A 63005-nucleotide genomic window follows, 5' to 3' on the forward strand; every position below is an offset into this window, starting at 1 on the left:
GGCCCTTGCTGTAGCCTCTGCCCCACCCCCACTCTCCTCTGCTCTCTAATTCTTCCTCCTCTCTAGCAGCTCCTGCCTGCCCCTGCAGGGCTCCTTAATCTTCCTGCTTCTCTGAGTTCCTCTCCTGTAAGCTCGCTCCTCCATTCCTTGTGCCTCCTGCAATAATAATGTCTGCATTTACTACATGTATTGAGCACCTACTGCATGCACTCTATCTATCTATCTATCTATCTATCTATCTATCTATCTATCTATCTATCTATCTTTGAGCTAGCTCTCAGTATGTGGCCCTGGTTAATCTTTGAGCTAGCTCTCAGTATGTGGCCCGGGCTGGTCTTGAACTTGAGACCCAGAGAGCCTAGCTACATAGTAGGATCTATCTTGTTCAAGCTGCACAACTCTCCAGGATTGTGATGTGTTGCTATCTCCATCTTACAGATAAGGAACTCAAGCACCAGAAATGCTCAAGGGGTTACCCAACTTTACCCAACTAGCAGATAACAGCTTTGTGATTCAAACCCATTCGGTCTGATCCTCCAGCACAGCACTGCTTACTGCATTACATCTAACTGCTTGAGTTTTCTGCCTCTGCCCATGCTAAGGTCCGTAGCTGGAGTACTCTTCATCTCCACTGTCCACCTGCCGCAAGCCTTGCTTGTCATGGAAGGTCTTGCTCAGCAGTCACTCCTGTTTCAAAGTCCTTTCCAGACTCCCCCCAAAGAGAGGACTTATCACCCTTAGATTTTATAATTGAGAAAACTCTGCCAGCCATTTTCCATTATCGTCGTCATCATCATCATCATCCATGACAGCTCCATAGCCCAGGGTGACTTCAAATTCACGATCCTCTTACACCAATCTCTCAAATGCTGAAGTTACCATCTCGTACCACCGCACTCAGCTTGTGTTGAGACCTCCTTCCAGACTACTTGTCCCACCCCACCCACCCAAACCCACCCATACCCAGGAGCTGCATTGGCAGGAAACATGCTCTGTCTCCCTCTAGTGTCTAGCACAAAACTGGGCACAGACACGGGTGTTCTCTAAATGCTTGAGGATTAAATGGCAGGGACCTCAGCCCTCATCCCTGTCACAAAGTTGGAAATTTCCAGAAGACGAGTCTCCAGCTGGAAAGAAGCAGGGGAGGAGGAGGACACTGGAGAGACCTGAGGTAGGAGAGATCTCTCTGCAGGGGATACTCTTTGAGATAGTTTTACTAATCTAACTATTTACCACTTGGATCAAAGTCCCCAGAGGAACCAGTTGGTGATGAAGTTCCACACTTGCATGATCCCCAGAGGTCTTTGGGAGCCAGCTGTTCTACCCTAGGGGATTTCCCCCTCTTTCGATGCCAGGAACTGAACCATGGTAGGAAGTGACCCTCCTGTGTGTCACAGGAGGAAGTGTGGCCAGGGTTCCTGGACTCTTTGCTTAGGTTACCCCAGCCAGACCCTTAGGACCTCTGACAGCAGTGGTCACACGACTTCAGTAATATGATAGTTCTGGGGCAAGCATGAACTTCCCTGCCTGTGAGGGAAATTGCCCCATCCTCAGGGATATGGGGTAAGAACCATTCTAATGCCTCTCACAGTGTTGCCATGGTATCCTGGCTAGGACTATGGGCAAAATCTGAGTTCTTAAAAGCCCAAGACCTTCAAGAGAGGCTGCCTCCCTCAGTAATTCCCGAAGACTCCTGGGGCCTCAGTTCCCAGTGTGACCTAGCATTGCCGCCTTCTTTAGGGTAGGAGGCAAAGCAGGGGGGATGCTGAAAAGATTAACTCTGTTGTTAAGTTCATAGTGTAGTTCACTGTGCAGCATGGCTTCTTGACGTCTCTTCCTTGATCTCCAGGCTACTCACTCACAGGCTAAGGAGAGACACCTGGCAACATCAGAATGAAAGAGCACGTTCAATAGAACACATTTGTTCAACAGCAGGCCCCGTGGACTAGCTGCTCTCCACATGAGTTTGGATCACTAGCATCACTAGAGTTCATGTTGGCAGTGTAAACTTCCAGTCTCACCTCTATCCTACTGAGTCAAGAACTCTGGGTATGTGGCTCAACAGTCTGTTCTAGCAAGCCTCCCTGGAGGCTCCAGGGTGCGCTGAAGTTAGTCAATCAATGCAATGGAGAAACTTAACAGATGGGCAACATATTGGGAGAAGATATGTGGAACACCAACACCCCACACGGGAGTGATATCTAAAATTTCAATGCTATTCTTGCAAATGAATGTAAAAAACATGGGAAACCCAATGGAAGTGAGCAAACAGTAAAGGAGCAGTTCATAGTGGGGAAAGCCCAGTGTCCAAATGTACAGAAGGAATCTCCAAATCTCAGAATGAGGCTAGGGATAGAGCTTAGTTGGGTGAGTGCTCACCTGGCATTCTTGATGGTCACCATTCTCCGAGCCAGGCATGCAGCAGTGTACATCTTTAATCCTAGAATTTAGGAGGGTCAGAAGTTTTGAAGACAGCCTGGGTTACATGAGGTCCTATCCCCAACACCACCACAGATCTCAGGGTTAGCACAGAAATGCAAGAATGCATGCTATATGTATATTTGTCTGGTGTGTGTGTGTGTGTGTTACTGGGAATTGAACTTAGAGCCACATACATACTAGGCAAACATTCTGCTATTGAGCTACATCCCAGTATTCCTTAGGCTTTTTTATTTTGAGGCTGAGTCCTGCTTAGTTGCTACATCCAAACTGACAGACAATTATAGTCAAGCATTATAGAAAAAAGGATGAATGAGCAAGGCAACAGCCTTGTTTGAAAGCTGTGGATAGGCCATCCTGGAAGGGTTTTGTGAAATTTAAACATGTATGCCTTGGATCTACTAATTCCACTCCTGGAAGAGCTCAACAGAATCTTCACATGGGTCCACAAGGACCAACTACAAAGATGTTCACCACAGCAGTCTTTGTGGTATGAGAGAGTTGAAAGCAAACTGGGTGCCCATCATCAGGGGAAAGGAGAAACAGAGGGAATGCTTGCTTAACTTGGAATATCTGGCAGCTATTGAATGCAATAAGCTATATTTTCCCACAATAATATGTTTGTATCTTAAAATCATTACAGAGTGTGCTAGGCCTGGTACCACACACCTGTTATCCAAACACTCAAGTGGCTGAGGTAAGAAGATCTTGAGTTGGGTGAAGCCTTGGCTACACAACAAGCTCCCATCAAAAAACAAGAACAGAGCTGGAGAGATGGTTCAGAGGTCAAGAGCACTGGCTGCTCTTCCAGAGGTCCCAAGTTCAACTCCCAGAAACCACATGGTGACTCACAACCATCTGTAATGAGATCTGGTGCCCTCTTCTGGAGTGCAGGATTACATGCAGGCAGAACACTGTATACATAATAAATAAATAAATCTTTAAAAAAAAAAAAAAAAACCACCACTGACCATCCAACCCAAATGGCAAAACAACAAACTTTATGAAAGGAAGCCAAAGAATTAGAACTCATCCCAATGTCATTTATGCTGTGTTCATGTGCACATGTGTGTGAGTGTACATGTCTGGGTTTGCATGCATGTGTCAGAGGTCAGTGCTGAGTGTATTCTTCAGTCTCCACCTTACCTTAAGAAAGGGCCTCTCTTTTTTAATCAAAAGTTATTATTGTTAGTGTCTGTGCAAGTGTATGTGCAGGGTAATGGTGATGATGCCAACGTGTTCATGTAAACACCACAGTACGCACGAGTGGAGGTCAGAAGAGAACTTTGCGCAGCCGGTTTCCTCCTTCCACCTTTATATAGGTTTGGGGGCTTGAATTCAGGTGGCCAGGCTTCTGCAATAAGTACTTTACAAGCCGAGGGTCCTCACCCGGACTTACTGATTAGCTGGCCACTCTGTATTCCTGACCCCAGCTAGGGTTAAAGACATGTGGCCACACTGGCTTTTTACATGGGTGCTAGGGATCTGAACTTGGGCCATCATACTTTCTCGGTAGGAACTTTACTCACAGCGTGATCTTCCCAGGTCAGCCAGCATTGTGTGTCTTATGGACAGGGATGAGTTTTGACATGTGGGGCTGGGGCTTGTGGTATGGAAAAGACTGCAGACAGGGGAGGAATGAAGGACAGCAGGAGAGCCTTATGAACCAGTGATGAGGAGACAGTCCTCTGTGACAAACCACATGGAAATCTAGAACACTAAGTCCCAGTGATCGTATGATTTTAATTTGGCCATAGAAGGCATAGGAAGGTTCTGCAGATGTATTTTATCTCTTCTAGAAGTATCTGGCCTCCGCTCAAGGCTCACCATCCTCACTCAGGCTGTACCAAGGGCTGGCCTTGCCTTCACCTCCATAGCTCATAGCAGAACTTGCTTGCACAGTTCTTTGACTTCCTAGATCCAGAGCAAATGTCTGTAAAGGCCTGAGTGTGTGTTTGGGGCTTGGGCACAGGGCCAGGACATGAGACCCCTGTGAAGGCCAGTCCTGTTTCTTCTTCTCAAGCTGTAAACTCCTTCAGTCTTCGTGGCATCTCATTCCATCCACTGATCCCAGGAATAATAGGTAAACTGAGTCAGAAAGCATTCCAAGTGGAAGGAAACAGCATTTATTGAGCATCTACAGCATGCTAGGCTAAGGTCTTGCCCTCCATTGATCCCCATGACCTGTGAGAAGCGTGGAGCTGAAATTATTGTACAGATGTGGACATGGGTAGCGATATCCCTCATATCCATTCCTTAAAACAGCGACAACTACAATAGCACCCTCTCAGTTTCTCAGACTATAAAATTGAAGAGAGGTCTCTGGGTTCTGGAAATGGTTTGGATGTGAGGTTGGGCGGATCGAGCAGAAAGCTGGGGCTTGAACTGGAAATCTTTTCTGTAGGCCAGTAGATGGCGCGATACTTCTTCCGGCAGAGAACGCTAGGGTCTGGCTCTCCCTAGAGTAAAGCCATCTGCAGGACTTTCTCGGTATTGCAGGAAGTGAAGCCCTGGAAACGCATCTGCAGGAACAGAAGCCCAGAAGGCACAGATGGAAACCTAGGATGTCTAGGCACCAGGCGGATGGTGTCCCACGAGCAAGTACACAAGACCCAAGGTGGGCAGCGGGGCTACAGATAGTTGTCTTCACCCTGGTCGCCGCCGCTTGGGGAGACATCCTCGTAGACGTCATCGTCGGGGGCCAGAGCCTCGATGTCGTGTGTAATGTCGTCCAGCAACTGGTGGAAGGTCTGGGCCTCCGGCCGCTGGGCCGCCCCGTCGTAGCTGCGCACGGCAGAGGCAGATGTGGAGCTCATGCTGCGCTTGATGCGGCCGAAGCTGTCGGTGAGGATGCCACCCTCGCGGATGCCCACACTCTCCAGGAAGCTCTCGAAGTAGCCAATGTCCTGGTCCGGAATAAAAGGCCGCATCCCTACAGGACACGGGACAAGGTGATTCCCTCATTCTGCCAGCATGCGTAGGAGTGCGCCTCTCTGGAAGTCTGAGTTCAAATCCTGTCTCTGCCAGTGTGGCTTAGCCAAGATTTTTTTTTTTTTAAACGTCACTAAACAGCAGATGACACAAGGCTTCCCAAGTGTTTGTTAGGTTAGTATATTCTTAAGATTATATCCCACTTGTTAGCTACACAACCTCTATTAAATAACCACTCAAACCTCAATTTCCTCATCTGTAAAAACAAATATTTTTACCTGTTTTGGTGCAAAGGTAATAACAGTTACTTCCCACACTGAGCCCATAAACAGTAGTTTTGCTCCAGTCCCTCTCTAGCTCTTTGACTTACTTTCTGTACTTTTCTACTCCGAGTCTCAGTTTCTTCCCATGCAAATGGACACAATATAACTGTATTTACTTCCCAGAAGTGGGGACACTCTATGAGATCATGCTTGGCTGTTATAAATGCCAAAGATGTGCGTGTACTGCCAGTACTATTCGTATGGTGCTTATTGACCTTCTTCACTAGCTGTGTGACTCTAGACAAGTTCCTTTGTCTCTCTAGGCTGAACCCACACAGTCTATGTGTGTGAGGAGAGTCACAATTTGACCCAGCTTTGCTACCCTAGGGCTTTGTTCATCTCAGGTGTTTCCTGGCAATTCCTTTTCCATACTCTTGCTCTCCTTCTCTGTTCCAGGGTCTCAAGGTCTTGGCCTTGGGGGCTGGAAGTACAAAGCACTCCCAGGTGGTGCCCAACTAGGGGTGCCTGGAACCAACGGGAGCCGGAGCTTACCAATGAGAAGGAACTTCCGTCGGTCCCCGTAGAGTTTCTGCAGGCCTGCACAGTAGTCCTGGATAGGCAGCCCTAGGCGATAGTCTCGTAGCAGCATTGCAAACTGCTGGATCTCAGGGGGACCCAGCTTGCTTCGCAGCTGTGGAAGTAAGGGACATGTCGTGGAATAATCTTTTTGTACACTGTGAAGATGTGTCACTCTGATTGGTTTAATAGAAAGCTGAGTGGCCAATAGCTAGGCAGGATTTCTGGGCAGAAAGGATGCTGGGAAGAAGGTGGTGGAGACTCAAGGACAGACAGAGTAAGAAGGATGGGCAGTATGGAGATGCGGTAATAAAGCCACAAGGCATAAAGTAAATGAATAGAAATGGGCTAATTTAAGTTATAAGAGCTAGTTAGAAACAAGCCTAAGCTAGAGGCCAAGCTTTCATAATTAATAATAAGTCTCTGTGTCATATTTTGGGAACTGGCAGCCCAAAGAAAAATCCATCTACAGGGACACCCTTGGAGATCAGTCACAGAGTGTAACAAAAATCAGCTCCTACTAAAAATGCTTGGGTTCTCTCTGGCAGCCTGCCTGACCTAGTCTGCCTCCAAAACCATCCATTGCCCATTGGGGGAATATCTGGTCTTTTGCATCAAGGAGAGGGTGTTGGTCCAGCTTCCTGAGCACCAATCCTTTGTAGACCTCTGTGGTGTCAGGAGGTCACTACCTCTCTGACCCTTGCTTTCCTCCTCTGCACTTATGTTGCGGAGGGATCCCACACACACACTTGGGGTTGTTGAAAGACCAATACCTGAAAGGTGCTTGGGACATTCAGTGCTGGCTGATGCCAGTCAAGGCTTTTCTAAGCTGGCCTCTTCTAGTCGCATCTCCCTCCTCGGCCTCTGAGCTCTTATATACAATGAGTACTGCAATGCACCAGGCTTGTTGTGGAGCACTGCCACCCCAACTCACTGTGACCATGTAATCCTGTAGCTGCTCAAAGGCCCAGCTGCTGTGGTCGATACTGCTGCAGTGGGAGCCGTGGAAAGAAGGTGTGGATGCACCACTATAACATGCTTCAAATGTGTCCTGGGAACCATTGCTGTAGAGACAAGAGGAAAACCCTCACCAACCTCCATTCCTTTTTCCTAGGGCAGGCTAAAGTTGGTTGGGCCTATATATCAGTGCTCAAGGCCCCATCCTAGACCTCATCTTGCCCTCCAAGGCCCTTCATGAGGCCCAGCAATCTTTCAAGCCCTCTCCTGCTGGCAGAACTCTGGTCATACTGCCTTCCTTACCCCAACCCGGGCCTTTGATCATGCTGTCCCCTGTGCCTGGAATCCTCTCTCCTCCCCACTGTCTTTCACATCTGATATTACAGCCATAGGGCCCCTACCTGCTTGTTCTGAATCCTTGCTGTTCCTGCATAGCTGCCTTCATCCTCTGCATGGAATACCCTGTCCCTTTTATCCCCAGCTCAACCATTATCAGTCAGTTCTGGGAAGCCCTTTTGGTCCTAAATAAGGTGGAGTCCTCTTCTGACCCTCCCATAGCCCAGGAAGCTTCTCTTTAGTGTGTGGTATCATCGATGCTGGCTGCCTCCTCTGCTAAATTGTGTAGCCCTTTCTGTCTCCTTCTCGAGTCCTTTCTGTAAACCAGGCTGCCTGGCTCATCGTGGAGGGTTCTGTTTTGGTTTTGACAGGGTCTCACCTATCCGAGATTGGCTCCAAACTTTCCATGTAGCTGAGATTAGCCTTGAACTTTTGATCCTCCTGCTTCCACCTACCAAGTCCCAAGATTACAGGTATGAACCACCAAGCCAGGTTCATGCATGACGAGGCTTGGAACCAGGGCTTCTGATGGGCTAGACAAACACTCTGTCAACTCAGGTGCACTTCTAGCCCATGTAGGAAGCTATCGTTAGTAACTGCTTTTAAAATAAGATGTTTACCCTGGGCTTCAGCCTCACTTGCTTTGTTTTTTTTGTTGTTATTGTTTTGTTTTGTTTTTTAACTTGTTTCAGAATCACTTTCTATTATTATCTCCAGGGCAGCATAGCTACCTGGCCAAGAGCGTGTACTTTTTTTGCTTGTTTCTTGAGTCATGGTCTCATGTTGCTCGGGCTAGTCTTAAAATCAACCATGTAGCTGAAGCGGGCTTTGAACTTATGATCTTCTGGCTTCCAATTCCTAAATGCAGGGACCAGAGACCTGGCAAGGGTGTAGACTCCTGAGTTCACATCTCAGCTTACTTATGCTCATAGCCCAGGTTTATGCAGTTTGCTGTCTGTTTGACCCTTGCAATGCTAAACTTTGTTTCCTTAGGCCTCAGCTTCTCCATCTGTAAAAGGGGATGAGGAAGATTGGTGTCATTGTGAAAATGACAGAAGAAACTAATACTTGTAAAGCACTTCAGGTCATAGACCCTTTGTAATAGACAACTAGCCACATAGCTGCTCACAAAAGCCAAAGACATGTTTTACAGCATACAGTAAGCCCACAAACGTGTCATTAGTGTGATTTGCTCTCAATTCAAGTTGGTTATGTACTAGCCTATGTGTACACAGGCTTAGGAAGGCAAATGTAGTGCCAATATTAACAACAGTGTGGAAATGGCATACTTCTTAGCCACAGGAGCTATCACTCACTATAGGTCTGCTCAGAACTTTATTGGATTTAAAATGAGAATCCCACATCTCAATCCTGAGAAAACCGGGATGGTCAATATTCTTAATATAATTCTTTAATTTTTTTTGTGGTAGTTTTCATGTATCACAGGTTGGCCTGAAACTCACTATGTAACCAAGGGTGACCTTGACTTCTGATTCTCTTGCTTCCTCCTTCCCAGTGCAGAGGTTACAGGTGTGCATCATTTTATATAGTGTTAGGGATCAAGCCAGGGCTATGTGTGTAGCTAGGGAAGTATTTCACCAGCTGAGCTACAACCCCAGCACCCAGAATGCTGTTTTACCCTACATTTCCCAGCCTTGCTTACAGCTAGTTCTGACTAGTAAAGTGCAAGCTGGATGGGACGTGTGTGTGTGTGTGTGTGTGTGTGTGTGTGTGTGTGTGTGTATCTGTGTGCGTGCGCACGCACACACGCACACGTGAGCACATGTGCATAGGCATGCATAGGTGCATGCATTGCTAAGGATGGAACCCAGGGTCTTTTGTATGCTAAGCGTGCATGGTGATGATGCTCAAGTTCTCCCTGGCCTCCATCCTCCCTTAGTGTGCCGTTGCATGGCTGCGGCTACAGCTTAAACCATGAGGTCACTCTGAAGATGGTGAAGAGGAAGCTGTGACCGGAAGAGAGGCTCAGAGCCTAGAGGACCAGGAATCCCCGAACTCTTGTTATATTATATGGAAAAAGGCAAGAAAACAAATGCTGTCTTTGCAAACCTACTCTCCTCAGGGTTTTCTATTATACAGAGTCAATACTAAAGTAAACCAGCATTGTTTCCCAGCATTAGCTATAACCCTGGACTCTGCAGACCACTAAACCTAGGAGACCTGAAGATCTCTGTGGACTCAGGTCTGAGTTTGGGCATCTCCAGGTTTCTCAGAGTCTGTACTGGAGCTCTGTTTACTTCCCACCCTCAACACAAACCAGGGTCAGGTCCCTTTCCCCCACACACTCTAGAGGAGTGGCCCTGTTTTGGTAGCGGGGGAGGAGGAAGGAGTGGCATTCTCGACAAACGTGATACCCACAAGGAGCTGCAGCAGCTCAAGTCGGCGTCGTAGGCAAATGTCCCATCTGTGCGGCAGCTCTCACCTGAGACCAGCATACAGAAGAACTGTCAGAAGTGACATGCAGGGACCACTATCTTAGGCTCCCTGAAGCCCCAACCTTAGTGGCACCATGGGATCCAGCTCCAGTCCAGCCCTGACACACAGCCAACCTTGGGCATCTAACCTCCCTGGTTCCTGCCTTCCTCAGTGGCCAGGCTCAAAGCATCTGCCTATTTGATGGGCTGTGGGGAATGGCAAATGAGAGCCAATGGGGGAGTGTTGATAAGTGTGTGTTTAGGTACGTCAGGAAGATTAGGAGGGTTGGAAGCGTGAAAGGAAAGCGGTGGTATTTGTGGAGAATGTGTCTCTTCCTCAGCCTGCTGTTCATCTGTCCAGGCATGACCTTCTCATCCCAGCTCACTCAGGGTCACTCGGTCACCCTGACTTCTCAGAGGCCAGTTCCTCATTGCAGGCTCTCACAACACTGTCTGTGGTCTGACATTTATCTGTGTGACTATCCATGCAAGTTGCAGGAAGGCAGGGCGGTGCCTCAGTTTGCCCACCATCAGTTTATCCTGCAGATTTCAACAGGGCCCGAGACAGTAAGAGCTCAGTAATTATCTGGTGAATGAATGAATGATTCTGGTGAATAAATGAAGCCACCAGATGAGTGTTCTCATTTCTTCACCCAGCATCCTGGTGGGACCTGATGAGACACCCCAGCTTCCCAGCAGGCACAGCTCCTGTGGGTAGAAGGGTCTTCAGAAAGCCAGTGCCCCAGTTTCTGGAGCTGTGCAAACAGAGACCGCCCTGGAGCAGGCTGTGGAGGAGTGAATTCACTCAGTGGCCTTGAGGGTAGCACACAGAGAGGCTGCTGCAGATAGAGGCTTTGGATCTAGACAGACTGGGTTTGGATTCTGACTCTGACTTAACAGCTGTGTGACCTGTGACAATTTATTGACTGCTCTGAGACTCAGTGGTTTTTATTGTAAAGCTGGATCCACAGGGCCTCAGAAAGGTTCCTTGACCTTTTTCTTTTCCTTTCGAGAAAGGGTCTCACTATGTAGTCCTACCTAGCCCGGAACTTGCTATGTAGATCAGGCTGGTCTTGAACACACAGAGATCTGCTTGCCTCTGCCTCCCAAGAGCTGAGACTAAAGATGTGTACCACCACCATGCCTAGACCTTTTTCTTTTTTAAGACAAGATTTCTTCATTGTAGCTCAGGTTGACCTCAAACTCTGATACTCCTGCCTCAGCTTCCCAAGGGCTGAGGACAATTGGCATATGCCATCATGTCTAGCTCTGAGAAGTTTTTAATTACACAAAATTACTTTTGTGTTGTACTTGAGTCTGCCTTTGCCATGGTGCCCACGTGGATGTCAGAGGACAACTTTTGGGACTCAGTTTCTCCTTCTACCCTGTGGGTCCTGAGGATTGAACTCAGGTTGTCAAGTTTGGCAGCAGGCATCTTTCCTCACTGAGCCATCTCACCAGCCCAGGCTCTGAGCATATTTCCTTTTATCTGAAGACTACCTGTCTATCATCTGTGGTGTGCCCAGTCCTGTGCTATGTGAACGAGATAAGTAAGTTGCTATGAAGATTCAAGAAGGCTTGGCACCTTGATATTGTGCTTGGTGCATATTTGGCGCCCAATAAATGCTAGTCTCATTTTAATTCCAGCCCTTGATTGCATACGTGGACTAATCCAGAAATGTCAGCTTAGGAGCCTCATGGGGTGAGATGGCTCAGTTAGCTGACAATATAGGAGCTCAACTTTCTGCAAAGCAGGGACACTCAAAACAAGAAAGAAGTTTCAAGTGCCCAAGTTCAAACTCATCCCAAACTTGACAACTTAATCATCTCTTAAGAGGTCATCAGGTAGATTGACATTCATTCTATTAAGTGGACCCCTGGAACTGAAGTACAGCTCAGAACCCTCAAAGGCCTTTATCAGCCCTGACTCTAGGACATCAGCCTTTCCTGGTGCTTCATAGGAGTCTGGTACTCACTGCAGCTGGAGAGCCACGGCCTCTTTGGTGTGGGTCTGTAGTGGTAGCCGGCCCGGTCTACACACTCAATGCTCTGATCCCCGTAGATGATCTGGAAGACTTGACAGATGAGTGCACAGGACTCCTCAGCAGCATCCTGGTCCAGAGGTAGGAAAGAGAGCTCAGCTCTTACCCACTATCAGGATACCCCTGCTTCCCCAGAAGCAATATAAGCCAGTGCTGAGACACACACCTGCAGACCCCCTTAAGCCGATTTCAAAGATATTTTCTCTGAAAATCATAAGGCTCCTCTCTTGTTCTTATGACCTTTCTTATAGAATCCAGAGTTGACTCTGGCTCCTCTGCCATGAAGGTACATTCCAGTTTTGCAGGGGATTCATGGCCTATCATGAAATTTATCTAACACAAGGGCTCATCTAACTTATTGTACAGAGCTGAAGCCCAGGGTGGAGATGGAACACTTCAAATAATCAAAATCTTAGGCTCAGTGCTGTTACTATTACTGGACACAATATACAGGTATAGGTTGCATGATACCCAATGTAATAGTGGAAGCAATACAATGATAGTAGTCTCTGGTAGAAGGAAAAGGGGGCTTGGACAAAGCTTTAAAGATTGTACATTTGAGGAGGAATTTGCTTCTTCAAGCAAGAGACACAGAATAATTGCCAATTATTCTGCAATAACTGATTGAAAAAGTCATGCATATGAATATACTGCCTCTAAATAAACCTAGGTAAAACTTAAAATGTAATTCAGAATGGGTATGGGTGGTCATAGAAGGTACTGATATTTACACCAGGGCTTACCATTACCCTAGAGTAGACAAGTCAGAGAAGACCCCTATTCTATAGTTAATGCTGGCACCAGGAGTTTTAGCTATGACTGCTGTGCTTGGGACCACTGTGCATCAGACAGGAGTCCAGAGCTCAGACCCCTAAAAAGCAACTCATTTACTTATTCATTCCACCACCAAACCAGGATAGGTAAAGCACATCGTTGTCTCTGTCTGGGATGCAATTTGCAGGCCCTTGGTTCTACAGACTTTTTCTTGCTTCATTTTAAATAATACAAACTAAGTTTTCCTGTTGAAACAGGGTCTCTTCCTCCATTGCCAATCATATGGGCCATTCACTTCCTATCAGAGCCAGAACGACTCATCTAATCCTAGTTTTTCTATATATGTGCCTGTCATTATTCATTTCCTCATCACCCTATCACGTTTCCAGGATGAAGCTGTGTTGGATGAGGCAGTAGAATACAGAACGTAAGAAGGGGCTGAGCCAATAGGGTGGAGCCTGACAACCTTCTCCCAGCTAGAGAAGATGGAGCTGGGTATGGACAGTGCAGGACATAGGGCTTGCATATATTTAAAAATAAGGCCAGTGGGATTTGTGAACATAGTAGTGTGTATAAGACTGAGATAGAGGCAGAGGCAGGGACACAGAGAGACAGACAGACCAAGGACCATGGCAAAGTTTCAGCCGGAGCCACCAAGGATGAAGCTGCCATTCAGTGAAACATGGAGATGAAGGTGCTTTCAGGGTTGGGAGGGGACTGGAAGCTCATGGGACAAATCCATGCTGCAATGACAAGCAGACCCTGGAAAAGACAGGCTGAGTGGAGATTTGGATAGAGATGAAATTCAGTGTGTTATCCAGGGCTTAGAAGACAGCAGAGTCAAAATCACCTAGAAACAAGTATGGATAAAGGACAGGAGATTGAGGACAATGTCTGGACAACCCCTGCTTAAGGGGCCGGAGAGAAAAGGAGGTACCAGCTTTCCAAGAAGGAGGATGGGGTGGGGAGAACCAAAGAAGAGAGCTAGACGCCAAGTGAGAAAGTAGCTCAGGGTGGGGGCCTGAGCCACAGTGCTGTGTTTCCAGGGATTGGCCACCTCTCCCTGCAGACTCACTGTTCACAGAGAGAGCCCAGGGCCCTGGGGAGGAGGAAATGTTTGGAAGACTTAGGCCTTAAAAGTGCCTGCTAGACTGGGTACCTCTTAAGGGGACACCAATTGGCTTTCTCACCTCCATACACACAACACCTAGCCCAATGTGGAGCACACAGCTGGCACTTAACAAATTAACAAATATCATCTAGCCAGCAGGGAGGTAGAGGCAGGTGGATCTCTGTGAGTTTGAGGCCAGCCTGGTCTACAGAGCAAATTCCTGGACAGCCAGGGCTACACAGAAAAACCCTGTCTTAAAACACAAAAAAAAAAAACAAAAAAAACCATACATACATACACACACACACACACACACACACACACACACACACACACACACACAGAGCCAGGGCTACACAGAGAAACCCTGTCTTAAAAAAACAAAACAAACATACATACATACCACACACACACACACACACACACACACACACACACACACACACACACACAATTTATGTTCAGTGAGAGCAAGGGTGAATGGAGACAGATGTGGCAGGCAGGACAGGCAAGAATGATGGCAAGGCTTCTTTCTGCCTTAGGTGGCTGGCTACCTTAGTTACCAAGAGTAAGGCTCTGAACTTCCTTCCCAGGCTTCGAATCTTAAAGCCACCTGCTTTCCACAGGACCTAAACTTTGAGCCTGTGTCCTTCCCTAAGGAGTGGGAATGAACATGTGTCATATTTGCCCTAGGGGCTGCTGTGGAGATTGTGTTAATGCTGTTCTGTGTCTGTCTTGGGTGGGTGCTTCACTTGTGGTATTACTAGTGTGACTGTCACCGTCAGGGTGGTGGTGCCAACACTTCCTCACGCTCACCCTGTTGGCCACAGCTAGGATGACCAGGTTGCAGTAGGCATCGGGGCTGGGGTTCTGGGGATCCAGGGGGTTGGGGCCGGTGTGGCGTCGCTCCCAGCTGCCGCCGACGCCGCTGCCCGCCTGCCGCCGCTCCCAGCTGCCGCCTGGCTTGCCCGCGCCGCCGCCCGCGTGCCGCCGCTCCCAGCTGCCGCTGAACGTCTGTCGCCGCTCCCAGCTGCCCGACGTCCGAGCTCCCGCGCGCTGCCGCTCCAGGCTGCCACCACCGCCCGCCGCCCGGGCCTCGGCGCCCGCGCCCCCGCCCCACGCCATGCGCCAGTCCAGGCTGCAGATGGTGTGGCGTCGCTCCGCCGTGCCCACCCGCCGCTTCTCCGGCGCGGCGCCCGGAGGGCCGGGATCGCGCCCCGAGCCTCCTGGGCTGGCGTCCACGCCCGCCGGCACCGGGTCCACGCCCAGACCTAGGGGAGGCCGGAGATGGGGGTCAGCAGCCGGAGGTTGCAGCCTTCGGAGGCCACCCGGAGGTTCTGGGGTCCCTGCTCTAAGGCCCCGCCCAGCACCCAGGGGCTGACTGTGACTTTTGGGTTCCACCCCGAGCCTATGACTCCGCCCCAGACCTCGAGGGTGGCGGCCGCACAGTTCCCACCCCCCTCTACACACCCTAGGGACCTGCTTTCTGAGCTGAAGGTGGTGGTCCAAGTTGTCCCTTTTCTCCGTACCCTTTCATTTGGACAATGACCCTGGTCTAAGTATCCCTGCCTTCTAGAACGACTTTCCCTGCTGTCTTCAGTCCCGCCCCGATAGCTGACTGAAACCTCCTTCAAGTCCAGACTCGAGTCCTCCCCTACACCGAGGGTGCCCCCTACTGTCAGAGCCGAAGGGTTTTGTCTTCTACCATCCCATTTAAGGTCGAACATCTGCTAACGTAGCCCTGCGTTGAACTCAGGACTCCGACTTCTCCCTAGCCAACTTCCTCAATCTGATCAGGCTGCCCACCCATCATCTTCATCCCTGGCTCTCTGGTCTTGCCTATTGCTTCTTCTGCTCGCCCTTAGTCTCAGAATAGTGTGCTCAGGTTTCTTGCCATCCCTCTCCCAGCCTCGGACCCATCCCTGGTGCCCTTCACTCAATGGTCCCAGCACGGCAGGCTGGCCTCCCACCGCCCTCCTCCACACCGTACCAGTTTTAAGCACTAGCAGATGCAGCGCGTCGTCCTGCAGGTAGGAGGCAGCGGCGATCTCGTGCGTGGGGATGCGCAGGATGAGCTCCTCGTTGTCCCGCCAGGTGAGCAGCAGGCAGCGGGCAGACAGGCTCAGGATGCTGTCCTGCTCCGGTGTGGTCTTCAGAGGCAACTCCTTCAACTGCTGCGGGGTGGGTCGGATCATCTGAGTCCCCAGGTATTGGGGTAAGGGAGGGGAAAGGGAAGGAGACCCTGCCCTCCTCCCTCCTCCCCAGCGCCTCACCCTGGCGGTGTCCAGCAGCTGCAGGAGCTCGTCTCGGCTGGAGGGGTTCAGTGAGGAAGTCACCCAGGTGAGGTGGCCCAGAAACTAGATGGGAAATGAGAGGTCACGGTGAAGCCTTGGGAATTCTAGCCTTCTCGTTAATGCAGGACAGGTATTGAAATACTCAAATTAATAATAGCCAGTGTGACGGCAAATTTTGACTGTTAACTTGTCTACATATGGAATCAACTCAAACCCAAACAGCTGGGCACTGCTGTGAAGGATTCTCCTGATTGTATTATTTGCAGTCTGAGATCCAGCTTGAATCTGGGCCACACCTTCTGGCGGTGGGTCACACCTTCTGGTGGCAGCCCACGTAAAAGGACATGGAAGAAGGGAGCTTTTGTTTTTTGCTGGCTTTCCCTCACTCTCACTGGCAAATTCATCTATCCTGCTGCAGAGGCATTTCTTCTATAGTATTAGATCCTGATTCTTCAGGACTTCCTCAAAGACTGAAGACCAGTTGAGACTCATAAACTGAACAACTATCAGATTCTTGGCTTTTCTGTTACAAGACTGTCATTGCTGAACTGGATGGAACATAGCCTGTAAGTCACTCTAATCAATCTCTCTCTCTCTCTCTCTCTCTCTCTCTCTCTCTCTCTCTCTCTCTCTCTCTCTCATTCTTATTCCTCTAAAGAACCTTGACTAATATAACCTTGTAGCTAGGACTAGTTCTGAGTTTACAGATATGTATATACACATATGTACATTTTCTCTCATCCACTCACCCTTGCTTTCAATATTAAAAGGCTGAACACAGTATAGCTAACTAAAAGTCTGGCCCAGGACTATAGCAAGAAAGGGTAAGACTGGCCAGGTTGTAGTGGTGCATGCTAATCCAGTACTTGGGAGTTGGAAGCAGGAACTTTAAGAGTCCAAGGTCATCCTTGGGTACATAGCAAGTTCAAGACCTCCCTGGGTGACATCAGGCTCTGTGGGGTAGAGAGAAGGCTTGATTGATTACATGTGCCAGAGCCCACATTCCAACAGCTAGCTGATACGCACTAACACATGGCCATCTCACTCTATGAGGTTCTGCAGGAAGCAAAAGTCACTAATTTAGTGCCCGCCGCCCAACTGCCATGCTGGAGATCAGGTTTGGAGTGTCTCTGCATGCTAGGCCAGACTCTGCCATTTTTCATGTTTATGTGTGTGCATGTTCCTGTGAGTGAGTGCAGGCATATGCCACAGCACCTGTGTGGAAGTCAGGGGATGCGCACTGCCTTCCACATTGTCGGAGGCGGTGTGTGTGTGTGTGTGTGTGTGTGTGTGTGTGTGTGTGTGCGCGCTCTCAGGGATTCTCCGTCTCCACCTCCCATCTCAACTGTGTGGGTCTTTTAGGGTCACAGGTGCATGTTTTGTGTGCACCTGATTTTGCAGGGGGTTGGGGATTTTCACCTGGGTCCTCAAATTAGCCAGCAAGCGATTTACCCATTGAACCATTCATTCCTCTCTCTACACCTGCCCCCAGACTCTACTATTAAATCTTGAAGGAAGCCTGGGAGTTTTCTTGCCCAATGGCTCCCTGAACCCCACACATTATTAATCCTTTTAACAACCACATTGTAGATTAAATGGAAAGAAGCATTGAATTAATATATCATTTCTTTCAAAAAAAATGATGCCCTCTTGTCAGGAGGTGGAGGCAGAGGCAGGTGGATCTCTGTGAGTTCGAGGCCAGGCTGGTCTACAGAGTAAGTTCCAGGATAGCCAGGGCTACACAGTGAAGCCCTGTCTCAATCAAACAAACAATAAAGGTAATAAAAATCTTTATTGTGGGAGTTGCCAACCAATGACTGCTCTAGCCTGAGACCCACATCACAAGAGGGAGCCCATGCCCAACACTGCCGGGATAGCCAGGAACCTTAAGCTGGATGACTCAGAGTACTAGGATAGAACCAAACAAAACTGACGGAAAAAAAAAAAGTCAATTGATTCCTAATGCTGTTCTGCTATACTCATATATCAGTGTCTAGCCCAATCACCATCAGACAGGCTTCTTCTGGCAGCTGATGGGAACAGATGTAGAGACCCACAACCAAACTTTGGGCAGAGCTCAGGGAACCCCATGGAAAAGGGAGAGGAAGGATTGTAGGAGCCAGAGGGGTCAAGAACACCACAAGAGCACAGCCCACAGAATCAACTAATCAGAGTTCACAGGTGCTCACAGAGACTGAAGCAGCAATCACAGAGCCTGCAGGGGGCTGCCCCAGGACTCTGTGCACATGCTGTGGGTTGTTTAGATTGGGGTTTTTGTGGGACTCTTAACAGTAAGAGTGAGGGTGCCTTTGACTCTTTTGATTGCTCTTGGGACCCTTTTCCTCCTTCCGTGTTGCCTCGTCCAGCCTTGATACCAGGGTTTGTGTCTAGTCTTAATGCATCTTACGCTGTGTTTGTTTAATACCCCTGGGAGGCCTGTTCTTTTCTGAGGTGAAACAGAGGAGCAGTGGATCTGAGGGAGAGGAGAGGTAGGGGAGGAGGGAACTGGAGGATTGAAGGAAGCGGGGGTTGTGATAAGGATGTATTATATGAGAGAAGAATAAACAAAAAGAAAAAGATGATGCTCTCAGTCAGCCTGTGGTTCCCCACCCATTCTGTTATAGCAGCATTATCATTTAAATGTTATTATTCAGTATAAGAATTAACTTTTTGTTACTTTAAATTGCAGTTTTCTGGGCAAATCTCACCACTCACATCTTTTCTTTTTATTCTGTAATTTTTTAGCTCTTGGTTTTTAAACATATTCATTTTCTGGTTTTTCTCTATTTATAGGATTGCCAGATAAAACACAAGATGTCAGTTAAACAACAATTTTGTTTTTAAGCTCTTTTTTTTTTGTATTTTTAGTTCCATTTAACATTTGGAGCATACTTATGCGAAAGAAATAATCATTGCTTATCTGCAATTTAAATTTGATTAGGTAGCCTGTTTGTTAAATGCCCTAATCCTACCTCACACCAATCTTTGGCTGATGAGGACCTGTTTCCCTCCCTAGTGCTCCTTCATGGTGCTTGTGAAATAGAAGTAAAGCTTTTGAGTAGTACGAGAGTCCTCCATTGTGGCTCCTCCCAATACCAGCACCTCAGCCCTGCCTCCTGTACTGGACAGGCAGCCTCCAGAATGCCAGGTGAGTGCTCTACCACTAAGTCACATGCCCAGCCTCTCCCTTGCCTTTAACTTGGACACTGAGTAACCGGAGACTGCAGACAAAAATCTCATGAGTAGGCGGAGCTTTGGGGAACACAGCACAGTTTCCCACTCCGTCTCCTGTGGGGGTAGGTTCTGAGCCCCACATTAGGACAGGAACGCTGGGGGCTCAGTGGGTAGGTGTCACCTGCTGAGGATATGCAGCCTGTGGCTATGAGGTAGGAGGCTGTTCCCCAAGAGTCACAGCTTCCTTCATGTGACACAGGGTGTGTCAGGAGTTGGTGTGAATCCCCCCCCCCCACCTTCTCATGCTCACCTTGACCTCTTTCTCCAGGTAGTCACACAGCAGGATGTGGGGATCGATGAGGTAGTCAGGAGGATAAAGGGGCATAGAATGCAGGGGCCTGCGACTGACATTGCTCCTGAAGGCAGCCTGCCGTGCAGCCTTCGGAAACACCAGCCTTCTGATGGGAGACACAAAGCCCTGGGGGAGACAGGAGAGTTCCAGTAGCAACAGCAGTGGCTTTACTGAGTGCTCGTAAGCTCAGTTCTACTCCCACAACCTAAGTTAATCCTCCTAAAATTGCAGGAGGAGCAGTCTCTGTGGCTCCCCTTTTCTAGCTGAAGCAGCGAAACCCCAGATTGAGAGCTAGGACACCAGCTGGTGACAGTCCAGGTGGGGTATCCCAGTTCCTACACCTCCCTGTGGGGAGGGTGATGTTCCTGCCAGCCAGATTCAAAGAGGATACTTAGGCATCTGTTAAGCTATTGCCTGTTTGTGAGTTAGAAATAAGCAATAAGTAAGTGTAAGTAAAATCGAGAGGCACCAGTATAAAAAGGCCCAGGATGGATCAAGGCTACAGGTGCAGACTCCAGGGTGCAGCACAACCTAGCAGCAACTAGAGCTCAGAGAACGTGTAAGCTTTGCTCTAGAGCTGCCATTCCAGACAGGCATTCCTGGGTCCATAGCAGTAAAACCTGGGAATCTGAGAGAAAAGCTGCTTCTTGGGTCCCATCCTAGACCTACTGTATCTGGAACCCTGGGGGCTTCCCTCCCTGATGGCTTTCTAGAACTGTCTTGGCAGTTCCTAAAGCTCTGGGCGCTGGGACTACATATGCCCCAGCCAAGAAAACCACAAATTCTGGTAGCATGTGTTGTATGCTGTTTACTTAGCTTTACCACAGTACAAACAGGAGAAACTGCTACCTAGGAGTGTGCACCCAAGTCTACATGTTCATTCAACAAATATTCATTCATGTCCGCCTGCTCATTCATGTCCCTGTGCTGGGTGTCGGGTGCCGGGATTCGGGAAACACTGGATCCCAGTCTTGCCGCTAGGGTAATGACAAATGACCTAAACTCATACATATCAGACTTGACTGTGCTTGAGAATTCTGATTCAGTAGGTTTGGACTGGGACCTGAGACTGCATTTCTAACAAGTCATAGGGGGTATCAATACTGTGTGTGTGTGTGTGTGTGTGTGTGTGTGTGTGTGTGTGTGTGTGTGTGTGCATGTGTATGTGCCTGCATGTGTGTGGGTGCATGTCACATTCACACCTGTGGAGGTCATAGGGCAACCTCAGGTGTTGCCGGGAACTGTCCACCAAGCAGGCCAGGCTGGCTGGCCAGTGAGCTGCAGCCATCTGCTGTCTTGGTCTCCCCAACAGTGGGATTACAATGGTATGCTTACACCAGCTTTTTTAGAAGTGTGAGTTCAGATCCTCATTATTGTGCAGCAAGCACTTTACCAACTGAATCATCTCCCCAGTTCTCATGTTGCATCTCAAGGATCTAGACCAGTGGTTCTCAAGTGTGGTTTCACAACCTGGGAGCCGATTACAGGTACAGGCTTTGACCTGTGCATCAGAGCCTGGAGCTGAGACCCCATGTCTCAGTGACTCTGACATACTGCCTCTCAAGTCTCCGAGGGACCATCATGGGGTCTGCAGAGGCATTCAGAAGCTCTGAAAAATGAGAACCAGAAGTCTGGGAGAAGCTTTCTAAGCAGAGGACACAGATGAACAAGGCCCCAGGGACTTCAAAAGTGGAGGGAGAGGAGTCTGAGGGCACCGCACCGAGAGCAGTCCATCTATCATGGCTGGATTATAAAAGACAAGTCCTGAGAGCCTTCGGTGCTAACTAGAGCTAGGCTGTTTCCTGCATCCGTGAGTGGTGTGTGTTCCCGTCCATCCGTCTGTCAATTCATCTGTCTGTTGTCAGTCTGTCTGTCTGTCTGTCTGCCCCAGTGTCCAGCCCTGGCCCCCTCTCCATCCCCATTTTACTATACAGTATTCCTTGTTCCCGTCCCTCAGCTGTTCTCTAATTCCTACCAAGGAAGGAACTTGCTGTTCTGTAGCCCCAAACACTCTTCCCTACTTGTTTTCCCTGTACCCATCAGCTCATATGCCCAACTCAGCAATCTAAGACTGGATACCCTAATGCTCCATCATCCAGCACTGAGCACAGTGGCTTTGTGCAACATTTACATTAATTCCAAATGCTGCCTTTAAAACACGTAATTGTTTTCCTCACTAGACTGTGAATTCCCAGGAAGAAGTAAGGACCTTATTTGACATTGCTCATCACTGTCATTCCTAGCACAAGGCACAGTTCATAGCACATAACAGGTGCTCATTAAGTATCTATCAAAAGAATGGGCCTTACTGAGTGAGTTCTAGCACTCAGAAGGCTGAATCAGGAGAGTAGCTGTGAGTTTGAGATTAGTCTGGGCTACATAGTGAGTTCAAGATCAGCCTGGATTACATGGCTAGACCCCTGTCTCATAAATCAATACATAGACCCAAGAGATGACATGCACATATGTTGGCCCCGGCGATTCATATGAGGCACACTTTCGTGTGTCAGTACTGGGGATTATGATCTGGAGTCTCACACAGATACCTTTGAACCATGCTCCCAGCTCTCTTGCGCATAAATTTCTGGCTATCAATTTGCAGTTTGGGTATCACACCTGGGTCCTCATGCGTGCTAGGCACGCATTTGGCCATGAAGGGGCACCCCCAGCCCATTTTCACAATTTCTACACAGTTTCTTACTAAGTTACCCAGCCTGTCCTTAAACTTGTACTCCTCCTGCCGCAGTCTCCATATAGCTGGGATTGCAGGCCTGTGCCACCATACTGGCCTCATGTGAGTACCTTCTAAAGCATTCTGAACCAGGTTTCTTGGGGGAAGAGGGCTCTGGGAGGATGGGGATGGAGTAGGAGTTGGAATAGCAACAAATAGGAAAACCATTCAAATTCAGAAAAGGAGGAAGATGGGGAGGGGACTTGGGATGGTTTGGCTGAGGATAGAGCTCTTGCACAAAGGCAGGAGGGCAGGTGTAGCTTGGGAGACAGCCAGGGAGCAGGTGGGAGGCCCCAGTCTGTCTGGGGAATCTGCCAGCTTAGAATCACCTTACTGGGCCTTTCTATTTGGCTGAGGAGGGAATGTGTCTGCTGGGTGTATGTCTGTCCCTCTCTCTGAGAAGCTGTAGGAAGCTACTACAGAATGTCTAGGAAGCAGGTTTCCTGGGAAGACCCCGGCTGTCTCTCAGGACAACATGGCAGAGGCCACTAAGAGTGAAGCTTAGAGCAGAGCCCAGATGTCCGGCTGCCAGGAACAGAAAGGCAGATCCTTTTGAAGAAAGAAGACCCTACATGTGCCATTTGTCACCTCCGTGCCAGCTCATTTCTCTACCCCAACTTCAGGACCATTTCCCAACCCTGTCCCTCACAGACTCCCACCTACCTTCTTCCCTTTCTTGGCTTCATATTCCATGGTGAAGCAGCTGCTCTGCTCCTGCCACCTCCTGGCCACCCCCATCAGACCCCCCCTCCATTTCCTTTGTTCTTTTTCCTGCCTGGTCGGAAACTCCACCAATACCAGAGTTCCTGCCCCTCCTATCTAGCGGTGGGGGTTGGGGTAGATGGAGAACACTGCTTTAGGACTCTGTAACTAGAGGGTGGGAGCCAAAGATGGTGTCCAAGGCAGATACAGCAGACCGAGGAGGGTCTCTCCCCCCCCCCAGTTGGTGGTCACATTTGGATCATTTCCTATGGTCTGCCACCAACTTTGTTGGATGATGACATTGGTAAGGTAAGACAGTAAAAGCCTCTCTTAAAGCCTGCTGCCTGCTTCTCTGTATACACCAGGAGAAAACCCAGCCTTTCTGTAAGAAATGAATGATGGGGGGGAGGGCTTCAAACTGTGTTCCAAGCAATTTAAGATTAAATTAATAATAATGATCATTACTTCTCAGAGAGGTGGTATATGGGTGCCTCTGGGCCTAGCTGCCTGCTACTTACTTAACCACTTGTGCCTCAGTTTCCACATTCAGCTTGACCTCATGGTAGCTTGCCTAGGATTAAATACACTTAAAAGAGTTCCTGGAATATATTAAGCACTCAGTAAATATTAACTATTAGAGCTGAAGGTGTTGCTCTACCTAGCAGCCTGCAGACCCTGGAGTCTGTCCTTAGCTCTGGGAATGAAAAAAAAAAAAATCTATTTCCTTATCTATGGCTCCTGAGCTGCTTAACTGTCTTTTTGGTAATTTTGTCTCTTACTCATCACTGTATCTGGGAAGCATGATTTTTGCTACATAAAATTTTAAAAATCCAGTCTCATGTGTAGATCCTGGCTGAAGGTCACTCAGGTGGTGTGCTCAGCAAACTCTGTGTGTGTGTGTGTGTGTGTGTGTGTGTGTATGTGTGTGTGATATACAGTGAGTGTGAGACACTGGGCCTTCTGGCTTGGCTGGACCTGAAGTCTAGTATCCATGCTACTGGGGTGCTCACCTTCTGGGTGCCTTATTGAGCACACTTGGGAACATTTTGAGGGGCCCATGCACACCTGCCACAGAGCCCAGGTTCTGGATGCTGGAGCCCTGGAATTGCTTTGCTGATGTCCCTAGCTGTTATGAATATTTTATGCTCTGGGCTTCACCAAAGAAAAGGTGATCCCAAAGCCCTACCTTGCCATTCAGGGGTAGCAAGGAAGACATGAGCGCCACGAATAGTAAAGACCGAGTGCAAAGGCTCTCTTTGCTTGGTGTTTTTGAAAGGGTGGGTATACAGGGATCAGGGCTCTCTTCTGGGTGTGGGAGTCACAGGAGACCCCCAGCCCTAGCCATTCGTTCCTGTTTCTCTCCACACATCAGAAAGGAAATGCTCCAGGCAGTTTGGTGCCAGACTTACAGCCTCTCCCTCCTAAGCCTCTACATCCTGCCTGTCATGTCTGAGCACCAAGACATGAGACCTTCACTCAGCCTGTTGGGCCAATGAAAAGAGGCCAGGATGTGCAAACCCATCCCTGACTCTACTCTAAGCATCAGAATTGCTACTTGACAGTTTGAGTCCTTTTGGAATTCCCACCCTTGCTGTGATAGCAGGCTAGGACGGATTGTCCCTGGTGTTTCAGTAACTGGCTTTTGCAAGCCTTTCCCTTTTACTGGGCTTCTGCCTCCCCAACTATAAAATTGGACCTTATATTATTTCAAGAATCACTAATAGGACCAAATATCACTGTTTGGAATCTCAACTAAGACAGGGAGTGTTTTAGAGACGCCTAGAAAGACAAAATGGCCTCTGTGTTGCCTGCTGCACCCACCCCAGAGCCATGAATAGATTAAGTGCTTAGTGTCAGTAAATCAGTCGGAGACAGATGACCTAGGTTCAATCATGAATGACCTTGAGCAATTTACTTCGTGTCTCAGAGCCTGGGAGTCCTCATGTGTTAAAAGCAGGGTGATAATGGTGCTGTCCTTAGAAAGTTGTTCCAGGGACAAATGGAACAGAAACATAATGGCAGCACACATTACTGAGATCCGCCAGCAAATCAAAAATGAGAGAAGTGGGGCCAGCAAAGTCCCCATTGTCAGCATCATCAGCATGGCTGTCAGGCTTCAGCCCCGGCTAAATCAGCCGCCTGCCCGCCCGCCGGGACTGCCGTGGAGAGCATTATAAAAATCACCTCTGAGCCCTCCTGGAGGAAGAAAAGGTTATTGTCAAAGGGAGTCATAGGCCGGGAGGGGAAATGTGAGTGGCACCTGACCTAGAAGAGCTGCTGTGTGGCAAGCAGCTGGCGTGAGAAGGCATTCCTGCTCAGCCTTGAAGGGTGAACACAGGCTAGCTTACTCTAGGCGGAGGGAGCAGCTTCAGCAAACACGTGGCTCCAAGCTGTGAGAAACAGCCAATTCCGACCACAGGTGGCTCCTCAGACGTCCAATAGTGAGTGTACGCAGGGTTGGTTAGCTGAGCAGCTCACCGAAGCTTTCATATTTTTCCACTTTGTTTCCTGAGATAAGCTGTATGTGCCACTAGATTTACATATTGAAGCCTCAAACCTCGATTCTTCAAGATGTGACAGGATTTGGATACAGGATTTGGACATATAGCTTTAATTTATTTTTAAATAGGGTTTCATATAGGTCCAGGCTGGCTTCAAACTCACTATGCAAACCAAGATGACCTTGCAATTCTGATCTTCCTGTTTCTATCTCCCTAGGGCAGGGATTACACCTGGTGCTGGGGAGGGAACCCATGACCTTGTGCATGCTAGGCAAGTATACTACCAACCGAGCTTCAGCCTCAGCCCTGAGGTGTGTCCTTTGAAGCAATAATTAAGTCGGGCTGGAATGCAGTTCAGTGTTAGAGCATTTGCCTTGCTTGGGGCCCTGATCCCATCCAAAGTACTGTAAAAACAAACAAGTACTATAAAAACAAATACCTACCCTCAAGACAGGGTTTCTTTGTATAGCCCTGGGCTGTCTATGGTAGTTTGAATGTAATTGGCTCCCTATATAAGCTTATAGGGAGTGGCATTATTGTTGAAGTAGGTGTGACCTTGTTGGAAGAAGTGTGTCACTGTGGGGTTGGGCTTTGAGGTCTCCTATGCTCAAGCTACACTCTGTGAGACAGACCACTTCCTGTTGCCTGCAGATCAAGATGTAGGATTCTTAGCTCCTTCTCTAGCACCATGTTTGCCTGTACACCACCATTTCACACCCCACACCATGATGATAATGGACTAAACCTCTGAAAAGTAAGGCATCCCAATTAAATGTTTTTTTCTTTGTAAGAGTTGCTGTGAGCTAGGAGTTGGTGGCACTTGCCCTTAATCCCAGCACTCAGGAGGCAGAGGCAGGTGGATCTCTGTGAGTTTGAGGCCAGCCTGGTCTGCAGAGTAAGTGCCAGGACAGGCTCCAAAGCAATACAGAGAAACCCTGACTTGAAACCACCCCCCTCCGAAAAAAAAAAAAGTTGCTGTGGTCATGATGTATCTTCACAACAATTAAAATCCTAACTAAGACACTGTCCTAGAATTTGCTCTGTAAGCCAGGCTGGCCTCAAACTCGGAGATCTGTCTGCATCTGTCTTCTGAGTTCATGATTAATGATATGTGCTACCATGATCAGGCTAGTTTTTTTTTTTTTTTAACTAGAAGAAACAATTAAATTGAAATCCCACTGTAAATAAGGGCCTGTATAAGAAAAGGAAGAGATTTGACACATATAAAAGACACTTGGGACATTTGTATAGAGACAAATCCACCTGAGGACGCAGTGAGAAGCCAGATCTGCAAGCCCAGGAAAGGGGCCTCAGGAGAAACCATCCCAGAACACCTTCATCTCAGACAGCCTCCAGAACTGTGAGAAAACAGTTTTCTGCCATGGTTTTCTCTCTGTGGATCATGTCTTGAGAGCCCTGCAAGCAATGTATCTGGCAAGATGGCTGCAGAGTAACAGATGTGAAGTTCATCAGTCAGATGACACCAAGGCTTCTCCTTCGTGTGTCTTTTACTCTGGGAGAAAACCTTACAGGTGACTTTTCAAAAAGACTTCCTTTAGGGGCTGGAGAGATAGTTCAGCCTTTAAGAACACTCGATGGACCCAAGTTCACTTCCCAGCCTCATGTGGGAGGCTCACTCCAATGCCAAGAGATTTGGTGATGCCCTCTTCAGGCCTCTTGACACCAGGCATACACATGGCGTGCATTCAAGAAAATACTCAACACTCATAAACAAACAAACAAACAAAAGACCAAGAACCTTTCATAGGAGCCAGTGGTCCAGGAACATCAGCCAGGACCCATTTGGCTGTTACTGAGATCCACCTAACAACGGTCTCAACATGATAATTCATCTCTTATCACAACAGCCAAGGCACAGAGTATAACAGACAGGTCTAACAGAGCTGTGTGTTGGGACGCAGCAATCCTGCCTTGCTGCCATCACTCCATCGTTTCACTCTCCATTGCAAAGTATCTCTCCATCTAATCCATCCAGTACTTTAAACTGAGAGTTTAGAAAGACACGCCCTTAAATTAGCACTAAGTTCTACTGTTTACGTCTTAGGGGCCAGAACTGAAGGCTCACTCTTAAAGGTGCCTCCAGATAGTGTAGGTCCAACCACAAATGAACAGAAAACACCAGCCTCCTAACTCCTGCCTGCTGGTCTAGTTACCCTCCGAAGCACCCACACTCACCCTCAAGCCAGAGGTTTAGAGTAGAAAACTCACAGCCAAGCGTGTCTGCAAGGTCACGCATAAGCTAAGCTTTAAAATACACAAGAGGTGAATTGTAGAGATGAACCCACACATGGTTTTTATGGAACAAAAGGCAAATGTGATGGAGGGAAACATAAGACCTAGATAGTAGATGAGATCATACCCTCTTGGTCACCCCACTGACAGGGGAAGGGCCATGTCTTAGAATGTATCGATTGCCTCGGCTTCTGATAGCTGACTTTGCAAGGTTGGAAGATAAACTGCTTCCCTTCAACTTCCCTGAGACTCCAATACTCTTATATGAAGCAAGGACTAGAATTCCTCACAGTTCTATGGCCACACAAAGCTGCAAAGGAGGCTGGGAAATGGAGTCTTTTATTCTGAGCCCATGTAGGATAAGAAATTCCTTCATATAAAAGGGGATGTGGCTGTAGGAGAGTCCTGGAGCCTCTGGTTACAAGAACCTGGTCATGTGCAACCGCACACCACCCATCCCCAGCCAAGGAAATTAACATTCTGTGGTCAGTGATTTACACGCTGGGGCCAGCATCAGTATCTTTTGGAAGGCTTGTCAAAAACAGATTTCTGCAGAAATGGGAGGTGACTGTTAGTTAAGAGGGCTTACTGTGCCTGCAGAGGACCCAGGTTAGGCTCCCCGCACCCTCCTCAGGTGGCTCACAACTGCCTATAACTCGGGCTCCAGGAGATCTGGTGCTCTCTGGCCTCTGTGGATACCTGGATCTCACAGCACTCATGTAAAGGTCAGAGGACAGTTTGCAAAAGTCGGTTCTCCCCTTCCACCCTGTGGGGCCTGGGGATCAAACTCAGGCCGTCAGGCTTGGCAGCAAGCCTTCTCATGGCCCTGTTGTTGGTTAATCTTAATGTTAGTTTGGGGTGAGAGACATTAGTCAAGCACACTTCCGGATTTGTCTGTGGACTCCATTCAGGAGACAAGTGGCATGTGGCATAGCAGCTGAGGGGGAAGGCTGCCCTGAATACAGATGGCACTGTCCAATGGCTGGGAGCTCAGGCAGAGCAGAAGCTGAAGAGGAGGAAACTGGCTTTGCCTCTCTATGCTTCTAAGCAAGCCACTGTACTCTACCACACAGACTTCCTGCCATGATGCTCTGCACCAGCATACACCAACCCTGAGACAAATGGAACTAAGAGGCCATGGATATGACAAGCCATACTAAGTCCTTCCTGCGGCTGTATTTTCAAAGTTGTGTTTGTTTGTTTGTTTGTTTGTTTGTTGCAGTGCTGGGTATCACTAACATGTCCCTCAAACAGTGTTCAAGGTCCAGCTTCCAATAAGTCAGCATCAACCAAGAAGGTTGATCCCTTATTCTCATGACCAGGGGGCCACGAGAGGTTCTGCACCAAGAAAGAGTCACTATCAGACTTGTAGGAGGATGTAAGGAAGTGGTCCTCAGATCCCCTCACACCAGAATCTCCTAGACTCCTCTTTATTCTGGAGATGGGATATAATGTAGTCCATGTTGCCTGGAACGTCTGGTTTTCCTGTTCCCACCTCCAATGCACTGACGGGGGTTTCACGGTGTTCCACCACTCCTGGCTGAGACATTTGGAAATGCAGAAGCCTGTATTTGAAATGAACCCCCTCTACCACTTCTCAGCCTTTTGGCTAAGATCAAGTGGTGTGAGCCCCTTGCTAAAACTGGTTCTCATACTCTTTGAAGTCCATAAAAAGCTAGAGTCAAACCCAGGGCTGGGTACAAATCAGTGGTAGCGTGTCCCCTAAGCATGTGCCTTGTGCCCAATCCCCAGCATGGGAGAGTAGAAACCCTGATGGGAAGGCATCTCTTAGAACCAAGGCCCCCAAGAAGGTGAGCTCTTGAGGGTGGATCCTGTTTACTGTTCTTGTTCACTGTCCCTAGACTTTTCCCCTGGCACATACATCATAAACACTCAACGCACATCTCAGTCAATCTGGGAACTTCAGGCTGAGTCTGGCTTTTGTAAGAATTCATTCTATGACCTTGGAAAAGTGCATTCCCATCTCTCATGCCCCGCTCCCAACCCACCCCCCAATTTTCTGTAAAATGTGCTTGGAGATAATCCCCAGAAAGGTTCAGTCTGAGATTCTGGTTGATTGATTAATGTTCTATCCAATCGTCGGGAGGTCTGGATATTGTCCCGCTCTTTCCCACTCAAGTGCCTTTAAAGGATCAAGTGGGATTGTGGTATAGTGGTCTCCTTCCTCATCCACTACCCTTGACCCAGAATAGCCAAACAGGACACACACAGAATGTACTGAAATGACTTTTAATATCTCATGTTGCAGCAAAATTAAAAATATACAAAAAGTTTGTGGTGTACAAAAGTCTCAGTACAGAAGCCCCAGCTTGGGCCCCCTCCCCTGCCCAGGGAAAGCTTGAAAGGGCTAGCTGGGCCGGCGGGGCTGGGAATGGCACAGATGTAGTAAATACCAGGAAGTGGGCCTAGTAATAGGCTGAGAAGCGGGCAGAAGTTGGGGCTGACCACAGAGGGGAGAGAGAACACGGGGGAAGTCACCTGGAGTGTGCTGACAGGGAAATTGGGCCCTTAGGCATGGCTAGTGGTTCCTGTGGACATGTTGGGGTATCAGAGGTGAAGGGTATTCTGGTGGGATCCTCCTCCCAAGGGACCTTGGCTCTAGTCCTAGCTTACCACTAGCTTGCTGAATGAGCTTGGGCAGATTGCCTCCCATCTCTGGGCCTGCCCCATCTGTAAACTAAGAAGTAACTAGATAATTAAACCACCGATGCCAATGTGGAGGTCCCAGGCCCCACCCAAGGATCCGCAGAGTCAGGGCCTGCCACCCATGAGTATTCTTGAGGATTCTGCATTAAGCCATCCAATACAGAATGCAGAAGTCCTTCACATTTGAGTGCTGGAAGCTGACAGGAGTCCTCACCAGGATATATCTGCTACCCATTCAGCTTTAATCTAAGATAGCAAAATGCTTTATTTATAAAAAGCCTTTTGGGAGGAAAACCAAAACAACTTCTCAAGCCACAAAATCCTTGGGGCATCCTGAGGGCTCTAGGGATGGTTTGGACCCCTTCTTATGTCTGGTTTCGAAATCAGACAGGAGGAGGGCAAGGAGAGCGAGTCCTATTAGGTCTGACTGGATTCTGATGCTTGGGAGAAGGGAGGGAAAGGAATTCCCTCTTCCCTCTTGTGGCTATCCTCACTCCCTCTTTGTCCCAAGACCCCCTCCACTATGAGATTATTGCAGCTATCCTGGGCTCCCACCATCCAGCCTGGCCTGGGGACTCTTAAAGAGTTGTGCATAGAATAAAGGCCAGAGGTGCTGAGGAGCGGGTGGCCTCGGGGTGAGGTTCCAGTGGAAGGGGCTGAGCATGGGAGTCAGACCTGGTTGGAGTGGACTCTCCTTGCCCTGGCCCCTGCAGGGCCCTGGTTCAGTTCTTCCTCTCCTTGCATCTCCTGGTAGCAACCAAGAACTCAGTGTCCTAACCCAGCATGGCACACATGTTCCATTTCCCTAAGCCCAAAGCCTCAGAAGTGTCCTCATCCAGAATGGGGACTCGGACCCCTACCCCATGCTTCCTCTGGGGATTGGCACTCACCTTGTCCCTTCCGTGGCAACACCCCTTCCTTTGAAGCCTATAGATTTCAGTTTCCCTCCTTCAGCCTCACCCAGGCTTAGTCTAGGCATAGACTAAGGCATATGCCCAAGAGTTGTGGGCCAGCATGGGATGGGATGAGGGGTCCTGACATTCAGTTAGCAACCTGTGCCTAAACCCTCCCTCTATTTGGATAGATTACCTCTGAATCAGGAGGCCCTAAACTGGAAAAGACTCCAGGTCCTAAGCAACCTGCTGAGGCACATAAGGGACCCCTTATCAGATGCTGGCAACAACCAGGGACCTGAAGTCTTCCGGACAACCAAGATGAGATTTAGGATTAGACCAAGCCAAGTCCCAGAGGTTCCTGACATCCCTGGAGGGGCTGATGCATTTGCAGTCTCAAACTGGTGGCCAGTAGGTTGTTTTCCAATACCTAAACCTCATTGCTCATTGGCACCGGAAACCTTCCTTTTGTCTGTCCCCCCAGTTCTGCTTTCTTGAACCTCCACTACCCCACTTTCCTTTCTGGTGGTATCTGAGTTTATAGCCATGTGCCCTGCCTCAGTGAACCTTTCCTTACTGTCCAGCCTTTGGAGACTCCAGCCCCAGGTAAGCTTCAAGGGAGGGGCTTGCAGAACCTTAGTCTTCAGGGAAGTGTTTGGGGATGATGGTCCCAAGCCCCCCATGTTCTCATCTGGAAACCTGCACATTTTCAGCCTTGCCCTCCTGGGCTTCTGCTTCTCCAGCCCTGGGGTGATACACTTCAGGGAGACACAAGTGCAGGAGGGATCCAGCTGAGAGTAAGGCAGATTTGGGGAAGATGAGAGGAAGGGACCAAGCCCACAGTTTTCGACAGTCCCTGCAGGACAGGGTGGAGGCCTGTGCTGTCGGCTGGGGTGACCGTTACAAGGCACATGGTACATGGATGATTACAGGTACAGTAAGGGGTGCATGGTGCCTGGGGAGCTTTAAGGAGCATAGCCAGCAGCTGGAGTTGATTTGAGGGTGGAAATAGGAGGCAGGGAGGGTTCTATGTTAGGAAGGGAGGGTCTGACATTTCTATTCCCAAGATGCCCCATTATCTGCTGCTCCTGAAGAAGTTAAGACATCTAACTAACTTTACTGATGCCCAGGAAAGCCAGAGTTCTTGATGTGTGACTGGGCAAATGCGTGGTCCTCTCTGTTTCTTCTTTATAATGGATAAGAAGCATAGGTGACTTTGGGAGCTCTTCCTTCAAGGCTGTGAACTAAAGTTCTCTCTCACTGCAAGAACCTTACAGGGGTCCTGGGAAGAACTAAGAATCCAGACTTGGCTAATGGTCTGGGGATAGGAGTGGAGGACCCCAGGGGTGCAGTTGTGGTAGGGGAAAGAGACCAGCTGAGGTAGATTGTGTCAAAGAAAGGAACCAAAAAACAGCTCCAAGAAGATTGGGGGGGGGGGTCCTTCCCCATTCTGATTCTTTTGTCCTTGTGAAGCAAAAACACAGGACAATAAGGAGAGAGGCCTCAGGCCAGGAAGGATGGAGTCCTGAGCTGGGGGGGAGGGGCTAATACTTGGGGGATATGGGCTCTGTCCAGATGGTGAGAAGGATGAGGGTCCTCTGACCACGACCTTTCCCGATGCTCAAATCTCCTTGCAGGCAGGGGTCCTGGGGAAAGCTCTGTGCGATTAGGATGAAAAATGTGACCATGGTTTCCCTGCAGCCTCAGGCCATGCCCGGTTCTGCTCATCCTATTGCCTTGCCTGCCCTGGCCTCCTGCAGCAATCAGCTAAGGGATCTGAAAGCTTTCCTTCTAGGCTGCTGGAGAATGGGGCTTCCATGGAGCCATTCTAGGGACTTGGGGGCGGGTGGAAGTTAAAATAACTTGCCAAAGGTAGCCCAGCGTCACCATGCTGATGTGTGGGATGGAGGTATAGCTTTTGTAAGGGTGCCACACAAGGGGGACAATGGAGTGACTATCCCTGGCACCATGAGGCCTGCAGAATCATGGTGCTTGGGTTTGAGGCCCATCCTCAATGCTCTATGTTACAGAGATTGTGACAGGTATATAGCTGGCCACAGAACTAGTCTCCACAGCTAGCTCTGGGTAGAGGGAAAAGAGAATGGATGACTCCTCAGAGTAGGCCTGGGTCAGGATGGAGCTATCTGTCACTCTGGAGGCCTCTTGAGGTTCAGGGAAGCAGAGGGAAGAAAAAGCATTCTGCATTGGCAGAATGAATGCAGCTACCCATGGTACCAGGCAGGGTGGCTCGCATCCGGGATGTGATGTGTGCTTGTGTGTGCATACACGCAGTGTGTTCACTCAGTCTCACCCTGTGGCAATCAATCATTGCCACATCATCACTGATGGGACAGTCAGGAGTTCAGGGCCTTGTGAGAGTAGCTACTATGCTGGGCTTCAGTTTTCTGTCTATATCTCTTAAGAGATGCTGAGCCAGGGAGGTCTAAATAATCTTCTTATTTGCATAGTCTAGGATTCTGATAGCCTCCACACTTTCCAGTCCAATCTATACTTTGTTCCCAAAGTCCCTGGCTGTCCCCTTCTGGTGAGCTCACCTCAGCTGGCCTAGGGGAGTGACAAGAGACTCTAGGCCTTGTCTAGAGCACTAGTTTCTACTTTACAGAGCTGCCGAGCTCCCCAGTCCCATAATCCTGCACATAATGTGCCCCAATCAAGATGGGCTGTCCCAGGCCGGGGCACATCCCAGGATGATGGTCCCTTGTGCAACCCAGGATGTCTGGACCATGGGAATGGGTCATAGGCCTGGGGCCTTGTCAGATTTGAGACAAAACAAGTCAGTTTCCTAGACGCCACCCCAGAGAACCTCAGCTGTGGGGTGGCAGGAACCCAAGATTTATGTCACGTCCCCAGAGCTATGTTTTTCCAGCTGAGAACCACTTGGCAGCAGAAATGTCTCAAGGGTTCTGAGGACAATTTCCTTTTAGAGACGATAGGGCTGGGGACATGGAGGAGGATCTAGAACTCCCATAAACCCTGGCAGCCTAGAACTAGAACACTCGTTCTAGAATATCCCATGTGGTCCATGTTTCCACATCCCCTTCCCCACTGCCCACGGGAGAAGCTAGAATCATCCACATCAGAGCAGGGGGCTTCCAATGTCCTTGATCCTTATAAAAGATCAGCAGCTCCCTAGGACATGTTATCAAGAGGTATTCTAGTACTAAGACATCTCCCCAACAGGCCCTCTCTCAGTGTGCTAGAGCCTTGTCTACAGTTGAGCCAGACAGAATATTTCCCAGACGTTTTATCTGCTGTGCTTAGGAACTTTGTCTTCAAGGGACATCTCAGATGCACGTCTAGAACAAACAGCACCTTGTGACCTCTCACCTGGGGGCTCTAGACCATAACAGAGCTCCCAACCAAGTGCTCCTCCCGAGCAAAGGCACCCCACCTCACACTTGTACCCCCTACATACCGCTGTCTTCCCTCACCTCTCAGGGTTCTTTATCCTGCCAATGTCTGCACTGTCAGATCTCCAGTTGGTTCCCTCCCTAACTCCCTGCTCTAATTCTTCTGTTGTCCAGTTCCTCTTCCTACAGGAACTGTGCCAAATCTGTCCAGAGATTCCCTCAATTCATCCTACACCCTCCTCAGCCTTTTCCATCTTCTCTCAGGGATCCCCTCCTATCACAAGGCAGCCCTTCCCAACACTCCCTAGGGGTGCCCTGGCCCCGGGCATTGCCTTTTCTCTGGTAGCCCACCAGGGGTGATGTGTGATGATTCTAGGCAGGGGAAAGGTGAAGACCCTTGTGCCAAGCATAATATGGCATCCCCATGAGAGTGGCACAGTTCATGAGGGGGTAGCACCAGTTGACGCCCTGTGCCCTGGTCCAAGGAAACTTAGGGAATGGGCCATAGGGCTAAAAATGAGGCCTAGGACCTCCACAGGGCTGCCCTCTCCCCTAGGAGAACCCCAAAGTGGGGCCATTCTTGGATCTAAAGATCTACTCCCACTTAGCCTGGTGGCCCTGAAATCCAGACTCAACACTGTGGTCAATGTGGGGTCAGCCAACCCTGTCCCTTTTGGGAGGCAGACTGCCTACACTGTGGTCTCATACTCCAGCAGCTCCTGGGAGGCGCCTATGCTCCGGTATTGCAACCTGGGTGTGGCAGGTGAAGAATACTCCAAAGCCAGAATGGTCTTCCGGAGCCGGCGGTCAATAAAATGAGCATCCCATGCTGGGTACTTTTTTCGAGGCAAGTCAATCCGAATGACGGGCCCCTCTGTCCGCAAGGGGCGAGCCACTGGCGTGGGAGGCAAACCAGGTCGCACCTGGAAGACAGGTGGCGTAGGGGTCCCAGCTCGCTCTCCTCCCACTGAGGCCCCATCCCGCTCAGTGCCTGTAGTCCTTGGCAGAGATCTTGGTGGACTTGTGATGGCATCAGCTGGAGGAGCACAGGGCCCCGGGGCTTCGGGGAAGATGCAGCCAGGTGCCTGGGGCCCCAGCATGGGCCCATTGGGGTGCAGGAGACAGTAATAGACACACATAAAGAATATGCCCAGTGCAAAGCTGGAGGCCACCACACAGACCAGGATGAGTGAGTAGAAGTCGGTGGAGAAGTTTCGGCTGGAGTACCAGAAGCCAGTGAGCGCTGCGTTCTCTAGCAGTACGATACAGTAGTAGAGGGTGACACGGTGGCGGCTGCGGCCGTCCTTGACGTTGAACCAGCAAAAGATGTAAATGATACCCACCACCATATTGTAGATGATCTCTTCCCACTTGGACATGCAGAAGTCTGTCTCACCCTGGATAACCCAGAAGGTCATGATGCACCAGTGGGCAACAATGAAAATGCCAAAGTAGAGCTTGTAGACGCTGGCAAAGAGGGCAAAAGCCAGGGTTCGGGCTGCAATGGTGAACAGGTGCCACAGCACTTGGGCTACAGCACCCTTGTAGGACAGGGGCCGCTTGTCATCTCTTGAGTCTCTCAGCACCTTCTGGTAGGATGCCAGTGTCCAGGCCAGGGACACAAGGGAGGCGGAGATGGAGAGGGCTGTGGAGACAGGGTAGGGATGGGGTGGGCTGGGTTAGGGGTGGGTCCAGGTTGGGTCTGGAGAGGAGGTTTTGGGTCAGGTCCTGGGTTCTGAGGAGGTGTGAGGGAATGGCCTGAGGATCAGATATGAGGAAGGTCTGATTGGGGGTCCTCAAGGGCAAGGATATGGGCTGGGGCTGGGGAACGAGTGGGATCCTTCTGTGGGCATGGAAGCATAAAGGGAAACAGATTCGGGGTGATTTTGATCTCCATCAAGTCTAGGATTCTAGTATGGAGTAGACAAGGTTCAGGGGTCTTGGTGGAGAGTAGGAAATTGGGGTCCAGGACTCTGGGAGTAGAAGAGGAGGTCAAGAAGGGATCACGAGGTCAGGGAGGAGTCAGGAGACCCATCAGAAGATGCGAGCTGGGTATGCAGGGATAACTAGAGCTAAGCAGAGCTAGGGAGGTGGATCCCATGTGAGTCCCTGAATTCGGGGCTGGAGAGGGCAAAAGCCGTCCCCAGCGGGCCTGGGGACTAGTGATGAAGTCTTGGGACACTGAGGGTGGGTTTGGCAGGGTGTGGGTGGGAAGATACGTAGAGTTTCCCAGATGGTGATGCCGCTTTTCTGTGACACTGACTGGAGTGTTTCAGAAAGGGCAAAGTTGGATGAACAGGACTTGGTTTAAGGGAGGAGACCAGGACATTCAGCGAAGGGATAGGTAGACAGAGTCTTTGAAAACTGATGGTCTCCAGAGGATGTGAGAGGAAGCAAGATATGGTCTGCTCTGGCAATAGGGAAGGGAAAGAGAGCCCAGGGTAACTGAGGGGTGGTGTCAGAGTGGAAGAGACAAGTCAGAAGGGAGTGGAGGTCTAGAGAGGCCTCGAGGGTAGTGAGGGCATGTGGTTCCCTAAACCCTGTCCAGGCAGGTCGGCCTTTGGGGCGGAAAACGCAGGGTATCCCCAGGGACCAGCACGTGGCTGACGGGGCTCACCAGTCAGCAGGTCTGGCTCCAGGCCACGGTGGACCAGCAGGCTGAGCTGCAGCACCAGCTGCGGTGCGCTGCGCAGGAAGGTCTCCAGCAGACGCAGCATGCTCACATCCGCGCTCTCAAACAGCATCCTCCAGTAGAAGTGGCGCCGCAGCCGTTCCCCGCGCCAGCGGCTCTGTAGCCCCAAATACAGGGCGCGCAGGTACCTGCGGGGGAGGTGGTGCTCAGATCCAGGCTCCTCCCGGCTCCGGCTCAGGTTCCCGCCCATCTCAGCCTCTCCGCCTGCGTGCCTGGGAGAGTCCCCTACCTCCAGGACTGTACTCTCCGGCTGTAAAATGGGCTCGCCTCTCCAGGACGTGGTTGCAGAGCACTAAGTGCATCCATTAGCTTCTAGCCTAATCCTGTCCTCATCTCCAGTTTAGAGGAAGGAACTGGGAGTCAGTAACCATACATTTGCTCAAGATCACACCGCTAGCCAACAGCTCCAGCCCTTGCCACCTACAATGGGCTGAACTTCACGGCTAGGCACATATCTCTCCCAGCTGTGAACCCCATGTCGGTGACTATGTCATCTACTAGACGCAGCACACACAGCTCTTACCATATAAGCTCAATCCCCGTGTTCACAAACGAGTGAATGCATAGTTGTAAGTCTGTTGACTTCAATGGCTCTGATAGTCTTGAAGTAGATAGGGAAGGATCTAAGGCCCGAGTTCAATCCCTAATCCTATTTCTAATTTCCTCTGTTGAATCTGTGCTCATTCCTACCCAAGTAGCAAAGAAGATGGACGTTAAGGAGAAGTGCTCACATGGTATGAGGAATTAAGTCTAACCCCCACCCTCCCCACCCCACCCCCACCCTCCCCCACCCCCGCCCCCTGAAAATCTTTGACTATGACAGGTTAGCTCTTTGTCCAAACCACAGAGGGATTCTCTAAAAGTGGCTTCCCAGAAAATGGGTGGAGAGTGTCCAACACAGATCCAGTGGACCTATTGCCTGAACGTCAAACTGAGACACTAGGTATGGGAAAGTGCTGGCATTTCTAGGACATGGGAACCAGAGGACCAACTATATGCACAGTGTGCTGACAGCTTGTGGAAGGAACCACAGTGCTACAGGGTCTCTGTATGATAATGAGAGGGGTGGGCTTGATGGCTCTGGGCTAGTGTTCTATGTCATGGACTCTCTCCCTAAATGTGGCTAAGACCATCCAATTTGGCATCCTCTTGGCCCCAATTAATGCTGCTGGCATATCCCCAATATGACACCTGGTAGCTGGGAGGGAAAGGGGGCTGTTCCTTTGACTGCTTGGCAACCCCAGGACTGGACTGTGTTTCTTCTGCTGAGTGGTAGTAAGTCATCTCCCCGCATCACCCAGTTTTCTGAGTCTCCTGCTTCCTCCCCGACTCTCACACAGGTTTCCTGCAGGTGGCATCATTCAGTCATATAGTAGGTATGCTTCATCCTAGCTCTGTACAAGGTTTTGTGCCCCTACACATCTCACCCCGCAATGAGAGGCAGATGGGAAACTTTGACAGGGAAGTGGGGCAGCCAGGAAGATTTCCTACAAGAAATATCCCCCATCCTCTTTCTCTTTCTCTTTCTCTTTCTCTTTCTCTTTCTCTTTCTCTTTCTCTCTTTCTCTTTCTCTTTCTGTCCTGACAGTATCACATGTAGCCCAGGCTTGTCTAGAACTAAGTAGCTAAGAATGAATTCCAAATCCTCTTGCCCCCACCCTCCAAGTGCTGGTGTTACAGGTTTGTGCCACCATGCCAGGTTTTGTTAGTTTTGTTTTTGAGGTAGGTTCTCAGGTAACCCAGGATGACCTCAGACTCCTTACTTAGCTCCAGCTGGTCTTGAATTCCCAATTCTTCTGTCTTCACCTCCTACCTCCCTTCCTATAGGAACCACAATGCCTGGTTTTAATTTTTGTTTTCAAGCAAATGCTGGCACCAGGCATGGTGGTATTGTCTCTGATCCCAACTTGGGAGGTTGAGGCAGGAGGACCACAAATTCAAGGCCTTCTTGGACTACAGAAAGAGACTTGTCTCAAAAACAAAAGCAAAAAACACCAAGTCAATCAACCGACCAAGCAGTAAAATACAATAAAAATCACTAGTGGTGGTGGAAAGCTGGAGAGATGGCTCATTGGTTATGAGCACTGGCTGCTCTTCCAGAGGACACAGGTTCAGTTCCCAGAGCCTATATGGTGACTCACAACCATCTGTAATTCCAGTTCCAGGGGATCAAATGCTCTCTTCTGTGGGCACAGCACTCATAGGGTGCACAGACATACAGACAGGCAAAATACCCATACACATAAAATATAAATAAGTAAATCTTACTTACACACACACACACACACACACACACACACACACACACACACACACACGAGGATGGCAAGAAGAGGGCATTCAGGAGAAAGGACAGATGCCAAATGCAAAGGAACTGGGAGACCACAGCCCTTCAGGGGCATAGGCTGGGATCTGCTGGGCTGGGCCTAGCCTGGAGGCTTCCAATGAGAAGGGGCACAGGAAGTCCAGAATTTTCATAATTCATCACCTTGTGAAAGTTCATCAAATCCCGCATCCAGTTCTAGGCTGCAGGGCTAGGGTCATTGCTCAGCCGTGGAGTACATGCTTTGTATGCACAAGACCCTGGGTTCCATCCTGAAAAAGGAATCTGGACTCCTGAGTATAGGTTTAATTTTTAATCTGAATCCCAGAATTGGAGGTGATAGGATCAGCTCAGAGCCTCGAAAGCCTACTCCCAGGGCTGGCTTGGAGGGAAGCCAAGGAGCGGATGGGGCTGGTCCAGGCTGTAGTGACAGGGCTGATCTAAGAGAATGCGCACCGGAGCGGAAGAGAAAGGACTCAGGAAGCAACCAGAGGTGAGGGCTACAGGGTGGAGGGCGGGCAGCCCCAGAGCATCTGAGGGCCCCAGAACCTTCATTCCAGGCCTGCCCCACAGCCCACTCCCTTCCTCATTCCTGTGGCTCTGACTTCCAACAGGAAGGAGAGGCCAGCTGGTCCAATGTGAAGGGGCCTGGGGAGCAGGGGAAGAGCAATACCTTGGAAGTTTCTCTGAGGCTAGGAGACCATCTGTTTCCGCCCAGGTTAGGATGAGGGAGGTGCCAGCCCCTTCAGCATCCGTCACCACCTGGCAGACCTCCTGCCACTTCCCCGCCCACTCCTACTCTTTCGTCTGCCAGCTTCCAGCTAACCGCAGACAAAGGGCTCACATCGTCCAGGACTCGGATGGGGAGGGCTAGAAAGGAGGCTTCTGCCACCTGTCCATGGTGCTTGGGGGTCAGAGAGTAACATAGAAACCACCCTGCACCCTAGGGACAAAAGGCCTAGCCTTTTTGAGCCCAGCCTCACTCTGGTCCTTTTGGCAACAGTACCAAAGCAGTAGCTGTTCCTTCCAGCCAGACTAACTACTCGCTGCCAGGGGCTTGGGAAATGTTCATGGGCTTAGGAGAGTGTTTGAAGCTTGTGGGGAAATTTGGCTTCAAAATCCAGGGAAAAACTGCAGAATCAAAATTAATAAATGTTTAATTAAATGTCTGCAAAACAGAACATGATGTCAGCTAGTCATTTGCAATTTGGCTTTTATCTGGTTATATATAATTTACATTTGATGTTTGATGCGGCTGTGTTTTAATATGCTTGATAGATGTTGAGCCGCAGAGGTCTTAAAACAACACTGTCCAGGACAATACAGCCTCATTTCCCTGGCCTCCGTTTCCCCTTCTCTGAATCAGGGCTAGTGCTTGTCATCCTGCCTGCACACAGTCACCAGAATGAAAATCCCAAAGGCAAGATGGGGGTATGAGCACATAGTGGTGGTTGAGAGAAGAGGAGCATATATTGGGTGGAGGTCTCTGATTCCTTCTGGCCACCAAGCAACTGCTCTTGGACCCTCCTCTGGGAATCCCACTGCACTCTGCTGCCTTCTCTGTTTGAAAGGAAGTTGAAAGGAGCAGATGTCACCACAAATGAGACCAGTAACACCCACACAGGACACCCCATCTCAAGACAAGGAATCCAGACTTGCTTTTCTCCAAAATGCATCCAGTGCCACTCCCACCCACCTCTCCGGTCCCTGCCCCATCCATCTCTCCGGTGGGTGCCACCACCTTGCACAGGCATCTTCCACCATCTCTTGCCAGAACCACAGCAGCCTTCCCTGTGGGTCTCTGTCCAGCCACTCCGGCCCCCTACAGTCCATTCCACACATAGCAGCCAGCGGCTAATTCTTAAAGCCTGTTGAATCAGGTCACTCCCTTCCTGGAAACCTCACATAGGCCTAGCACACTTGCAACAAAACTCAAGCTTCTCCCCTCAGCTCGAAGGCTCCCAACCATCTGGCCTGCCTGTTTCTCTCACTGTATCTCAAACCACTGTCTGCTTGTTCTCCACACCCCAGCTGCATCGGAAGTTCCCTGCCAGACTTACTCCAGCCTCAGGACTTCCTTATTTGCTGTGTGCTCAGCTTGGAACACCCTTCCCCAGATCCTTCTCTGGCTGGCTCCTCACCGGTTCCCCTGACACATTCTTTGAGGAGGCCACTCATCCCGCATTGGTGCTTCTCACTTCCAAGGATCACGCTAGTCCCTCACATGCCTGCCTTACTTCTGATCCTCCAGCCTTCATCTCCTGAGTGCTGGGACTGCAGGTGTGAGACAGCACATCCTATTTATGAAGCACTGGGATCAGTCCCAGGCACGCTGTGCAAGTGCTCTGCCAACTCAGCTCCATCCTCAGCCCCTAGACATTTTCTTTCTATGTGGTCACTGGTGCTCCAGGAGGCATGCACGGGGAGCAGGCAGGGCTAAATGTTGAATGAGCTGATAAACGAGTCTTGTATGTGTCTCCTTTCTAGTCTTAGCAGGCCCTGGGCTTCTCCATCTCAGTCTGCACAACATCAGAACACTTTCCAGAACCCCACTCCCCATCCATTCTGTTGCTCCCCCTCCAGGAAGTCTTCCCTGGTGCCCCTCTAGCCGACTAGGCTACTTTCCTCTGATTCTCAGATGTCAGTGGCCTGAAGCCCAGGGTGAACTACTAACCTATAGGCCACTGTAGGTTGTGTTCCCAGTTTATAGGGGTATGGAGACATCTGTTAAAACTAAACTTTCTGGTTCCCAGTCTTCATCTAGGTTTTTGAGATAGGGTCTGGCTGGCCTGGAATTTGCTAAATATTCCAGGATGGCCTCAAACTCATGAGATTTCTTCTGCTTTGTCCTCCCAAGAGTGGGGATTACAGATGTGAACCCTGTTGTGTCATTTCTGACTTCCTGTCTCTAAAACAAACAAAAATTATCGAATACATTGTGTGTGTGTGTGTGTGTGTGTGTGTGTGTGTGTGTGTGTGTGTGTGTGTGTTCCTACATGTGTATAGGCATGAGTGTGCCATGCGTGGAAGTCTGGGGTCATCCTGCAGGAGTCAGCTCTCTCCATTTCCCACGAGACCCAAATCAAGTGGCCAGGCCTGGTGGTAAATGCCTTTGCCTTCTGAACCCTCTTGCCAGCTTCCAAATCATTGTCTCCTGCTAAGAGAGGAAGTGAAGCATGCTCTAGAAGAGGAATCTGAAGACCCGGTAAACATGAACAGGTGGGGCTGAGAGTGAAAACGTCTAGCCTGAGAAGTTCACTGTTAGAGAAACTAACAGTGAATCCACCTGCTCCAGATCCACAGCTCCCGAGGGACCTATGACCTCCGTGAACAGGCAGCAGGGTCAATAAATGGACCGAACTCATTCTTCTTCCCAAACCAGGTCACCCTGTGACCCAGCATCTTCCAGAGCCCAAGGGATTTGCTTTAATGGACAGAATGGGGGGGGGCATGTGCGGGGGTTGATGTTATTGAGAAGCTTGTGGGCTTAGCACACGGCTTACCCCATCTCTGTCTTGTTGCTGAGTCACCCCAAGTCTCTAGCATGAGGTGATGTTCCCGTCATTGGTTTTAGTCTCCATTAAGACAGGCAAGCCTGGCCTCGACCCCAGGTCATTGCTTGTCCCTTGAATGGCAGTCTTCTCTGTCCGTTGCTTTACCATTGTCAGTCAGTCTGTGAGTCTCTTGCTGGGACCCCAGGCCAGCCCACCTATCCTGTGAACTACACATCATTCTATTCAGAGACTTTGTTCATACAATTATCTGCCCTGGGCTCTGGAGCAAGCCTGTCTGCCCTGTGGACACAAGCTTTACTGTCTCTTTGCGGATCTGCCTGCCTGGGGCTCCCAGGCCTTCACGGACTGGTCCATCTGCTGGCCTGCTGCTCAGCTCGTAGCTCGGCATGACTGCCCGTTTTCCAGCCATCCTCCCCTGCTTGCTTCTCTTCTTCCTGACTCTGGGTTCCTTTCTGTCTGTCTGTGTCTCTCACATCCTCAGCTCTTCCATCTGTCGGTCTCTGAGTTTCCGAGCGTGTGTTCCCGCCCCTCCCCACTCCCCCTCAGGGCTCTGGGCCAAAACCACAGCAGCTTCCAGAGGCTCCCCCACTTTGCCTGTTCCATCCGGGAAGCAGCTAAAGACCTCTATCTCCAAGATGGACCCTGTCCTGTGACACCTGCAGGCTGAGGGTGGGGCTCCGGAGACAGAAGGACTCCCCCCTCCAAACCCTTCGCCTTTTTGTAGGATGACAGAGGACAATGTGCAGGGCTTGTCATAGTGATATCAATTCACATTAAGCAGCAACCTTCCAGTGAAGTTGGGAAACCAGAAAGTGGTAATATGGCACAAGACACTTAAGCAAGTATTTCAGAATTGTTGTCCTCCCAGAGGCCTCGTCAGAAAGGAGCCTGGAATTTTCTAGCCAAGCATGATGGTACTCTCCTGTAATTTGTGCTTGGGAAGCTAAAGCAGGAGGATTGCTGGTCTGAGGCCAGCCCAGGTTGTGTAGTGAGACCCTATCTCAAAATACAAAACAAGGAAGCTGAGGCAGAAGGATTTCTGAGTCCAAGGCCAGCCTGTGCTGCACACTACCTTCCAATTAGTCTGTGTGTCATAGTGAGACTGTCACTAAACAAAGCAAAAAGTCACAATTACTAACTGAAGGAGGGTTGGTAGTTTCTGGCAAGGCTGAGACAACTTCCAGGCTGGGATGTCCCTCTGAAAGCTGTCCCTGAGAACAGAAAGCCAGAGAAGACCTGGCTAGGTGAGTTCTTTTTTTGCGGGGTGGTGGGGGTGGTGTTTCTACCCCCTGCAAAAAGTATCTGCCATTCATTCAATACATTCAGTTTTGTACCTTGCTAAAATCTTCACTGCAAACGTGTGACATCTGAGGATAGGAGTCTGTCTTCTGATGAGGAAAACTGAATCTCACCAAGGGAAAAGCTCAGTTGATGTGGGGTGTGTGTGTGTGTGTGTGTGTGTGTGTGTGTGTGTGTGTGTGTGTATGTGTGTGTGTATATGTGTGTGTGTGTGTGTGTGTGTAAGAGAGAGAGAGACAGAGACAGAGAGACACAAAGAGAGACAGAGACAGAGAGACAGAGAGACAGAGACAGAGACAGAGACAGAGGTGGGCAAGGAGAGACTGGGAATTGATCCCAGGGTCCTGTACATGCTAAGCATGTACTCTGTTATTAAACTATCTTCTCATTTCCACTTGACATTTATTTCCCAAATACTTCTGAGTACCTACTATGTGCCAAGAGCTATGGCAGATACGGGTAGGCAAGAAGAGATCCAACCCATGCGATAGGGACTCTTCCTAATAACAGAGGTCTGGACATTGATTAAATCGTCATGCAAACAGGAGAAAACACATTCCATAGGCTCCAGTAGTGTCCCGAACAAGGGCAGCTCAGCACAGAGGAAACCAGCGGGACTGGAGGAGGTTTGGCAGTCAGGAAAGATTTTTCTGGAAGTTTCCATTGCTGATCAGTCTGAAGCAGGCACATAAGCTAAGCAGGTGAACAGGGAAGGGGAGGGAGAGTCTGGTAGAGGAAACGACTTGAGCAAAGGTCCTGAGGTTAGTGAGAGGGAGAAAGTGAGAGATGAGATGCCACTGTGTATGGTTTGGTCTTCATCACATGACCCAGGAAGGTTTTAAATGGGGCAGTTGTATTAGAGGTAACGCTTAGCTGTGGAGAACTCCCTAAAAGGGGACAAGAGTGAGTGGTAGGTCACTTGCTGGGTGAGAGAAAAGGATGGGATGGCCTTTTTCAAAAAAAAAGGAGACTGCTATCAGAACTTTGGAGGGGAGACTGGGCCCAAGTCCAGCAGTTGGAAAGCACTGGAGCTGTGTCTCTGGACAGGGTGGTGTCCTTCATGTCACCAGCCCAGGAATGCAGTCCCCACCTGTGGCTATAGCACTGCAGCCCAGGAAGGGTGGCTTCCACATCTCCTGGCATTGCTTTACCCCTCAATTCTGAGCACTCCTGCAAGGATGTGAAAATGGGCCCTTCCTGGGGTTGGCAGCCAAAAGAATCCTAAATGTCAGTAAAGAATGTGATTTTACACGTTTGGCTCCCATCTCATGTGGAGCGGGGAGCCAGGCTGTCTCCCTCCACCCTCACAGCCCCCTGCAGAGTCACATTCCCTCTTCTTTGCTGGCCTCAGGCCAAACACTTCTGTCCACTGGTTTTAAACCCTGATTGAAAACCTGTGACTTTCTCCCATTTTGCCCTCTCTCGTCAGCTCCCAGTCAGTGTCCATATTCTTGCTTAGTAGAAAAACGGACAGCTGCTCTGGAGCAACGTATTTGGCATCAGGTTCTGGACTCTCACATACCTACCTTCTCTGGACCTCAACTTTGCCATCTATAGTATGAGTTGGTGATGTGCAGGAGAGACTCACTCAGTGCCCTGGGCTCTGAAGGTTCTCTGTTTGCTCTTTCTCTTCACCTCAGTCCCCCTGGTGGAGGGAGGATGTCAGGAAACAGTGGGGAGGGCCTTGATTCCAATCTCCCGGTGACATTTGAAGGTGTGTGTGTGGGGGGGGGGAACTAACTCGGAGAGGAAGAATTGCATCTGGTTGTTTTGTGGTCTGACAGAGATTTCAGAAGCAGAGTGCTCCGAGGAGGACTCAGCTGATTTCATTTTTCTGGGCTCTAGGGAGTCACAACAGCATTGCCCCCTCTAAAGAGGCAGCCATGCCTCAACTCTAACTTTCCATGCCCTGGGAGAAAATGGAATTCAGTGGCAGAGTATGGAATTCAATGTTTTTCCTTATACACTTTTCAAGCTCAGCTAGCAATTAGGATATCATTGCAAAAGGGAAAGCCCCAGGTTGGAAATTGTGGCAACTAATTAAAGAAATATCACAATTTTTAAAAGAAAGCCTTCGTGGGTTTGTAAGCATTGTAAGCTTAGTTGTTAAGAGCACTGGCTGCTCTTCCAAAGGACCTGGCTTTGGTCCCCAGCACCCATATGGCAGCTTATAGCCATATGTAGCTCCGGTTTCAGGGGATCCAATGCCCTCTTCTGACCTCTGCAGGCGCCAGGCACACACGGTGCATAAGCATACATGTAGGCAAAACACTTTTATACATAAAATGAAAATTTAAAAATCCAGGCATGGCACCACACACCTGTAATCCCAGTGATGGCAAATTGGGAATCCGAGACAGGTTGATGCCTGGAAGTTCACTGGCCAGCTAGTCCAGCCTTCTTGGTGAAGTTCCAGGCCAGTGAGAGACTCCTGCCTCAAACAAAAGGAGAAATGACCCTGGAGAATGTCCTCTAACTTACACACACGAATGCATGCCCACCTGCACACACATACCTACAGGCAAAACTCTCGTGCACATACAATAAAAATGAATATGGGGAAATTTAATTCACTTAAAAATATGTTTCATCCATCCCTCTGCTCCCAATCTAAGGGCTCAATAGCTGTTGGTGGCTGGTGGGCTGGCACATTAGTCAATGAAGACACAGAACCCTGCTGACCCCACCGAGTCAGCAGACAGCACTGACCTCTACAAAACCAGGTGGGCCGGGAATCAGTGCCATTAATGATACAATGTGAGGTTCATCAGCCTAGCCACTCTGCTTTTGTATATGTTTACATTTTTGCATACTAAAAACTAAAACACTACATTAAAAAGAAGGTGACATTGGGATATAGCTCAGGGGTAGAGCATTGCCTAGCCTGTATGAGGTGCTGGATTTGATCCTAGCACTGTAAACAAAGCAGAACAAAACAAAAACAAACAAAAAACCAGGTGAATTAAAATGAAAGCAATAGAAAGTAGATGAGATAACCTTATGGAGAACGAACACATCCCAAGCTGGGTCTCCCCAAATGTCACCGATTTGCAGCTTGCAGCATGGCTGTGTAGCAGCGTGAGACTTGGTATTGTAAGACCCTAAGTCAGGGCTGTGAATTTAAACCATAAGGGGCTTTACAGTCATCTAGTTTGTCCTTTAAACTGAAGTAAAGTCCCCTGCTTACAGCATCTCTGCCAGTTAGTCACCTCCTCCACACCCTCTGCTGGTGGGCGTTCCTGCCCTTGCAAGAGATGCCAGGTCTTCTTGCTTTCACCCAAAAGACCCCACCACCATTTAGCTTTGGATTGTCTGTGTGCACACTAGGGGCGGCAGAACAAGGATCCTTCCTTGGTAGGGCTCAGTAGGTGAGGGTTATTGAGAATTGGGATCCCTAAGGGCTCCCCTCCCCCCACCACCTTTTTTTTTTTTTTTCCAAGATAGGGTTTCCCTGTGTATCTTTGGAGCCTCTCCTGGCACTCACTCTGTAGACCAGGCTGGCCTCCAACTCACAGAAATCCGCCTGCCTCTGCCTCCGGAGTGCTGGGACTAAAGGCAAACGCCACCGCTATAGGAAGGGCTGCAACTCAGGCCGCAGGGCAGCACCAAGCAGTGTTCTCAAGGCTGCACCCTGTGGCAAGTGCTGACATCTCTAGAGAAACCCCCGAGGCTGAACCATCATGTGGTCCATTTTATAGACAAACTCTGGCTGGTGAAGCAATTCTGCCCAGGATCACACTGCTACAAGGTGATAGGATCTTAATCTGCCTAGAACCCAGAGTGCTCTGCTCCTTTGTTTTCTTTCCTGAGCCCTGGGAAAACTCAAGTCCTCACGTGAACTCAGCAGAAGAGGAAATGACTTGCCCAGGACTCTGACCTCAGAGGCTCTGTTCAGTTCACATCAACGTCACTAAGCACGCTCTTCACATCTCCTAAGTCGGTTATGCCTTTTTCCTCTGGGGAACTGGACTCAGGGTTGCTATGTTAAGTCTTACCCTCAGCCCACTGGCAGTAGAAGGCTGAGACTGGAGTCCCAGCAAACCTCATTGCTGTGCCCAAGCTGCAGGCTTTTACACTGCCTTAGCTCTGATACCACAGCCATGAAGCCAAAGCCTGCTGCAGCAGGCTCCTCATCCAGGAGCTGGCTCGGTACAAGGCCAGCAAAGGTAACAAGGACAAGGCCAGGCCTCCCCTGGCGCACTTGTTGTACAAGTGTGGAGACTAGCATTTGATTCCCTGGAACCCTTGTAAAGTGTTTGTGTGTGTGTGTGTGTGTGTGTGTGTGTGTGTGTGTGTGTGTGTGTGTGTGTGTGTGGTGAGGGCAGTGCAGTAGTGTGTGCCTATAATCTGTAATCCCAGCACTCCTATGTGAGATGGGAAATAGAAACAGGAGAATCCCCAGAAAGTGGTGGGTAAGATATCCTGGAATACACAATTGCAAAGCAACAAGGAACCCTGTCTCAAAGAGTAAGACTGGGACTGACCACCCAAGGTTGTCCTTTGACCTCTACACATGCCCGTAGCAGGTCCACTCCTATGCTCACATATGAAGGCACAAACACACTCACACACATAAAGGATTTAAGTATATATATTTAACAAATGCTGGAAAGATGGCTCAGCAGTTAAAAGCACTTGCTGCTCTTGCAGAGGACCTGAGTCCAGTTCCCAACAACACCCATTATCAGGCAGCTCACAACTGGCCTATAACTTAAGCCAGGATCAAGTGACCTCTGCTGGCTTCAGAGGGCAACTGCACTCTTGTGCACACTCTCACACCCACATGTATACCTATATATACCTATAACTTTTTTAAAAAATCTTTTTAAAAAAGCATTCACTTAGCTAGCAGAAGAAGCTATGGCTTAGAACCCACACATGGGGTGGGGGTTGGGAGGCTTGAGCACATCATTTTCAGCCCTGGCTTTGCTACCAACTGGGAGGCTAGTCCTCGCTGTAACTCAATTTCACATCTGTAAAATGGGTCAATAATGCTAGTTAACACTGAGCACTATGGTGTGCTGAATAAAGCTTAATAATGTATAAAACATGTTCTATGTATTCTGTCACTTTGCCTGCACAGTGGCCATTCACACAGGGACAATTATCCCTTTGTCACAGATGAGAAGAAAACCAAGGTTCAGAGATGTCATTGAAAACTATGGCAGGATATGGTTTTGTTTCTGTAGACCCTTGTGCTACAGATGCAATGATACAACCAGAGGCTTAATAAACAATAACTCTAAAATTTTTAGTAATATTCTTTACTTTTTTGAGACAGGGTCTTACTATGTAGCAGTAGCTGACTCTGCCTAAACCAGTCTGGCCTGTCTCTCAAGTGTTGGAATTACAGAGGCAGGTGCCACCACACCCATCAAAACAGCTGATTTTTACAACAGAAATGAATATATAGATTTATGTCCTAGTGAACTAAGAACCAGAAGTAAAATCTTCAAACAACACAAGAAATATCTAATAGTGGGCTGGAGGTGTAGCTCAGGTCATGGAGTGCTTACCTTGTACGGACTAAGTCCTGGGTTTGATCCCCAGCAGCACAGAAATCAGGGCATGGTGGTACTTGCCCTACAAACCTAGATCTTGGAAAGATTAGAAGTTCAAGGTCACCTGGGGCCATTTAGTGGCCATAGAAGGCAGACTGGGACACGGGAGACCCTGTCTCAAAACATACGCAAACGCAAATTCTAATCAGCAAGTGGAAATCTCCCTTAATCACACCTCTTCCCAAGGAAACAACTTTGGGTGAGGCTGGAGTGCATAAGTCTTCCATAAACAGAACTGCAAGCAGTTCCACTTTAGGTTATAAAGATGACTTTGGCTAGTTGAAGAAGTGGAAGACGGTGTGAGGGGCTGGGGGTGGTGCTCAGTTTGCTTGGGGAAAGCTTGAGAAAGAGACAACATGGAGTGTGTCCTGGAAGGGTGTCTTACTCCGGTTGACTATTGCTGTGATGAAATCCCATAACCAAAAGCAAGCTGGGGAGGAAAGGGCTTCTTCGGCTTACACTTTCACATTGCTGTTCATCATTCCAAAGGAAGTCAGAATAGGAACTCAAGCAGGACAGGAACCTGGAGGCAGGAGCTGATGCAGAGGCCTCTATAGAGGAGTGCTGCTTACTGGCTTCCTTCCCGTGGCTTGCTCAGCCTGCTTTTTTATAACCCAGGGCCAACAGCCCAGGGTTGGCACCACCCACAATGAGCTGGCCTCTCCCTCATTGATCATTAAGAAAATGCCTTACAGTTATATCTTATGGAGGCTTTTCTCATTTGAGGCTCCCTCCTCTCTGATGCCCCTAGCTTGGGTCAAGTTGACATGAACCAGCCAGTACAAAGGGTGTGTAGAAATTCCCTGGTGGGGATTGGGATAGGATCTGATGGAGAAAGCAGCCCCTGGGCATCAGGGGCCAGCGATTTGCCTCTGCAGTCTGGAAACAGAGGGTGAAGCCAAGAGCTCTGATGCAGGGTAGGGGAGAGGCGAGCCAGGACACTCTGGGGCTCCTGAATATCAGATCCAGGATCCCCAACTGCCTCTGGCTGTGGGCAGGGTGGGATGGGGTGGGGTGGGAGGGACATGGTGGAGGAAGCTGATAGCACCTCCCATGGCAAGAGTTTGGACACCTTTACAAAGTCAGGGTGGTGAATGGAGAGGCCAGAGTAGATCTCAAACTGCCTCCTCCTCTCCCCAGGGACCTTTGCCCCAGCTGCTGGGTTCAAAGCCATTTCCTTGCAGTCCTCCCTCCCCTGACTCCCCAGGGCTTCTCGCCTGTGTGGTCTTTATAGATCAAACAGAGGACAGGGCCTAACTGCCGCCTCTGTGTCTGTTAGGAGAGGCTCTGGTGGACTGTTGCTGCCCTGATGGCAGGGGGAAGGAAGGGTGGAGTGTGGAGTGCACTGGCCAGGGTCTCCCTGGAGGTGGGTGGGGAGGCCACACTGGAACAACCCTGCCAATTCAGCACAGAGAGGAACATTTGTGAAGGGGCTGCAGCCAAGCCCAAGCAACTGTAAACATGTTTCAGATGTGGGGGTGATGATTCAAAATGCTAGACTCTTAACCAACACAAGGAGAATGGGTACCAGGGTTGAAATGATGGTGGGAGGACCATGACACAGTTTAGAGAGACTATGGACCCTACCTTGCAGCCACTGTTACAAATAATTATGAAAACAGCAAGGGCTAATTACAGTTGAGTGCTTCTGTGTTCCAGACAAGAGGTGCTAAACATGATACATATATTATTTAGCTTAGAACACCCCAAGACAAATGATGGTATTGTTACCAAGACACAGGTAAATTAGGGTTTTTGCCCAAAGTCACTCAAAGTGGCACATGCAACGATATCGCTGGCTCTGGAGAATGGGTTGTGACATTACCCACATGAATGAGGAAACGGAGGAAGGGCCAGAGAAAGACAGAGATCCTGTGAACCCAGCCTGATGTGGAGTCCTACCCCTGCTGCCACAACTCTGGTCCAGCCCCAACCTTGCTCACCTAGATCTCATGAACACTCCTGTGTCCCCAGACTTGCCCTGGCCTCTCTGCAGTCCATTCTTCATCCAGTAGCCAGAGTGAACATTGCAAAAAGGAGTCCATACCTTCTCTGGTCAGACTCTCTTGGCTCCCCTTTTGGGGTCTAAAGGCCCTGCATGACTAGCCTCACTTTACAATTCTCCCTTGACACTTCTGGCTGGTGTCTCCCTTTGCCTGCAATGCCCTTGCCCTTCCTGATACCCTCCTAGACTTTCCTGACAAGCCCAGCCACCCACCCACACGCCACCTCTTTAATCAGGCTTCCCTCCCCGGGTCCTCTGCTCTGCCACTCACTAGTTCCTTGCCCTGTTGCAGCTTTGTGTGTATGGTGTGTGTGCCGGTGTGCACACGGAGGCCATAGAAGGGTGTCTTGTTATTTCCTTTTCCACCTAATTCCCTTGAGGCATGGTCTTTCACTGACTGTGGGGTGAGACTGTTAGTCAACAAGTCTCAACCATCCATTATCCTCACACCCCCAGAACTTGGGTTACAGGCACACATGGGTTATAGGCATACATGGTCTCCCCAGCCCCTAGTTCACCCTTTCCAGTAATAACATGACTACCATGTGACCTACTGTAGTTCACACTGCCATCACTTCTTTATCCTTGGCACTTATAACAGTTCCAGGTATACAGCAGGTGCTCCATAAATATCTGCAGATTAAATACTCGAGTGTCATGTCACTGCGGCTCACAACCCTCTCCCCACATCACTGGCTGTCACTCAGAACAATGGTGCTAATTGGTGCTACCAGTATTTTAAAATCATATTTAATCTATTTTGTGTGCGCCTGTATAGGAGTGGCATGTGTGTTCCACAGCTCACATGTGGGAACCAGGGGTCCACTCCTTCAAACATATGAAGCCCTGGGATTGAACTCAGGTTGTCAGTCTTCATGGCATTGGGAGGACCCTGCCAACATCTCACCTGCTCTGCCACCAGGTTTTGAATAGTTAAATGATGGGACCAGCCCTTGCTAAGTCCTTGGTACACGTCACCTCCTTAAACGCAGACAACACAAGAAGCAGAAACAGATGCAGTTATAGTCTCTACTTTAGAAGATAAGGAGGCAAGTGACTTGACAAGGAAGTGCATGCAGGATTTGAGTGGAGACCCTGAATCCAGAGTTCCTGCTCTTTGTGTTACACCAATGATCCAGCTTCCTGGAGGGGAACCCAGAGCCTGATTCTACAGCAGCTCTGACTCACTGCAGAAGCCCTCGGGAGTGTAGGGCTCTATGGCACACACAGGCAGAGATGGAACAGCTGGACTCAGTGAGCTGTTAGAGGGACCCAGAAGCTCACTGCCACCTACCCTCCTCCCCACCTCAAAGTGCTCAGACTTTGACAGCTGGAGGGAATCCTAGGCCAGGTCTCCTCACACTAATTGGCTTAGGAAGCCATGCTTATCTGGGTAAAGCTGGGGCCCGTGAGTTCAAGATTAGGGAGAGTGGGATTCATGGCTTACTGCTTTGCTGCCCACGGGGTCAGAGGAGGCAGAGTTGGGACTTTAATTGGCTTAACAGCCCTCAGTGGCTTAACAGCTCAGAGGGCTGGGAGTGGGAGGTGGATAAGGACAGCCTGGTGACCAACCCATGGGCAGATTCATGCCCCACCAAGGATATGTTTGCTTTCCTCCCAGGGACTCAGTCTGCTACTGCCTCAAGGCATTTCCCCATGATCCCACCTCCCCTCCAAGTCCCTACACCCCCTACCTCCCACCCTCAGCCCCCTCCCCACGGCCCCAGACAACACACCAAGTGTGTCATGATATGGATGGAGCTGGGTTTGGGAACTAGACAAAAGGGCAGGCACCTTCCCTTCCTGCACTTATTCCTGTGACCTCAGTCAAGTTCTCTGACTTCTCTGCATTTTGCTTCCTTGTCGGAAGAACAAATGTAGCAATAAGCATGGAGGGAAGGTTTTAATGCAATGCCTGGAACACCTCACACAGCCCTTGCTGCAATATGGCAGGTGTGCAGTGTCTGTGAGCTCCCTCCTTTAATGTTTTAGCTAATGGCATCCGTGTGGAAGGACCTTGTCTTGTGAAGTGTTTGCCTAGGGTTATGTAATGAAGACACCCCCCACTCCAATGTTTCCTTTGGCTGATACTATTTTTTAAGCTCTCTCTCTCTCTCTCTCTCTCTCTCTCTCTCTCTCTCTCTCTCTTTGTGTGTGTGTGTGCCACTGTGCAGGTTTGGAGGTCAGAGAACAACTTGTAGGGGTCAGTTTTTCTTTCTCCCTTGGGGGTCTTGGAGAGTGAACTCAGGTTGCCAGGCAGGCTTGGTAGCAAGCACCTTTAGCCACTGAGCTCTCTCCTCATCACCCACTCAGAACATCTGCTGGAACAGCTCATGTGGTAACATGTTATGCCAACACCTCTTGATTTCTAGGCATGCCAAACTGGATGGCTTCTCTCCACCTTCTCTGAATGTTCCTGTTTATCCAGGCCCTTAGCAGTTTAAGAGTCCAAAGCTTGTGGGACAAGGGTCCAGAGTATTCAGTGACAACAGAACCGTAGCCTGGTTAATGTGGCCTGGTGTGCTCTTCTCATCCCCAGTAGCCATTTCTATGAGATCTCTCCTAATTGACTGCAGAGTCTGAATTTAGTGAACAGTCAAGCTGCCAGTAATTGCTTTCCAGCTCTCTGTAGACCCCAGCATCACTTCTTCCTTTAAGTGATTTCTATTCTATGCAGGGAACAAAGTACCCGGCAGGTGACCAACTCATTTCAGAACCTCTCCAAAGGGCAGGTGTATTAGGAAGCAGAGGAGACAGAATTGTAACCTAGCCATAGAAGAGGTATTGGGGGAGGACCCCAAATTGACCTTGGTGACCTTAAACTGTCTTGGTCAGGAGGTGGTCATATGGAAATGTACCATATCGTTATGGGTCATGAGACAGATGCCACATCTTAGCATCACCACATCTAATCATATCATTTCACACACAGGGAAACTGAGGCTCAGAAGTGGAAAGAACCTGGCCCAAGGTCACTTTCAAACCAAGATGAAAACGTAAATCCTCTGGAAGCACACCCTCCCCAAATTCAGCATCTTCCTACAGTACGAAGTTTCCTCATCGTTACCCACAGTCCAACTACCTGCCCCCCTTTTCACATTCTTATCTCCATGCAACAGAAGCCGGAGGTTCTGTCATCACGCAATCTCACAATCTCAGACTCATAATTCTTCAAGCTTTGGGGGAACACTTTGGTGGCAGAATTGCAAGGTGGAACTTGGTTTTGAAGATGCAGACTCTTGAGTGCCAAAGCTCCCAGTTGCTCACTGTGTGACCTTGGGCAAGGGTGCCCCCCTCTCTCAGCCTCTGTTCCCTCATCTGCCAAGTGAAAATTATAATACTAACCACATGACAGAATCATTAGAAAAGACACAGGAGAGAACGGAGGCAACCAGTGGGCTTGGCAGAAAGTGAGTGCTTAATAAAATAATTGCAATGGCATTGTAAATTAGGGTTTGAGTACCTAAGTGAATGTTTAAAAGAAATGCAATCAAGAGGAAGAATCCACACACTAAGACCATGCAAACTGTGTCTAAAATTTTTACAGGCCTAATACTACTACAGCCAATTTCTTTCTCCTCCCCCAGAAAGATTCTGAGTTTTAAAAGTACCACACTACGGTCACAAACCACTTCCATAGGTTGGGTTCCCCCTGCTCATTTGATTGTTGCCCTGTCCAGTCATCTCATCCCGACTCTCACTTTCCCAGTGTAGAACAGTGGAAATAGTGGAGAGAGTTCTATTTGCAGAACCACGGAGTTCAGTGGCCTCTTAGCCACTTCCAGTCACTCCCCAGGATGCCCATTTACAGTCATTTCCCCCCATATTTGAGGGAAACTCAGTTTCTGTTCAAGAAAGAAGAGTCCTGTTAGCATTGTGTAAGTAGGTTCTGAATGGGGAGAAGGAGGGTAGCCTATGTGTCGTGGGGCAGCTGGCCCACTTTAGGCTGAAGGGAAAGGGGAATGAAGCTTTGGCTACCCAGAATAGGAAGTTACCATTTCAGAACCTAAAAATAACCCACCATCTGTCCACTTGGGCACAGAATGACAAATGCAGATTCGTCCCTGGATGTAGACATGAATATTTTTGTGCGTCAGGCTAATAATAATAAGAGCATGGATAGTGTTTCCCCCTCCCCTGACTCCAGGGCTAGCAAAGTAGAATGGAGCACATCATCTTGGCAGGTGAAGATAGGGAAACCAAGGTAGAGAGAGGATCAACAACAGAGCAAGGGTGACACATGGCAAGTGAGCAGCTGGGCCAAACACTAGGGGTCCAGTTTCCAGGGCCCAGTCCAACTGCATCTTCTGAGTTAGGCAGAATACACTAAAAAGTAACAGAGTAAATAACCATTCTCTGTATCTGTAGAGGGACGTCCCCCATGCTCTCCACACATCTGCTATGATAATCCCTTACTTCCCCCAAATACGTTCCAGTCTGCAGAATCCTCACACAGACCTCCTCCCGCCTAGTCATCCCAACAGGTTAAAAAACTGTAACAGTAAGTCAGCGATGGGAAGTGTAGAGAGTAAGTCATTAAGACAGGAAGTGTAGAGAGTAAGTCAGTGAGACAGGAAGAGTAGAGATTCCCTCTCACTTCACAGGTGAGGAAACAGACCTGGAGGAGGAGGTGTGCTAAGATCACATAGTAAGCAAATTCATTTTGTCACTGCAGGTACAGCCCAAGGAACTCGAGTGACTGATTCAAGAGGAGCTGTGGTTTAGAATTCCCCCTTTCTCCAATTAACACAGCCCAGCAGGCACCCCACTTGCTGGCAAAGGAAGAAGCCTGGAAGTGAACAGTTTGAATGAAGCCCCAGTGTTGTTTTCCAGTCTGAGGACTAAGGGGCAGACAGTAGCTATCTAGTGACAGAGTCAAGATTTCAAATCTCCTTGTCCCCTTTAGTTGGGGGTGGGGGGTTGGGGTTGGGAGTTGGGGGTTGGGGGTAGGGCTCTGTGGAGCTACTTAGGAAGTAGGAGCCTAAGAGTGATGGACTGGATTCACCACGCCCTTTCTCAATAAAACCAGGAAGTTTACACGGGATAGTCATTTAGGTGCCTCACATTCTGCCTCTCCTAGGATGTTGGGGGTGAGCTGCAATTCTGAACTGAGTGTCTCTGAGAGCTGGGAAAGACTTCTGAATGTTTCCCCATGTCTAGGCTTAATACCTGGACATGGAGGAGGGGGTCAGGACTGAAAGGATCCCTGTGGCCCTTTTCCAAGCATAACACTTGTCCCCATGCTCCCCAACTTCTCCTGGCTCACACGTTACTAAAGGTCTCTGGTACCTTCTTGCCCCATTAGCCAGATCAAAGCTATGGATCTTGGGTCCAACAGAGTTTGGCAGAGGAGAGGAGCTGACTGACAAGAAGTCAGAGCTGCAATGGAGTGGGACGGGATGGGGGGTCAGGACGGAGCAGGGCGGGCTGCAAAGGCCAGAGCAGATCTGGGGCGGCATCCCACTCCCAGGACTCAAGCTTCCTTCACCTGCTCTTTTCCTACCTCCAGACCTGGCCGAGCTGCAGGAGGTGAACGAGGGTCTGCAGTAGCCAGACGCAGAGGCGGCAGCAGCGACGGCGGTAGGCGCTGGCTGAGGACGGCGCGGGCCGGGGGATCAGCTCCTGGCTGCCTTCTTTGGTCCTGAAGGCGATAGCGCTGTCCTTGGTGCTGATGGCGGCTCCGCCGATGTCGCTGTCCTTGGTGCTGACGGCGGGTCCTGGGGTCCCCGCGGGCTCCGAGTAGTCGTAGACAAACCAGCGGAAGCTGAGCAGCTGCACAACCAGGGAGGGCAGCAGCACGAAGAGCAAGGTGAGGCCGAAGTAGGTGCTCTGACCCTGAAGGTAGTAGGAGGCCGCCAGCCACAGGTCGGTGGCGCCGTCGGAGAAGAACACGAGCAGCGCGCACAGCACCCAGCAGCAGTCCCGCAGCTCGTAGCGCGGCCCCGGGCCCCCCGCCCGCCGCCGGTCCCGGGCCCGCGATCTCCGCCGTCACCTCCCGCGCCCTCCTGCCCCGCCCCGGGCTGCTCCCGCCGGCCCCTCGGGCCCCGGGCCGGCCGCGGCCACCGCTCCATCCGACTTCGCGGCCATGTTGGCGGAGCAGGAGGCGGGGAGCGACTTCCGGGCGGCGGAGCGGGTGGGGTGCCGAGTGGGGAGGACCCTGAGCGGGCGGCTCCCGCCTCCCGCTCTTCCTCCGCCGCTCCTCTTCCTCCTCCCCTCTACCTCAATTATTCATCCTTGCCGGCGCCGCCCCACCCGGACTCCGGCCTGGATGTGGGCCGCCCCCTGGGAAGGGAAGGGGCCGGGGCGGGGAGAGCATCCCGGGTCACCCTTGCATGGCTTCCTTGGAGGCGTGGGGCCCAACCACATGCTTTCTGCCTCTGGCCTCCCCCCTGGACCCTATTTCTCTTTGATTGTCCCCGCCCTGTCTTCTCCTTTTCCATTGATCTTCTGCGGTACCTCCGGTGATTTGGGTCTTGCAATGCCTCAAGAGGATGAAAGGCCAGGGTCTGCGGGGCGGCGGCGGGGGCGGGGGGGCAGGGGTGGGAGCAGCTTTTTGGGTACCTGCGGTAACCCTTTAGCATCACTCCCTTCCAATGCCACTTCTTAGTTCCCCCGTGTTCACTTATTGTTCCATCCCCTCCTTTGATCTTGAGAGGTCTCTCTTTTCATTGTCTTTTTTTTTTTTTCCAAGCGGAAAAACTGCAGTTCTGAGTTGCGGTCTCTTGCTCACTCTTCCTTCTTTCAGGAGCCGCGTTCATCTGGCCACTAGCCCGGTTAGGGAAGGCAGAGGGGAGGGAGGAAAGAGCAAGTGCAAACTGCTACCCCCACCACCACTGGAGGCCACATTTTCTAGAATGTCCTGGTGAGGGTGTGGGGTGCAGAAAGATAGAACTGGTGATTACTGATGGATAGGACCCTGAAGGGCCAGAATGTCAGCTGAGGAGTTATGTGGCTAGGTCAGGACTTAGCAAGAAGAGTTGACAGCCAAAGTGGAGCAAGGACCAGAAAGCAGCAGCCTGGAACTGGAGAGATCAGAGAGACATGAGCAAAGTCTATGAAAGGAGGTAGGGGTCCCTCATGTGCCTGGGTCCTCTCATGCCACCACCCACGTTGACCTGGGTCAGATGTCCTAGGACATTGTTTATGAAACACTAGAACTGTTTCTAAGCAATGTGAAATTACTAATCATTTTAGTCTCACAGTTTACATGGTTTATATATTCATCCACCAATTTTATAGATGAGGAAACAGTCAAAGAATTGCATTCGGTGGCTTAGAATTACATAGTAAGTGCTAGAAACAAATTCATATGTGGCTTTGAAAAGCTCAAGGGCATGAAGAAGGGGGAGGTGGGGAGGAAGTGAGGTGGAAAGACCACCCTGCTTCAGAGTGACAGGAAAGAGAGAGGAGACAGCTGCCCTGGGCTGGGTGGAGCAGCCATCTGCTGCCCTGCAGCCTGGCTTCCCTTTCGTGTCCAGGGACTGTTTTGGTCTCAGTGATGCTTGGGAGGTTGGGGTACCAGCTGTTGCCTAAAGCTAAAAGCAGAGGGGAAGTGTTAGGGGCTAAGGGAGTTTTCAAGGCTGGATTCCAAGCCAGCAGCCCACATTTAGACTGACAGGAGGCTGGGAGGTCTGAATTAGGAAGGCCCATCTCTGCCTGTTTGTCTCCTACAACCCCAGACCTAGAAAGCAGTTGAATACACAGAACCTTAAGTGAAGTCAGAAGAGTGAGTCTGCCTCCAGCCACCCTCTTGTCAGTTCTTAGTGGTCTGTATCACTACCGTCACAGGTGCTTGGACTGGCAAAGATAGGATCCCACCTTTGGGCCCAACTAAATGGAAGCCTCCATATAGCCCATAACTGGCTTAATCAAACCAGCAGCAGAAGTCAGGTTTAGGCTTTGATACTCTGATGCCAGAAAATCTGGGGTCAAGACCCACAGTCTCCTCAGGATTCCATGGCTTTCAGTTTTTCTTTGCTTCATAGAATAACAAAATAGAGGATATCATATGTTTTCCTGCTAGGACTGTGGTGAGGATAATTAATGGGAAATTTTAATAGGTATAATGCTTCCCATAGAAGCCCCATTCAACATCCAGTGGTGGCCTGCTCTCTGTCCCTCAGAGAGGTCTCCCCGGTACTTTGGTTATGAATGCCACAGCACCCTGGTCTTTTTCTTTTCCACACTGACACACCAGCAGTTTATCTTTTCATGTTTGTCTGTTTAGAGTTGTCTGGGATCTTCCAGAGGCTTTGGGAAATTCACCCATTTTTCTTCAAACTGAGACTTCTGAGTACTGGACTTCCAGTGTCCAGTACTGGGCCTGGTACTCAGTAGGTATCTGGTGAAAATATGAAGATAGCCTTCAGTACTCTGTATAATAAAATTTTAAAAGAAAGGAAAAATAAATAACCATCCAATGAAACCCAGGCATTGTGACAAGCACCTGTAATTCCTGCAATTGGGGTAAGGGGTAGGGGCTAAGACAAGAGAATTGTGAATCAAAGCCTAGTCTGGGCTTCATAGTGAATACCAGACCAGCCCGAGCTATATAATGAGACCCTGTATCAAACAAAGAAAGAAAAGAATAACTATAAAACCCTCCAGAACATCTGACAAGTTAATGAACTTGTAAGTAAGTGATGAACTTGGTGACACAAGTGGCCTTTTTGTCCCCAGTTTATAAAGGTGACTTACTCAGACAGAGGCGATGGCTTCTGAACTTCTTAGTGTAGTATTTGCGCCTCTAGGATGTTTACAATGTTGCTAGTTGTTATCTACAAACTAGCTACTTTGGGAGTAGAAATTGAGCTACCGGGAAATGCTGCCTCAAGGTCATTTTTAGGAAGTAACAACATGGGCATTCAGGAGCCCTATGTAGACACGGTGAAATGACACAAAGGAAGGACTTGATGGAAGACCTGAAGCATGGACCAGGCATGGGTAACCTGCCCATAAAGGATACTGTAGAGGGGCCTCTATCTGACCTGGAGATTTATAGTGATGTGTTCAGATGGCACTTGAGCTCAGGTATCAGGAGTGGCGCCAAGGGACAAGGGGACTATGTTTCAGAGGTATCTGTGTGGGGCTGGAGACAACTTGGACAAAGATTCTATAGTGGGGTTGAGCCAGGTACAATCAAGGGCAGAATCTGGCTGTTGTGGAGGGAGGTGGACCACACACAGTTGGTCAGAGCTGCAGAGGCCCTTTGAGATCTCCTCGGTCTTCCTAAGCCTCTCTCTCTCACTTCACAGATGGAGACTAAGGGGCCTGGAGAGACAACCTAAGTTAGCCAGTGGCAAAGGTAAATCTGGAGCCTTGGCCTAGCTCCTGGAGACATGATGGTCTCTAAGCTATGTGGGGAATCACTCTTAGGAATCATCTTTGTCACCTTTTGTTACTTGGCCTCAGGATGCTACTGAATGAGGGCTCCAGCCCATCTACTGCACCCTCTGCTTGGGCAATTCCTGTTGGTTTTCCTTTAGTTCCTACTTAAATATTTGCACACGTGCAGACTATGCATGAGATAATTGATACTACATTGTTTGTAGTTGCAAGTATTGGGCATGGCCCAAATACTGATCATGAGTCTGGCTAAATAAGCCATGGGACTTGTGACAATGAAATGGCCTGGAGCACAGAATGGTCTGTCTTACTATGGAGAAGTCCTCATGGAGGAAAAACAAGAACAGAAGAGAGGTGAATCTGTGTGAAAATGTGAAATGACAACCTTTGCTTTTATAGTTTATACAAGCATAAAGAAACCCTGGGGCTGGTGTGATGACTCAGGAGGTAACAACAAGCCCGAAGGAACCGAGTTCAGTTCCCAGAATCCACATGGTGGAAGGAGGGAAACGACTCCTGACCTCCACATGAGCCATGATACATGCACCCCTCCATGTGCACACAAAATAAATAAATAAAACTGAAATAAAATTGTGTTTCGTTTCAAAAAAAGGAACTTTGGAATTGCATAATAAAGATTGCTTTAAGAGGCCAGTGGGAATTGGAGATAAGGATAGGAGGGAAAATGAATTATTTGTCTCTGTGTATATTTTTGCAGTCACATGAATGCATTTGCTTGTTAATAAAATAAAATTACAATGGGGACAGCTGCTATGTAAATCTGGCTGGATGTTATATCGACGGAATAAGCTATCAGTGTGGTCAGATTTTCTAACTATTCAAGAGAGGGCAGAAACCTCAATTTCACTGTAAAATTACCTGAATTTTAGACATCAGCTCCAGGTATCTTCAGACACTTCTCTGAATGGTAAGTAAGCCAGTGGGGCAGATGTGACCTGATCTTCGGCTTCAGCGCCGATGACTTCCTGACCCAGAGCTCTCAGCACTCCAGGTTTTCCTCCTTATGTGGGCAGCTGCAGGCTGAAAAGTGACTCCTTCTGCCTCTCTCTTGACACCCCTCAATCCCTGCCCCTTGGGGCTGTGACACTGAGGACTTTTAACTCAAGATCTAGAAGGCAGAGAGAGGCTATGAACTCTCAGCTAATTCCCTCTCCTGGGATGCTGTCGGCATCAAAGCCCACTTGCCTCCTGCTGTACACCCATCTGTCCCTTGGAAGTGGAGACAGAAGTGAGGCTGGCAGAGAAGGGATGGAAAGGGCTTCCCAATAATGCTCACACCACAGGGCTCTGGTCAATTGTGTGAGGATCAGATTAAAAAGGGGAAACCTTCGAGCCTGTCAGAAAAGAAAAGCCAGCCATACACACTTGGTGAGTGTTAAGGTAACTCACCAAATTCCAAATGCTGAGGTTAACAAATCCCAACCCCATAACAACCTTTACAG

General features: G+C 49.5%; 2 protein-coding genes across 2 annotated transcripts; both read right to left on the minus strand.

Annotated features, from left to right (window-relative positions):
* Positions 1-5069: 5069 nt before the first annotated feature.
* On the minus strand, positions 5070-23108 carry Ccm2l (CCM2 like scaffold protein). Its single transcript, XM_027421476.2, has 10 exons — positions 23079-23108; positions 19643-19810; positions 16138-16221; positions 15855-16038; positions 14681-15135; positions 11914-12049; positions 9882-9945; positions 7144-7273; positions 6186-6324; positions 5070-5371 (listed from the first exon to the last, which is right to left on the minus strand). The coding sequence occupies exons 1-10, from the start codon at positions 23106-23108 to the stop codon at positions 5070-5072; spliced, it is 1692 nt and encodes a 563-aa protein (XP_027277277.1).
* A 12383-nt stretch (positions 23109-35491) lies between these two features.
* Positions 35492-58284, minus strand: Xkr7 (XK related 7). Its single transcript, XM_027421478.2, is given in 3 exon segments — positions 35492-36447; positions 37420-37622; positions 57701-58284. Coding segments are annotated over 3 exon segments (1743 nt in total).
* Between the last annotated feature and the right edge of the window lie 4721 nt (positions 58285-63005).

The sequence above is a fragment of the Cricetulus griseus genome, chromosome 6 (assembly GCF_003668045.3).
Source record: "Cricetulus griseus strain 17A/GY chromosome 6, alternate assembly CriGri-PICRH-1.0, whole genome shotgun sequence".
NCBI classification, from domain to species: domain Eukaryota; kingdom Metazoa; phylum Chordata; class Mammalia; order Rodentia; family Cricetidae; genus Cricetulus; species Cricetulus griseus.

Excerpts from the sequence above, each read along its gene's own strand:
- Ccm2l (XM_027421476.2), bottom strand. The coding sequence starts at position 23,108 with ATGGAATATGAAGCCAAGAAAGGGAAGAAG. Across the intron at positions 16,222-19,642 it reads ACCTGGAGAAAGAGGTCAAG|TTTCTGGGCCACCTCACCTG; the intron begins GTGAGCATGAGA and ends TTTCCCATCTAG. Across the intron at positions 16,039-16,137 it reads AGCTGCTGGACACCGCCAGG|CAGTTGAAGGAGTTGCCTCT; the intron begins GTGAGGCGCTGG and ends CCCACCCCGCAG.